Source organism: Drosophila serrata, unplaced genomic scaffold (genome assembly GCF_035046125.1).
Source record: "Drosophila serrata isolate PLE 108 unplaced genomic scaffold, ASM3504612v1 contig_382, whole genome shotgun sequence".
Lineage (NCBI taxonomy): Eukaryota > Metazoa > Arthropoda > Insecta > Diptera > Drosophilidae > Drosophila > Drosophila serrata.
The window spans coordinates 5,794,729-5,850,534 of record NW_028257280.1 but is presented as its reverse complement, the minus strand read 5'-3'; the positions used below and the strand labels follow the sequence as shown (position 1 = coordinate 5,850,534).

Here is a 55,806-nt window from a genome sequence, read left to right as displayed (position 1 = left end):
TCAAAGTAAATCAATTTCAGTTGCAAAAACATTCGCCAGAGCACGTAACCTCTCTCTCCCCTTATTTTTCCAGCGCTCACTAAATCAGCCAATAAATCAAATTGCGAATTTTTACTTAGGGAAATATTATGCGCATATGGGGAAAATCCAGGATCTAGGAGAAAATGGGGAGATTGCAGGACACTCTCTGGCAGTCTCCTTCACTTCGTTTATTGTAATTTGTGCGAAATCCTTCAAATCCTGCACATTTATCACGAATATGCTGCTCATAAATCAGGACACATGCGTGCAGATGAGATGGTGGGGCCACTTTCCACTTTAAAATGGCCCATAAAACCAAGAAACTTCTCCACGGACGCCTTCTAATTTGCACATTTTCACTATTTTCTCACAATTTCCCGCTTTCCCTTACCCACCCATAACCATTGTTCTCGATTTTTTAATGTGGTTATTTATGCGGCCTGTTTATGATTTTATGTGCTTTCTATGCTAAATAGAACTCTGACACAAGGTGACGTCATTTATCATGTGAAAGGACTTCCTTTTAGGAGGCGTGGCTGGAAAACTCTTGGTGAAAGCAGGAAAAACCCAACCATGTTTAGATAATTATGAATTATTATTGGAAAGCATTGAGATTATCGGATGAAATTAGCAAATGGTAATTGAGGAAAATGTACACTTGATTTGGCAAGAAAGTTGTTTGGAAGATTTGGAATTATATTTTATAATTTATTGGGTTCAATTAAAATTATTATGATCATGAAATATCTAGCTTGAGCTGTAAGGAAGCTCGGAAACTTTATTATCTTATAACTCTTTTGTATATTATTCCATTGTACTTAAATTTAAGTAATACATCCCCTGTTTTATGTATTTTAGTACATTAAATTCAATAACAAAATATATAGAAATTTAGAAGCCTGAAATGAATTAAATACTAACAGCATTTATATTAAATGTATTCATCTATTTCCCAAAATATTTGCATACACTTCACTCCAATCAAATGAAAGACAGATAATGTAAAGAGCTCTTCATACTTTTCAATTGAAATTCAGTTTAAACTTCCAGGGCTTTGTGTGCTGTCTGCATTTTCCAAGTGAACTTGTGGCTAATTTGCTTCTAATCTTTCAAGCATCTGAATATCTGAACTTTCGCCAAGAAAGAAATGTCAAGAAAACTTTTAACGAAACGAAGTCTTTTTCCCAGACCGCTTCAATCTCTCTCCCTTGAAGCCAAAATGCTTTCAATTATTTAGGGAAAATGCAAAAAGTCCATCCGACTTTTTATACATGTATGTACATACTATATAGGATGGCACATTACACATTACATTCATAGATGTATATTTAGATAAGTATTTACGACTCGCCCGTCATGTTGTCAATAACAATTTGGCAATGACAACCCCTTCGAGCTGGATGGCTCTAGACGACGCAACAAATCGCTGCAAATTACATTCATAAAATTTTATCACCCAATATCGGAAATGGATTCCTTGTTGTCCGGAGACGAGCCACCAGACTAATGGTGGCCATCGTTGACGTTGTCGTCTGACCCCGACAAAGGAAGCAACTCCCCAGGATCAGGACACCATCTGCGAAGGAGGTCTCTGGGTTTCGGAAAGGGTTTGGTCTCTCGATGGTCATAAGCACTCATAATTTCATTATTATAGAGTGCCAAGTGCATGGAAATGGGGCCATTTGTGTGAAATGGAATTTTAAGGTGCCGTGACTAATGCTAAAGAGCTGCGAAAAAGACAGAAGGCTGCTCCCTAATTACTGGGAATTACTGAGAGCTAATTTCAGGGGTATTCGTCATTGCCAAGGCGATGATATATTTTGGTCAGTGGATTGAGATTGAAAATTCTCCCGGGATCCTAGGGTGGGGGAGTTGGGCATTCAATCATGCCAACTGTTGCCATCACTCAGGCTCAATCAGTCCGAGTTTCCCGGGGAAACGGAAGGGTAAGGAAGGGTCCTGGGTTCAGGTCCTGTAGCAGTAATAAATGAAAATGACGGCTTCGGATTACATAACGCCAGAACGCCCTTTCCATGTTGCCCTTCCTCTTGGTCAGTTTGGTTTTGGGTTGGGTTGGTTGGTCATCCAGCGATGGGATTACGAGGAAAAACCGCAGAAGGGTCCTGAAGATGGAACGCGTGTGTGACCACAAAACGGCTTTTAGGTCTGCCCACAGATTGGTCCTTGGACGATGGCCTCCGGGGGCAACCAGTTGATTACTCCTGGCTTTTTCCGAATTAATCAGCCATGGAATCGTCATCGTCATCTATTCCGTTGACTTGCACATTTCATTTGCTAATCAAGTGCGTGCCAGGGAGTATCCTTCTAATTGTTGGGGGACATCTCAGAGAGGAGGGAGTGAAGTATAAATATAATCCAGTTACTGTCGAAAGGCTTCTGCAAATTACAACTTTCAATCATTGCAGTTTTAGTCACAAAGAAAAATACACAAAGAAATCTATCAAAACCATAACCAGAAAAGCACTTGAGAAGGGTAGTAAGTCTCCGAGATTTAGAGGGTACTAAAGGTTGTTACTTGAGACCCTAAAGTTATAGAAACGAACTTAAAGAAATATAGTATTAAAGTAGAAATTAAATAAATAGTTCAGTACATTAATTTACTAAAAGGAATGGGATTTTTAAATGGTAAAATTATTCAGGAACTTTATACTTAACTTCTGCTTTCAAAAAGGAGCTTTTAAGCTTCTTTAATTTAATTTTTATATAATTTTCTCTCTAACAAGTATCAAATATTCGACTAGCAACACTTTTATACTTCCTTCCCCTTTATAGGCAACCATAAATTATAGAAATTTGCGACATAAATCAAGGATGAAAGGACCACAAGGACTCCTGCATATTGGCAGCATATATAAACTTTTCACTTTTCAATATTTGCTCGGACAACATCTTTTGTCTGGCTTTAAGTCCAACTGTGCGTTTGATTTGTGGGCTTGATATGTTTGACATATTGAAGTGGTCAGCCATGAACAGGGGAGTTGCCTTAGTATTGTTAGAGTGAGGGGGCGTGTCCAGTTTGGGAGGAAACTGGCTTAAAGTTAATTGATTAACGACACGAACACGAGTTTGGAAAGTGGAACATTTTGACAAGGGAAGCCATAGGAAAAACTGTTTATCTGTCGGCACATTTCCGCAAGAGAGAGAGATTTGTACAATTTCCACCAGTGATTTCCAACAATGATTTGTGACCATTGTCCTGCTCAAATTGTCCTGCAAACGGACAACTTGGATATTTTCTTTGTGGCAAATTGATTGGAATTTTACGAGAAGCAGTACCTGGTTTTTATCCCTGGTCAAGCCTTTTGGGTTAAATGTTACTTTTGGGGGTGGTTCCTCTTAGCATTTCCTTCCCCTCTTCGATGTCCTTCAACTATATATCCACTTGGACTTATTTATGCTTTTAATAAGCAACATGACATGCTGCAAATGTCAAACCATGGGCTGTCATTCAAATGTATCCTGTATCCGGCACAGGATGCGCTTGATTACTTGACATATACTCGCCTGGTGGCTAGCATGTATTAATGAAGGAAATAAATTTAATTTTGGCAATTAATGCCTGTGCCTTGATCCACTTGGGGGGGGGGTCCTTGCTCGTCGTCCTGCGGCATCAGATGTCAGCACTCTGTACACTGTACTCACAATCTGTTGGGTTTATGTTTATCATTATTGACTCGTGAATAGTTTTTCCCCTTTGCATTTCGTAATCAAATATCGTCTGCCTTCACTTTCTCCGCCAGTAAATTTTCGCAAATTGCAATAAAAGGGAAATCTGTGAGCAGGGGGGAGTAACGACTTTCCCCCGAGGGTGGACATTTGCTTAGTCATCATCCTCATCATTCCCGATGATTGTCATCGTCGTTGGCGCGCCATTGTCTTGGCCCCGGGGCGGCTTATTGGATTCCTCAAGTGATACTTTGAGGCTCTTAGCAAAAGCACTTTCTATATTCAAGGACCAAGCTGACCAGGATCATTCCGTGACAGGGAAAAAGTGGCTGAATTTTCTAAGACATTTGTTACTTATTTTTAAAGTAAATAATAAACGTTTGAAGCCTTTAGAATAAGAGGAAAAATCTTAGAAAACCACAAACCTCCCAATGTGTCAGCTCATTGAAAAGTAGTACAAAAGTTACCTTACTCTTCTAGCTTTTGTTCCTTGGCCACTTCAAAGACCTGAAACTCGTCAGACCACCTTTCTCTTGTCTTTCCAGGGACATGAGGTGTGAAATCCCCTTTCCATTACACACACAGACACACTCTAACCCCCAATTAGGGAATCAAAGTGGAATGGAACCTCAAAGGGAAGCGCTGGAAAGTCTGCTAATAACCTGATTAGAGATTAGAGCAGGAAGCTCGCGGCACTGAGGCTTAATTAAATGCTACCTGGGAAAACGCGACCAGGGAATTTTCTCTGCCACACAACACACATGTGAGAAAGTGAAGCCACACAAAAGGGAAGAGCAAGAGCATGAGCAACAATTTCCATTTTCCCTCACTTTCCCAAGCTCCTTTCGACTGCCCCGCGGCTGGCCGCATAAAAAGGATAATGTTTCACTGGTGGTCGTTTTGCTGGTCCTGCTCATCGCTTATATCCATTACACTCGACTGGCGATGACCAGGGATCGGAAATGAAGGCTATTCGGAGGGGTGACCAGGAGATAGAGATGGCAGCCTGGAAAAACTCGCTAAAAATATGAAAGAGAACGTATATATAAAACTGCTAGAAACTAGTTAAATGGTTTAACTCTGACATGGCATGGCGATTAGTCCAAGTCCATCAATGGCACATCAAACTGTCCGGCAATAACAACAATGGAACCATTCAATCAGCGCGCATAAAAACATAAAGAGATTTTAATTTTTTGATTATGTGTGTGTGCGTGTCCGGCATTTCCCCCGGGGGGAAGAAAACTCTCCTTTGTTGGAAATCGTTAATCAATGAACTCCATGCGTGCAAGGACTTTCCCTGCCCTTCGACTTTTCCGCCAGAAGACGGAAGAGAGAAAGAAAAGACCCTTGGTCAGATCGCTTGTACGCTTTAGCATAATAAAAAAATAGAAGAAAAAATCAACATCATTTGGCCGGAAAAAAACCGGACTTGATTAAATTTCAATGTTGATGTCGTGCCAGGACTTGATGCAGACAGGACCCTTCTCTAATGCGCCGTAATTTCGATTTAAGTAATTTCCTTCTTTAGCATTCGTGCATGGCCATTGATATGTATAGTAAGTAGTTCGTTTCAGTCCCTGCATCTGATGGAGGGAAAAACCTATCCGATAATTGGAGTCAATCAAGGGAATGGCGTGAGTGGAAAATGGAACTTGATTAGTAAGTGAGTTTTCTTGCAATTAAGGAACTTGGACCTGGAGACCTTTTTTTGTGTAATGAGTTCATCATTAGGAAGCCTTAATTTAGTCAAAGTTGATGGGTATTAGTTTAATTGAACGTCTTATAGAGTGAAAGTCCTAAGGGAAATCTTAATTTGAACTAAACTAAGGTATTCTAGAACTTAAATAATTCTGAAACCTATTAGAACAGGAGCTTCAGTTGCACAAAGTAGGATCTATTCTCCTCCCAAGGCATCTTATATCTTATGTATAAATAAATCTTCCTTCCAATTTCAATAAATTCCACTAATAAATCTCAAAAACAAACAAATTTATTACCATATTTTTATTTCTTTTCTTCCTCTCCATTTATTTGTTTTGTAGTGGAATTAAGAATCCTTTTTCCACATACATTTCCCCTACCTTTCACCTCAAGTCTAAAAACTCCCTTACTTTCACATTCAAGTACCCTAAATTGCATACTGTCGAATCCTTGGAAAGCATATCCTTATTGTTATATATTCTCTCCCCTCACTCAGTGTCTCTCGCGTGGAACCTCCTGTTTCCGCTCAATTAAACATTCGAATGCAATTTGGACAGAATCCTTCTCCGCGGCATCTTTCTCCCGAACAAAAGACAAATCATTCCTATTAATTCCGCACTCGTGGAATGTTTCATTACCAGTTACAACAAAAACCTAGAGAGAGCACTTTCTGATACACCACATGTGCCTCCTTTTGTGAGGATTCGGATAAGGATTCGAATTCGGAGGCTGAGATGGAGATGGAGTTGGGTGCTCCTGCTTACTTTTAATTTGCCAGCCCTGCCTTATTACGTTCATTCATATGCAAATCGCTGGACTGTAACACACACACAGGCTCTGGCACCAACAATGCCATGAAGAGGGAAAAGTCACTGGAGAAATGGAAATGGGAAAGGGAGTTAGAGTTGGAGATGAAAATGGAAAATGGCAGAGGTTACCTCTCATTGTTCAGCATTCGCTGTGAGCGATTAAAAGAAAACTTGAATGTGCACTTAAAAATAAAGGAACAGAGGAAAAATTAGTTGAATTTGGAGATTTAATATTACAAGATTTTCCTCAATTTTTTAAGAAATAATATATTATTATTATATTACGTTAAGGGTTCTCATATAAAAATAAGGATAAGATTTCTATAAATAAAACGTTTAAATAGAAACAACTTACCAACTAACTTAAGAACTACTTAGCTTATTGATGTATGTTTTTCTTTTGTCTAAAAAGGTCTTTTCACAATTTTTTATTAGAGAACTTTTCTTTTAAAATCCTGAAAAATATTCCTATTAAAAGTCTTAAAAAGACCTCAACAATCCTATAATTTCCAGTGTATTCTTAGCTTGGCAAGGACTCTATAAAAAGGACATCTTAAAGAAGCCTTTGGCTGAGACAGAGGCTGAGTAACCGGGGGGGGATTTTCACCTCGTAACCCAAAAATGCGCCGGGGTTGTTGGTGTTTGATGTATTCGCCATCATCTCCCACCCCTGAACGCGAAACGCTTTTCTGGGGTTGATCCTGCCATCGCAGAGGACTGTACTTTCTCGTCCTGTCCCACATCCCATATCCCATATCAAATTTAAACGAATCGCTTCCGCTTAGCGGAGACTGCCCGGAGTTAGGGTTATGGGCATTATAATTTTCCAACATCAATTCAAAGTCCAAATTGTATCGTTTCCATTTCCTCGTTTTCCCATTTTCATTTCATGATTATTGTTTTGCATTTGCTTTTGTTTGGCAAAACAATTAATGTTATTTGCATAGTTTGGTGGGTATGTTGCCCAGAATAAGGACGATGGCAGGGTCCGCATGTGGTCCAATTTGGTAGGTTTTTGTGTCTGAAGTTGGTACTTGTCGCCTGCGGCCATTCCAACCAACCCATGTAGACCTTTCTCCATCCTCGTTAACTGGTCTATTTTCGGCTATCAAATTGTATTTGACTTTCCAAATCTGTTGCGAGAGCGGGGAAAGTGTCTGACTGACAGACTCAAGTGGACCTTTCGTCTTTTATTTTCCTACAAGTATTTCCCAATTCACCGCATTAACTCAAGTGCTCCGTGCTAATGTGCAAAAATTGTCCTTGTTGAGTAACTTCAAGTTTCGCAAATCCAAAAAAAAAAGAAAGCGAGAGAAGAATCCACTCGAGTCCTTGGGAATCCTGCAAGTGTTTTTCCCATACCCTCATGTGTGACATTGCTGCTGCTGTGCTCACCTTATTTATTTATTTCCCAGCCCAAATTGACACGAATTTGTCATCTCGGTACAGTCACGAACGGCTTGTTAAGGCCACCAACCAACACCCCCCTGTCCATCCCTTCTGACACTCACATATGTCGCTGTTTGCTTAGCCACACCCACCGAAGGAAGGTCCTGCGGCGGTGGTTTGTTTGCTCTGCGCGGCTGAAAAGTTCAATTAGACTAAAAAAAAAATGTTACAAAATGCTTATAATTAAGTTTTACTTTCACTCTTCCCGTATGCAGATGTGCCGCCTCCCTTTTGTGTAATTGGAATTAAATATTCCTTTGTTGCACGACCTCGGAGGTGCCCCCGGGCTCTGACCCGCAACCTGACCCAGTGCCCCATATGGAAATTGAAGACTACAGAAAAATCCAACTCTTCGGCTTAGAAAATTAACCTTTTCAAGAACTACATTTCCATTAAAAATATTTCCTTAAATATAAACGATTTTCTCTATTTTGTATTAATATATAAATTAAATTCGGTTCACTTATTGAAAAGAAACGAATAATTTTTAAATGTGCATATTAATAATAAATGAAAGAACTATGGGAATTATGTAGTTCAATATCTAAAACTTCACTAGGAAGAACTATATATTTTCCTTCTAATTTCCACTTTCTATAAAGAGAATAATAGTAATTTTTAGTCCAGTGATTTTTTACGTTTTCCAATAAACAATTTTCTTTAATAAAAAATAATAATTGCAGATCCTGAATCCAGCATCCCATCCTACCCCCAATATTCATTATCACATCCTTCTCCCAAAAATTCTAAATAAAATTATATTAACGGAAGGAAATCACCGACAGCAGGACGCCTGCTTGATTGTGCAATAATTTTTTATTTGTTGCTCTGTGATTTTTCAACAGCTTGTTGCTAATTTTTAATAAATATTGAGCACGCGTGTTTTTCAGGGGTTGCTATGCAAATTTTCGTAAAAATAATTTTCGCAAACAGGGAAAGTCATTATGTAGCTCGCCTCACGTGCGCGATTATTGCTTTGGATGAAGGTACGATGACGATGATTATTATCGCGACAGTTTTCCCATTATGGAACGATTATAGGTCTGGCATGTGAAGGATCTTCTTGAGTTCTGGTCTCAGTTTATTATTTATGTTTAATTTAGTGGCCACGTGCGAGAAATGACTATATTATTACTGGAACTTGGTACAGTCGTGGCTCTTATACTATATTTCTTTTACATATTATTTTGCATACTTGTGGGGATGGGGACTTACTCTTAATGTAAAATATTTAATAACTTGTATTAAAAAAAAACGCATAACAGTAAATTATATTCAAAGTAGTAAAATATTTTTTCCAAATTATTTAGGGTATATTTTATGGAATAGTGTTTGGAATAGGTTTTAGGGTATATTTTGAGCAGTGTTAAACTTGTTCTTATTGTTCTTGATCTTCTTATATTTCTTTTATATTTTTATAATTAAATTTATGTATATCAAGAAAATCATTAAATTATATTTTGATTAAAATAATTTAAAATCAAAATTATTTAAAAAAGCAAAGGCCAATAGTTTTCTCTACTAAAGATAGTAGGTTCATCACTCTTTGTAAATAAACTTAAGTTTCTGATAAGAATTTCACTCTCAACAGTTTGCAAGAAAACAAACCCGTTTTCTCATATTAATTTTACTATTTAAATTATTATTCATATATATTTTTGTATGTATTATTTTTATACATTTTCAAACATTTTTTTTGAGCTTGATGTGTAGGTTCCTAATTATAAACTTATTAAATAATTTCATATTATCTTATGTATATTTCTTTTTTCTTAAATAATCCATATTTTTAGCTACTTTTATTTTTACGAGTCCTTCGCCATTTACGTTTTATAGTTTGTCCCAAGTGATTTTTTCGATGGGCTCCACTTAATACTAATCTAGTTAAACGAGTTCTTGTGGAATTATAATTCTCCTGTATAAAATAAAATGTATTTCATAGTTTATTTATTTAAAAAATTAAATAAAAACTCACCTCAAGTAAAATATTTGGAATAATTTCTGTAGCGGACAATCTATCTCTGTTTTCGGCAGGATCTTCCTCAGATTCTGAGTTTTCAGAGCTCAATAAACCTCGAAATTGTGTAAAATGGAAGTATTCTCTTCTGTCGTAGACAGTTTTCTATATAAATAAAGGTTTTTATTAGAAATATTATATTATATTATTATTAAAAATACGATCTACCCTTAAGTACAATTTTAGAAAATTATATTTACTAAAAAAGCATTTTTTATAGATTCAAAAATGACAGAACATTTTTATTTTTCATTCTTATTAAAAAATCGAAGTTCTTATTTAGTAACTTACCTCTTCAGGCTCCGATTCCACTCCATTGAGTAACAAAATTAATCCGCTGAATATAAACAGCTTTAAGTAGTAAAAGTAGCTCTGCATTCTGACCGCTTCCCTTGAGTTGCACATCGAGATTGATAGCTCCAGAATAATTCCAGTGTCTGAAGCTCACGAAGAACGCATTTTCCGAGACTGCAATTCAGATAGCGATGTTCCTTCCGCTGGCATCGGGCATTATTCTGCTAAGAAATGCAATTGAAGTGATAAGAATAAGCAAAACCCAACTGCCTCTCAGACATTTGCGTAACTTTGTTGCTTTTGCGTAGAATCCATTAACTAATGAAAGCGATCCAAATACTTTGCCATTTTTATTTCACATTTATTTTCTCTCACGATTTCCTCTCCTTTTTTCGCATTTTAATTTCATTGAGTTTATACAACAATTTGGCCCAAATGTTCCACGGCTCAACCCTCTGTCAAGTTGCCCTCCCAGGATATGTGTCCTGAGGAAGGACACATTTAATGGCATGTCAACGTCTGTGCTCGCACGTTGGCATTTATTGATACGTCGCTCAGTTAACAAGTCGATAAAGTTTTATAGTTGAGGGTCTCAGCTGTGAAATGGAAATGCAATTGCCAGTGTCATAAAGGGAAAAACAAAGGCGATGGAAAAGAAAAGTTGGAAGGAAACCCCCTGGAAACCCTTCGCTTCGCTCGCACTCGGCCATATGGCTAATTTCCTGGTCTGCCTTCTAATTTTTCAATTTTGAAAATAAAAACAAACTTTTCACAAAGCCCAGCGAACAATGCAATTATCAAACTCAAAGGCAAAGTCGTTCTCGTCCTCGAGTTCACAGGGGGGGTTTGGCCAGTAAATTGATTAGAGAGGACTTTTCCCCTTTTTTGTACTTTGGCCCCTGGAAAGTAGCTCAAATTGACTTTATAATTGTCAGGTGGGCGTGGCCATAAACCAATTACTCCGCCCATAAATAAAAAAGAAAAATATAGAAAATAAATGCATTGCTTCTGCGGTCGCCAGTTGGCCGATGTTTTGATTGACACTTGAATTGTTAGAACAACAGATGGGAAGTTTTCTTTTTAGGTTACTTAATAAGATTGTTAAATACTCATTTAATTTATTAATAGGGGTTTTATTTATATTACTTAACCCTCTTAAATGGATTTTCGTGATTGTTTGGATTAGGGATAATGAGTGAAAACAAATGCATTTTGATATTGAAAATAAAACAAGAGAACTGATATTCTATACTTCAGAGACTGTTTATACTTTATAAATTTCTTATGGTAGAAAATATTATATTAGCTTATAAATTAAAGGTAAGCTATATTTATATAAGCTTTATGATAAAACTTATTCAGAGTTGGAGTATTGGAGTCAAAAAATTATCAAAGTACCCAAGTAAAGTAAAGTCTTACAAGTTGTTATATATAATTTATAATTATTAGTACATAAATATGTATCACATAAAAAATATTTAACTTATAGTTGTAAATTAAATTGCATGATACCTTTAATGTGAAAAATGTTGAATATAGTTATTAATTATTTTGTCTTAAACCAAATCATAGTTCAATCTAATCTACAGATACTTTACTTTAACTATATACCATTTGATATATAATATATATATTCTCCCATATATCCCTTAATACTTTCCAAGATTAACCATTAATTGTCGTAGAAGAAAAAACCGGTTATCAAAGTTATATATTAACCATAACTGATCCCTGAGTAACTAACTCTCCGTCTTGCCTTCCAATGTCATTCATGTTTGCCAATTTCCATATCTATGTGTATGTGGTTCAAGGTTAAACAAAAATCGCCAAAAGCCCGATAATGAGCTGAACAAGCATATATTTATGTATACAAATATAAATATATCTCTGGCGCCGCCGAGTCTTGAATCTGTCTGGATCGAGCTTCGCCAGCTGATAAACATCATGAATATTAATGCACGCATATATCATATATCATATATCATATAGTAATCACCGAAGGCATTAAATCAAAGCCCGGAGTCGGAGACAGACTCAGAGAGTCAAGTTCACTTTCACTGCATGACGCACGGGCCAATGATGAGCCGAGAGTCGCGCTCTTAACTGTTTTTCACTCGCTTTTGGCCAATTTTGGCCAGTGGCCCACTGGCAATCGGACACAACACCTGCGCATCGCATACAAATGGCTTGGATTGGCACGGAGCTGGCTATTTTCGGATTTTCGTAGTTTTCGTATTCTTTCAATTTTTGGATTTTGTTTTTTTGGAGGAGGCCTGATGAATGGCCTGGCATCGATTTTTGGCGTCCGATTTGGTTTCGTTTTATTGTGTCAACATGTGGCTTTTGGCAGCCATTGCATCACTTGACCATTATTTTCGGCCACGTTTTCGAGTGCACGCGAATGGCGGGTGAAAGCAAAGTGTGGCAATCAATGACGACATCAACCTGACCGCAGATCCAAAACTGCACCAGCGGGTTTGACCAGCTGATGGAGACGTCTGCCAGCGATCAGCGAACAGCTGATGGTCATCATCACAAAAGCCATCGATCGATAAAGTATCAATGGGTGCACTCAGAGAAAAAATTAATGGGAATTTTAGGTTGTATTTGCTAAAAAAGAAGTGATATTTTTAATATAAATTGTAGCCATACTTGTGAAATATTTTGTAGGATAGTAGAAGTTCGGAAAACTGGAAAAACATGGCAGCTTCAAAACCATAAAATGTTTAAATTCATTCGAATGAATGAAATAATCATTTCCGACCCTATAAAGCATATATATTCTTGATCAGCATGATCAGCAGAATCGATCCAGCCATGTTTGGAAGAAAACAAATTTTTTTTAATTTTTTCAAAATTTTATAAGGTGTTACATCGATAAAATTGAAAAAAATTTCGCAAAAAATTTTAATTTTTAATTGAGTATGCAGATTTATTAACCTTGCAAAAACTAGCATAGGAAAGTTTTCCGAATTAAAATTAATGCATTTTTATCCAAGTTGTGATCGATTTAGGATTCCAATTTAAAGCTGAAGGGTATATGAACTTCGGCTACCCCGAACTTAGCTCTTTTCTTGATTTTACAGGTTGAAGGTCATTTACCTTTATATTTATTTCCATTAAATGGTTAAAAAATTGTTCATTTATAAAATTCGTAAAGTTATAATTCAATATAATAAAAAGCTCAAAAAATTTAATAAAATCATAACTTTTAGGGTTATATCAAATTCCAATAGATTGAACAATTTTTAATTTTTCAGACTTCAAAATTAAAAAAAGAATCAGAAATATAATATATTATATTAAAGCATAAATTTCAAGACATATCTGTATTATATTTTGAGTCTAATTTAAGATCAATATAATGGCAAACCTTTATAAAAATTCGTAATCGATTACTAGTTCCCTGAAAAATAATATTCACCGATGAAAAATCCATAATTAAAATCACTCAACTATAGCTTTTCCTAGTTTTCCGCCGCCTGGCTAATAAAAACTTCATGGAGCGTGTAAATAATTGAGTAGTTTATTTAAATAGAAACATGTTTTTCAGACTTTTGTTAGCTTGCACACACTCTGGGCACACACTCATAACACTCACATTCCGCACTCACTCACTCACTCACTCACTCACACGCTTAACCAAATAGTTGATGGCTGTTAGGTAATTAGCAAAATATGTACAAATATGAACGGGATGCAAATAGATCTGAATATTGGATCAGAACAGCTGCCCCGCCCATTTTAATTAGGCGCCAATTGTTCTTCCCTTTTCGGAAAGTAGAATTATAGAAATCTGACGTCAAGACACCTGCTTTTGCTGCTGTTTCTGTTGCTGGGATTGCGTCTGTTGGTTCTTGGCCTTTTCCATCTGGACAACGCCCTCGATCCAATCCGTGTACTCTGCCACATTTGTGTACACCGCCGGTTTTCCAGCCATTCCACATTGAGTGAATCCATAGCTGACCACACCGTGGGCCACCCATCGTGAGTGCAACCGGTCAAAGTACATTAAAGGACCTCCAGAGTCTCCTGCACACGTATCCTTGGCGAACTCCCCACCGGCACAGATCTGTTTCGGACCCAAAAGGACACCAAAGGCCTCCAGAATCTTTGTGCAGTTCTCATTGGAAACGTAGGGAATCCTTAGCTTCAATTTGATGGGACTATGGATGTTGATGAAGTATTTGTTGACTGAAAATAAAAGAAAATGGGATTAATATTTACAGGAATTTAGAGATATTAATGCTTATATTCCACTTCCTTTAACTTAATCATTAGTTCAAAGTTATGCCAAAGTCAAAGAATTTTTCCTTATTTACCTTTAACAAACTTTAAAAGTTTGACGCATGTATTCTCTTTGTATTCCAAGAATTTGTATTTAAACAAGACAATGAAATGATTTTAATGACAACAAAACAAGTCACACAATGGGAAAACCAAGATTTGTTTTATGGGAACTTAAAAAGTGGTAAACACTTTTATAGCTTAGTTATTTTCCTTAATTGTTCTTTACTTAATAAAGTCGACATTGTTTTGTTGAAATCAAAACAAATATAAATAGTCTGAAGGGAACTTTAAGCCTAAATTTTGGTTTTGAAAACAAGAATTTTTACGCTATATTTTTTACGCAATAATCTGATAGATATATACTCACACAAATCGGTTCTTCCCCAACCGGAAACGGAAAACATCTGACCCTCGGCTAAGGTCAAAGGCTCCGTTCTATTGGGCAGACATATTGGCATTACAAAATGCGTAAAGGACACTGGATGCTTCAGTCGAATAATGGCTATATCATTGTATTTATAATTGGAAAACTCCTTGTACTCCGGATGCACATGAATTGTCTCATAGCCAATATCCAAGGCGGCATCGGCACAGCTCAAGTAATTTGGTTCCTCAATGCAATCCGGCTCCGTTTTAACATTAAATTCACCCAAACGAACATGTTTTCTAAAGGGGATAAAGGGTTTTTAATTGATAATTGATTTAGGGAAGATTAGAAGATACTTACAACCCCCTTCGATCACGTACTCCTTCGCCTTGAACACAATGGGCGGCTGTGAGAATATGACGATCATCAATCAAGGCGCCACTGCAGCCATAATCATCTGGTATTTGAGGTGTTTTTTATATTAAATAATTTATATATTAATTTCATTCTTAAACCAAGACTCTTCTTAGACTTACTTGAGTTGTAGACGAGCAGTGCCAGCCAGGGGTACTCATCCAGTTCGGCAATTTCACCGCCATAGATCCTATTGGTCACCTGTTTGCCACACTCATTGAGTAGATTAAATCCAGAACTAGGTTCCACAGTTTGAATGCGACGCTTTAATTTTTTACGCTTAAACCGAGAAGTCACGTCCAGGAAACGCCGGTACTCAAACTTGGAGAATTGCAGAACAGGAAATAGATAATCCTGACCATTGGCAGGACAACAGACAAGGGATTCATAGGCACTTTCAGTATCCCCCATCCTCTGCTCCATATCACACTGAACCTTCTTGAGGAAGTTCACCTTTTCCGCCGGCAAATTTGTGGCATTTCGCACCTGAAGATATGCCGCACACTTGCTGACCTCCAGGCAGATGCCTCTCTTCGATTCATTGGGAATATCACATTGCTGGTAAACCATATCCCTTAAATCGATCTCAGCCAAAGTCAACAAACAAGAGCTTAAGAAAATCCATAATTGAAAAAACGAACTAAGCTGCATTGATATATGAATAAATAGATATATAGATACAATCTGCAGATGCAGTATCCACGAGATGAAGCGGCGGCTAAGACGTACAAACCGAAACTGAATGGCAACGCAGTTCGTGTGAGTAGAGTGCCAAAAAAATATACAAATAAAAAAATATATAAATACAAATTAGCCGAACTCGAAGCCGAAGACCCCAAAAAAAAGATCGGATAGGTCGGAAGAGCCGATCAGCCGAAGAGCCGGCTCCGAAGCTACGCTCAGGTGTCAACAGGTGACACCGCCCCCGCCCCATTTCGACGCTTTGGAGCTCAGTTTCGGGCCGACAAAGAAACGAGTCCAAAAGTGCAGTCGGCAGATCGATCGATCGTTTGGCCGGATGGTCCGGTTATAATATATATTGCATAATCGAGGTAGCTCAGCTGGCCAGCTGGTTTCACTTTCGTTTGAAGGTGAGAGAGTGTTGCTTAGCCGGCTTTGGGCCTCAAAAGTATTGCCCACTTTCAGGGCGGGCTTTAAAAAAACAGGTGATTGGTAATCCACTGAGATTAATGGTTATAGTCTGAAGGATTGAAACAATATTTTAAATAACTAATCAATTAAATAAATTGATAGATAGATAAATAAATAGATAGATACATTGATCTAGATATAGATAGTTAGATAGATAGATAGAAAGATAGATAGATAGATAGATAGATAGATAGATAGATAGATACATAGATAGATAGATAGATAGATAGATAGGTAGATAGATAGATAGATAGATAGATAGATAGACAGATAGATAGATAGATAGATAGATAGATAGATAGATAGATAGATATATAGATAGATAGATAGATAGATAGATAAATAAATAGGTAGATAGATAGATAGATAGATAGATAGATAGATAGATAGATAGATAGATAGATAGATAGATAGATAGATAGATAGATAGATAGATAGATAGATAGATAGATAGATAGATAGATAGATAGATAGATAGATAGATAGATAGAAAGATAGATAGATAGATGATAGATAGGTAGATAGATAGATATACATATAGTTAGATAGATAAATATATAGATGGATATAGATTGATATAGGTTAATTGATATATAAATAGATAGATAGATAGATAGATAGATAGATAGATATACATATAGTTAGACAGATAAATATATAGATGGATATAGATTGATATAAGTTAATTGATATATAAATAGATAGATAGATACATATGTAGATTGGTGCATAATAATCCTAGTTTGGAAAGACAAATATTGTACAATCGATCACTTTGAAACTTTGACATAGAATAACATAACAACTTTAATTTTATTACGTATAAAAGAAATTATCATATGAGTAGCTAAATAAATAACATAACTAATAAAACTAAGAATAAACGGTTTTAATAAATACCTATATTTAAAAAAAAATTTCAAAATTAATTAATTAATTTCTATAACCTTGCGGCGTACTATAATTTCAGTGCGAAGGTTATTACACAGTGAAGGAGTCATTTCCGACCCCATAAATCATATATATTCTTGACCAGCATTAAAAGCCGAGTCGATCTAGCCATGTCCGGTGAAAAATAAAAATTTTAAAATTTTTCAACATTTTTTAAATCGTTAAAATTGTCACAAAAAAATAGACAAAAATTAAAAAGTTTTTTATAGTTTAAATAAAGTAAGCAGATCTATTAATCTAATAAAAACTAACATAGGAAATCTTTCCGAATTAAAATTAGTGCTTTTTTGGCTTAGTTATGATGTATTTTCTCTAAAAGGATATAAGTTATTTCGAATTAAAATTTGCATGCTTATAAAGATGTTGAAATATATCCTCAATCACCATAATTTATAAATTACTTAACAATTTTTTAAGTAAAACAGTATTTTATGATTTTTTTGCACTAGACTTTTAGGCTTTACTTTGCCAATGAAAAGCTCTCTCACAACTTGAGTTTTGGCCAAAGTCCATGGAATAAACAAAGACACCTGCCAATACCGGAAGTTTTCTTGTGGTTTCTGTTGCCATAAAAGCCGCCAATTAAAGCACGGTGGCAATGTCATTGGCTGGCGAGTTTGTTCGAGATGTCGCACTTGGTTTCTGCTGGGAAAACCAAAGGTTTTTCAAACCCGAACAGGTCAATCACTTCAATGGGTTTGGATTGAAAACAAACGGGGGTCAAAAGCCAAACTGGAAACCAGATTAAGGTTTTCTGATTTAAAGATCTTGTGAAATATTATTTTAGGGAATGATTTGCAATTTCGACTTATACAAATTATTATTGAATATAATTTGTTTTTGTTTTTTTATTTTTATTTTTTTTTTTTTTTGTATGGAACATCTGCTTTCATTTTTTTATTTTAACTTTCTACTCAATTGTTCTTAATTATCTCAGTTGCATTTCACTTATTTTAAGCTCTGGCTGACCTAAATTAATTGGGTTTTTTTAAATAATCAGAAGTTGTTGTGTTTAATATGAGGTTTATAATGGGATTAAATAAACTGAAATTAATCTGAGATACTCATACCATTGTTTAAATTTTTTTTATAAATGTTAGATTTGTAATTAAATACAAAGCATTCGATAAGCTAATATTTTACTCTATTTTATAAATCATAAAACTCAAGGGAAATTCATTTAATTAAACTACTTTATTGGACATATTTATTATAATAATTGTAAATTCTACACTAACTAATTTAAGAGCTTAACTAAAGTATAAAAACAAAGATCACATTTTGAGTATTGAACCCAGGGAATTATACCATTCCCTAAGCTCTGACATTCTGCTTGATCCAGATATCATAGGCAGCAACGTTTGTATAAACTCCTGGCCAGTCCTTCAGACCACACTTGTAGCCAAAGGACACAATACCCTCCAGGACCCAAGAATCTCCACGGAATCGCATCAATGGTCCTCCAGAATCTCCATCACAACTATCCTGTCCAAACTGTCCACCGGCACACAGTTGTGTGGACTCAACGGCAATTTTAATCTGTGAGAATCGCTGACGACACTTTGCCGGCTCCACATAATTCACTTCAACTTTCTGCTTAATAGGACTCCGGGCCATCTTCAGGGTACGACCCCATCCAGCAACCGTAAAGGATTGACCCGACTGACGCATTTCCGGACCCACAGACGAGGGCAGGCAAATGGGTCGAATATTGTCCGTGTATCGCACATTCCGATCCAAGCGAATAAGACCAATGTCATGGAGTTGGTTCTTCGACTTTTCCGTATATCTTTCATGAACCCGGATCTCCTCGAAACCGAGGCGCTGGGCCTCCGGGGAGCAACCGCCACCGCCGGCGGGACAGTCCACGGCGGTACGTGTGTCATGCTCACCCAATCTCACAGAGGCACTGAAAAAAATGGGAAAAAATTAAGATTATAATAAGATGTTACGACTATAAAATACCTATTACTAAAAGTGGGAATTATTATATTAAAAAAATTATAAATGGCATCAATTTGTTTCTAATATTTAAGGGATAATTCTCATAGAAAAAGCTATATCAAACAAATAATATTTTAAAGTATAAGTTGACTTAGACAGTACAGCATATTATTTGAAATTTAACAACTGTATTAAATAACTCAAAATAAACTCTATTGCATACCCTTCCCTAACAACTAATATACCCTTCGACTCCATATACCACACATAAATGAACCGGGGCAAAACTCAATGAATGAGCATTTAAACGCCGACAATTAAACACTAGAATTAGCCTGCTAATTGGTGCTTGGCCGACGCCAAAATCGAGAACCCACAGAGCGATATTATAAAGTGAATCATCGGAGCGGCAAAACACTTCGGAATCTGGTTTTGTAGCCACCTCTAATGAATATTCTTGAAAACAAGCGTCTAACTCAGCTTGGGGATCCCTTTGGCCTCGTTAACTGATTTAGCCGGAGAAGGCAGCCAGGTTCGTGGAATTATTATCGAGCCAAATACAAGCGTGATTAAGCCACTTTCGCCATTGAAATGAAACTGGATTGGAGAGTAGTCGTAATACTAAAACTTGATTCATCCATAATATCGGGCTATTGAACTAGCTTCCATTCATGAATCGATAGGGAAGATCGGTTTATAAAAATCCCCCCTAATGATATAGTCACAAACATCAACAAACCATTAATAATATGAACATCTTTGGGTTTGAATCTCTAAGAAAGATGTTTTGGTTGGGATCTTTTAGAAAGATGTTTATATTTTAACAAGAGATAGCCAGTAAAATTCCACACTTAAAGTGTCAGAATCTTGGGGATGTGTCAAAGATGTCTGGCACCAAGACTGGTACCAGGAAAAATCCCCCTGGATGAAGTTAGGGAACTCTGAATTTGCGGTTGAAATATATATTGCATATGCAAAGCAGGAAACCCCCTTTTGGGCTTAAAGAACTGTTGCAATTAATCAGAAATGTCTTAGTTTGAGGCACCTTTCGAGTGGTAATGGAAGTTTTTACCAACCTATATTCTAACTAATATCTCATCAATAAAAGCTTGCAAAAATCATGCAAAAATCATGTAGATATAGATTGATCAATAGTATCTTTTAAAGATGCAACTTTTGCGTGATTTTAATTTATAAATTATCTTAAACTTCTCTAATTTCCCTGAATCCCATTTCCCCTTTATTAAGCCCATATATATATATATTGTTTGTTCTTTATACTCACAGTGTTCCAATTTCCCGTTCTATCCTTCCCGTCAAACAATGGGCCGCTGTAAGGACATAACGCTGATTGATCAGCGATCCTGAACAACTGGTGGCCAGTCCATTTCCAGTGCGACGACGATACTCCAGCAGAACCATCCACGGAAACTCATTGAGGTCAGCATCCTCACCATCATAGATCCTGTTCTTGATGGCCACGCCCCCACAATTGGGTGGCTGTGGCAATAGTCTAGAGCCATCAGCTCCATTGAAAGTGGAAGTCTGCACAGAACTCCGATCTCTGGCTTGCGGCTGACCAAAGCTCCAGGGACGTGTGACTTGTTGATTGGGAAAGGTAAATCTAGTGGGACGCTCTTCCTCCCAATCGCCACCAAAACCTTCATAGTCCGGAAATGAAGGTGTCAATCTCTGTGTCCTTCTGGTATATCCAGTATCTTGAGTGCAACATACAAAAGGTTGCCTATCAGCGCTCATGCCACAGGCTGAGTTCTTGATAAACAACTTCTGCGAATCGGTTAATCGATCCTGCTGCAACACGGAGTACAGTGTCTGACATTGCTTGATTTGCACACAGAAGCCACTTCGCTGGTTGGGATTCAAGCAACGTTGATCTGCAGAAAAAAAATATACATATATAAAAATAAAAATAGATATAAGATGGTACAAGTTGAAATCTGGTTCTTCAGGGGATGCCCCGAAATGCACGCGCCTCCGCCTCTGTTCTGACATTCTTGTGGTTAAGGAGAGCCAGGTGTCTTATTTCTTTTAGATTGATCATGGCACACTTAGCAAAAAATATATGGCATTAAATGAGTTTACTTTGAAATAAATTAGCACTAAAAATAAATTATATTGTAAAGCGTTTATTAGTATTATTCAAATATATTACTAAATTGTAATTCTCTTTAGTTTGTAATTTCCTGTTGATTTTTAGAAAGTATCTTTTAATAATCACTGCAATTTTCCAACACTCTGGGATTTTTTTTTTTATCTTCTAAACTTTCGAGTGCAGTCACTCATCTTGACCACAAATCTGTCTTGACCACCGGGTTCTGCCCACTTGGAGCTTTGTCGCGTGGAGTGTAACCCCCGGTTTTACAACTGGTACAACCGGCTTAATTAGAATCAGGCACTTGACTTCCTCGCACTTGGGCATTTTCCCACAATTTTTTTGCGATTTTACACTCACACTGGGCTTTGGCCTCGTGGGCCAGGCAAAGAAGGCCAAGAAAAACCACCGCGTACAACACTTTCATTTTTGAAAATATTTTTATGTTCTCTTATTAAGTATTTTGTATATTTAATCACTCGCGAGTTCGATGGTTTCCAGCGGACTGTGCCAAACCTGGAGTTGAGTTGAGCTTTTTATAGCCGCCAGCTTGGGACTTCTCTCTCTCTGTCAAGAACCGAGCTCTCGATCGGGTTTATCAACGGAGCGCCACTGTTTTCCACTCTGCGGTTAGATCGTTTATCTGAGGAATACTAGAGTATCTAGTATCTGAAAGATGCGTGTCACTGGGTGACACCGAAGGCTTTTTTTGACTAAAAAATATGCTACGAAAAAAATATATGCATATACAAAGGTGCAATGAACTTAGGATGTCCAAGAACTTCAATGACGTTGGTTAGGAATTCCAGAAGTCGTCATATTTTTGTCAACTTTGAAGCGGAATTCGATCAAAGATCATTTCGATATGAGTGAGTCAATCCAGATTTTAAAGAATATAACATATTTCTGTAAAACTATGATCCTAAACATGAAGTTCCTAAGGTTCTTAAAGATATAATCTTTAAGTATATTTTTTTGTATCTTAACAACAATCGGATATTCATAAATGATTTAGTTCAAATAATAATTTTATGGTGAACCTTTCATATCCGTTCTATATCTCATCTAGGAACTAGACTATTTCATTTCTTACTCATCAAACTGGCATGCAATTTGTGTTCTAAATCAACACAAATTACTAATTCACAAATTCAAAGGTAGTAACAATAACTAGGCACTTGCATTACTAAACCTCGAAAGGGATTTGCCCATATTTTGTGATGCATCATCTGCAAGAATCCTGTGCACACGCAAATGAGATATTTATATATAACTTTATAAAGTTATATATATAGTCAAATGATGCGAAAATCCAGTGGCAGAACGAACTCTGTCATTCCCCGCAGTTATGTGATTTACCGGCTAACAAGGTTTCAGTTCGTTTGGGTGTCATCTATGTAAACCAGTTCCTAATGCGTTCTGGAAAAAATTTCCATGGCTTGTAAATGAGCTTTGGATTTTGTTTATTGCTCAATGATAAAACATACATATATCTGGCAGCTACCATCTCTGCGGTAGTTAAAAGTCAGTGGGCGCCTCCGGAAATATCCACGGGATACTATGCACAATTCGGACATTTGATACTTTCTGGCAAACCCTTTAATTTCCTGGCATTTCCCTTTCATTCGAGGGATCAACATGTTACCGCAAAAAAGGGGTAAATGGTTGAAAGTTGAAAGGCAGCACGCGGAAAATGTCAGCGCCAGATAAACGGGGTCTTTGTGTCCGGAAGGAAAATGGGAAAAGGACCCCGGGTTGCAAAGTCGCGGCTTTTATGCCATTCCGCGATGTCCAATTAGGCGTGGAATATATTTCCAAAAAAAAAAAGAGGAGGGAGTGTACGCAGCATCCTGCAGTTAAATGAGAAAATAGAAAAAAAGAAAGTAAGGTTGATAATCAAACCCTGTGACAGCGGTGGGATTCGAACCCACGCCCTTTCGGACTGGTGCCTAAAACCAGCGCCTTAGACCGCTCGGCCACGCTGCCGCCTGCCGCCCTCGAGACAGAAGGTTCTCAAGCGTTTCGACAACAAAAAAACCTAAATAATATTCTAAAATCGGAACGTTTCTATTTTTGTGCTGATAATAAGTACGTATGTAATTACTACACACATGCGAGTACCATTTTCCTAACAAAAAACAAAGCATTTAATCTTTGGGAAGGCATAGAAGCTTTGCTCATAAATGTTTAAGCATAAGATAGATTAGCTGTTTAAAAAAAAAACTTAAAGAACTAAAAGGTAAACATATAAAGAAGAATAAAATAAATAACACTACTTAATGACATGTGTTTCTAATGGCTGTCTGTAAAAAATGAGAGCTTTAGTCAAAGGTCTGAAAACAATACCATAATATATTATTTAAAATGGAAGCAATAAATTATTATAACTCCAGACTTGTGTAATTTGTCTTACTGCTTTATTTGGAAAAAAAAATACATATATATATACTTCTGGGTTATTAGCACCTGCTTAATATAAACAAATTCTAATACAAACTAATATATTTTGCGAATAACTTGGCAATTATTACTCATAATAGATTATCACCTAATAAAAGGGGAAATATGTATATTAATATAATTATTAAATTAATAAATTATTTAAACCATTAACTATATTATATATTTAAGCATTTATGAGGTCAAAATAATGTATAATATTAATTTATTGCTTTAAGAAATTTGTTTTTAAATTTATTTAAATAAAAACAAACAATGTCTGACTTCTAAAACAGTCTCGGAAAATGCATATATATAAATAATAATAAATATAATATGACTACGTTTTAAGTTAATTACATCAACGATACAAATCCGATCAATCAAAATACAATTAATTTACAATAAGTAAATAAAATAATCAATAAAGAATATTATTTCAACAAAAAAGAATTCACACATGACAGCGGTGGGATTCGAACCCACGCCCTTTCGGACTGGTGCCTAAAACCAGCGCCTTAGACCGCTCGGCCACGCTGCCTCATGCCAGTTTGTGTCAAATGCGCTCTTTGAAGGCAACGCTCGCCAAGTGGAAGGGTATGGCGATTGCTTGGCATAATTTTGGGGTTGATTTCAGGCACAGTGTTGCTGTGGCTTTAGTAGTAGAAAGTAGTAGAAACTAGTAGCAAAGAAACATGTTTAGTTATTGCATGGTTTTACTTTCTCTGTCGTCTGAGATAATTTTTAGTAAGAAAGATGTAATACAAGGAAGTACTATTTTTACTGCCTAAAATAATAATATAAATTGCGTAATAGGGAGTAGTAAAATTCGCTGTAACAATGGTAAAAAAGTACTTTACGAGCAGCAGGGCCGTCGAAGCGATTCTAATTCATTGACAAACGCATTTTGATTTTGCGATAATGAGAGCTGGGTTGGGGGGTTGCTTTTACATCGATTCGGGGACACCTTTGACAGTCAACCTTCCCCTGTCCCTTGGCATTTGACCCCTCTCTTTGAGGTCGCACCCCGCACATTTTGTCGGTTAACGATTTTAGCATTTCGCAAACGACGTAAAAAATGATCCTGTTGTTAAAGACGCTTTGTTTTTTTTTGTATACCCTTACAAGGGGTTATATTATTTGGATATTAACTAACAATTACTGATAGTTTACCCTTAAAATTATTATTTTTATATTAGTTAATAATAAATACCTTTTTATTATATGGAATTCTCCAATAAACCTTAAACTTTGATTTTTTTAAGTATATAAACAAGTCTGTAAAAAGAATCATGTAATTCAAATCGGAATAGATTAATTAATTGAATAATAATAAATTGAAACTGAATAATTGAATACTAAATAGAAGCTAAAAGTAGATTGAAATATTTTCAGCAAGAGTATTCAAAAGTTCCTCTTAATTTATTTCCAACTTACCCACATTCTGTTTTTTTTTTATATATATATACAGAACGGTAGCAGAAGCTACAGATTTTATAGCCTTTTTATGTGGCCATAGTTTCGCTTTCGCTTTGGCCATTTTTACGAGTGTTTTATAACTTGTTTACATTAGGCAAAACGTCACGTAACGGAAGTGCTGGGAACCATTTTATGCAAAAATCTATCAAATTGCTGGCGGGCTGCATAAAAATCGCAATAAAGCTATAGCTTGATTTTAGAATCGAAGCAGCTGTAATGTGGCAAAGTTATCGCAATCTGAGATTCAAGCGATGCAACGAAATGATTCTGCGAAGCGAAACTGTGAAGAATTGGGAATTAAGTTGATTAGTTGAGAATCGAGAGGAGTGTTCTTTTAAAACTATGGATAAATGAGATGAAGCAGGTGAGTCAAACAGTGGGGATCGTGACCTTGTTCCTACTGATGTTACCCCATGCCCTTCGATCTGAAAATAATTCCCTGGATGGTCAGCAGCTCAAGAAATATGTCGAGAAATCAATGCATCATATGGCCAAAAATCTGGAGCAGGGTCTACCCATTAATCAAGCTGAGACAAAACGCATCTCCAAGGCATTTGTGAGTAAAAAAAATAACAATTCATGGCTCAATTTATTAAATATATAAACCTTAAACTGAAAGTTAAAGTTAAACCTTGCATTAGAAATTTCCCTAAACAGCAGCGAAATGAGTTTTCAGTTTAACACTTTGCAACAAATTTTGGAGAACCGTATTTAAATAAAACTAATTAACCTATGACCTGTTTTCATTCCAGAATAATTTAACCAGCAAATATCAAAGCAAACTTGACAAAATAGTGTTTAACATTAAACCAAACGATGACGCCCACATTCGACTTTCTAATGACAAAAATAAAACAACTACTGGTAGGAAAAATAGAAAAAAGGAGCCAACATATTTTTTTAATTTTGAATTTAACAACAATTTAAGACCAAAAGTTTCAATGGATAAGAATTCACTTTCTAAAAAAGTGGAAATGCGACGCAATAGCAGAAATAGATTTCTGCCCAATGAAATGCCAAATCCATATAATTATTTTCCACTCAAAGGCGATCTAGATACTATGTAAAACTACCTATTTTTCATTTACCTCCAATGCCAGACCAATTTGTTTACTCACAGATAAAAACAAAAAGGAAAGTTATCTTTAAGAAGCCGAAGTGTGTATACCTTCAAAGTTACTTGTAGGATCGTTGGTTCGAATGTAAAATCGATCATTGTATGAATCGATACTTGTATGCCTTTAATAAAACCTTTAATAATACCTTTACTTGGTATATTAAATCAATATACAATTAAAATTAAGTAACGGCAATAAGGGAATTTATTGAAAAATAAATGCATAGCTAGCACAGCTAATTCTAGTCCCACCTATGAATTGCATTAGCCCATTGATAGTTTTCGGGTCGAAGGGCTCTCACTATCACTTCCACTATCACTTTTGATGTTAACAGCTGGGAGGCCGCGGACCGAATGAAGCCAGAGCGGCAGCAGCGCCTCTATTTATAGTCCGTGAGTAAAGAGAAATGAGAAAGTGAGAGCGAGAGAGTAAGAGCTATCACTGTGGATAGGCTGAGAGGGATAGAGAGAAGGAGGCATCTCTAGAGATACACAGAGGGAGCTAGACATACCTAGAGAGTAAGAGAGGGTGTTTAACATTCTAGATCGTTTTTATTGAAGCTATATGATATAGTCCTCCGATCTTAATAAAATGAATACCGAAATTATAAAATAATACAAAACGGCTATATAATAAATTAGATATATGTTGCGATCTGATCTGAACGTTATAATTTTTTTTTTACATTATCCGATCGTTCCCATTGCAACTCTATGATATAGTCATTCGATCCGCCCCCTTCCGGCTTATATCTAGTGAGAGTATATAGAAGGTAAACAGCAGAGTTTCATTCAGATAGCTTAAAAACTGAGAGAATAGTTTTCATAGAAAGAGATCGACTTGGCTGATCATAAATATATATACTTGATATGGTCGGAAATTACTCCCTCAATGCAAACTTCAGACTAAAATTATAATACCCTAAAAAGTATAAAAATAACTCTTTGTGCTTATTCATTTATTATTTAAAAAACCCAAAATAAAGCAAATAATGATAAGAAAAGTGGTCACAACCTATTAAAAAGTGGGGTACATAATGTGTTATCATTCATAAATAGATTTAAATGAGTACTATAATAATTAAATCAAGTGGAATGTCTAAGTAAAAATTGGCTATTGAACTTGAAATGTTGAAGGGCAAATAAATTATAAACTTAATTATTAGAGACCCTAATGTAAACATAATAAAACCAATGGCACGTATTTAATCAAACATTAGACACTTTTCAGATAGCAAGCCAGACATAAACGGAGACATTCCGTGTCCTTATCTTTAATATTTGGGGAACTTTCCTTCCGACTTTTTTTACAATATTATTATTAAGAATGGATCGATCACTTAGTGGGTCTTAGGTAAGAACTTTGAACATTAGATAAAACTGAAAAACTGCTATCTAGTTGGTATATAAGGCATGCAAAACTGGGTAATTTCTTTAGTTAGAAAACATGAAATTAATAGTAGTCAGTCTGTTGTTGGTGATATCCCTGCTGGGTCAAACCAGTGCCAAAAGTGTGATTAACAGCCTTGTAAGAGAACAAAGTGTAAATTTAATTTAAATATGATATAATTATTCGTCATAGGCCAACGAAATTGGTCAGGATGCCTCTGAGTTTGGACATGAACTAGGGGATGAGGGCACTCAGTTTGGGCACGAGGCCTCCAATAGCGCCATTAATTTTGGCCATGAACTTTCCCAGGAAGCGGTAGGCTAAAATAAATAAATAAAGCAATTTATTTAGTCATCAAGTATTTATAATTTTTATAGGAAGAGGCAGCCAGCAAGGAAGTCAGTTCAGAGCTGACCAAATTTGGACAGGAAGCCTCCAATAGTGCTATAAATTTCGGACATGAACTCTCCCAGGAAGCCGTAAGTCAATAAAATAAATCAATAATAAGCCCATGAATCAACTTTCTTTATTAGGAAAGTGCTCTTAGTCAAGAAATAAGTTCTTCACAAAAACAAGCCTCTGTAAGTTCTGTGATATTTTTATCAAATTTAAATTGTGTTTCTCATTAACTTTTAAAAAACTCTTTTTATTCAGACATCCTTTGCTGTAACAACGGTTAGTGAAATATTTCAAAACTTTAGAAACTGTTACTCTAATAAATATTTTTGTATTTTAGACATCAGCCACTGGCAAAACTGTTACCAAGGACACAACAGGAACAGCAGTCACCTGTGCTTGTGTATGTAGTGATGGAAGTGCCTCCCAAGTATCCGGAAACGTCTCCAAGGCAGCTGATAAAATTGCTAGTGCTGCTGCCAATGCTGCCAGTAATGTAGCAGGATCAGCTGCCAACGCGGCTCATGATGTAGCCAGTGCTGCAGGAAATGTTGCTAGTTCCGCTGCAAATGCTGCCAGCAACGTTGCAGGATCTGCTGCCAATGCTGCAGGAAATATTGCAGGATCAGCCTCCCACGCTGCTCACGATGTTGCTAGTGCTGCTGGAAATGTTGCTAGTTCCGCTGCAAATGCTGCCAGCAACGTGGCAGGATCTGCTGCCAATGCTGCAGGAAGTATCGCAGGATCAGCTGCCAATGCTGCTCATGATGTTGCTAGTACTGCTGGAAATGTTGCTAGTTCCGCTGCCAATGCTGCCAGTAACGTAGCAGGATCAGCTGCCAATGCTGCAGGAAGTATCGCAGGATCAGCTGCCAATGCTGCTCATGATGTAGCCAGTGCCGCAGGAAATGTTGCTTGGTTGAGCAGGAAATGTTGCTAGTTCCGCTGCAAATGCTGCCAGCAACGTGGCAGAATCTGCTGCCAATGCTGCAGGAAATATTGCAGGATCAGCCTCCCACGCTGCTCACGATGTTGCTAGTGCTGCTGGAAATGTTGCTAGTTCCGCTGCAAATGCTGCAGGTAACGTAGCAGGATCAGCTGCCAGTGCTGCTGGAAGTATCGCAGGATCTGCTGCCAATGCTGCTGGAAGTATCGCAGGATCTGCTGCCAATGCTGCAGGAAATATAGCTAGTGGCGTAAACAGTGCTGCTCATGATGTCGCAGGTGCAGCTGGAACCCTCGCTCACGATGCTGCTAGTGCTGCAGGAACCATCGGACATGATGTTGCTAGCTCGGCCTCAAATGTTGCTAGTTCTGCTGCCAATACCGCCGGCAATGTTGCTGGGGATATTGGCAATGCTCTCGGCAATATCCTTGGAGGTGTTGCCAATGCTGGTGGTAATATCGCCGGATCTGCAGCCAATGCTGCTGGTAATATTGCTGGAGATGCGGCTAATGCTGCTGGTGATGTTGCTCATGCCGCTGGAAATGCTGCTGGTGATGTCGCCAATGCCGCTGGAAATATTGCTGGTGATGCTGCCAATGCTGCCCAAAACATTGTACACTCAATTACTAACTTGTTTTAGAGTGAATCCGATATCGATCACTTTTTTAAATATTTAATCAATAAAAACGAGCAAAGTTATTATACTGCAATGGCGGAATTATTTAAGAAATTACACAATATTTAAGAAATAATTTTTTTAACTGCCGAACATATGACTGGGTTTATTTATGGCTGCCTTAGGTTATAAGCTTCTTGAGACTTTCGATAGGGTGAGAATTACCTTAACTGATCAATCGGAATCAGAATGCGCCGCCAATCAATTTGGAATTATTAAGTACTCAAGTCTGATTTGGTTTTATTGGCGGCGTCAAAGAACTACTGATATTAAAAACTCCCACATAGTTTGTAGAGATAAGATTCGTCTATAAATTGCAGCTGTTGTAACAGAAGTGATTCAGTTGTTTTTATTGACTGTACAAAAAGTAATCAAAATGCAGTCCTTAAAAGTCGTGTTTGTTTTCCTCATCGTCCTGGTGATCCAACAAGCCAGAGCTGTTCCCATCAATGGACAGTCGGATGTAAATATCGAATATTATATATATTTTATTATCTTAAACTTTGTGTTTTTATATGCACAGAATGATTATGTTCAACCTGAAGCCAGAAATCTTTTGGGCGATGTCCTGGGAAGAGTTGGCACTGGACTGGGAGATCTGGCAGTAAGTCATATTTATGTTCTTATTTATATTTAATTATTTTATTTTATTCGTATTTTTTGCAGAATGCTATTACCAGTCTTCGTGTTCAAACAAATTCCGTTTCACAGGGCAGAGATATTTCAATGAGTAACAAATTTTAATTTTAGTTAATAGTCCTACTAATTTTAAAAATATAAATATTGAGACAGCAAATTAATCTTATATATACTTCAAAATTCGCTGGGGGTCTTTTTTTATATATTTTACAAAACTAAAGAAAAGGCACAAGCCACAAATTCCCGGAATAAGCTATGTTACCTGATCAATCAATTAAAACATGCTGCATATCGATTTGGAATCATTAATCACTCAATTACAAATTGATAAAGTATTAGTTCACCTTGGAGATAAGGATTGGCCCCTATAAATTCAGCGAAGGTAGCCGAAATAATTCAGTATTTTATTGTTAGAAATAAAGAAAAGAACATGATGTCTTTTAAAATTTTCACACTTTTCGCTGTCCTTTTGGTGGCCCAACAGATCTCAGCTGCTTCCCTGGGCGAGCTAATGGGTAATGTGACCGATGTGGCTGTGAGTGGACAAAAGTTCCTCCTCCAACTGGAGATTGCTGTAGGTGCTTCCAAGTCGGATTCAGTCGCGACAAATACCACTGCGGATATACTCTGCGATTTGGGTAATTCCTTGGTGGACCTGGCTGTAAGTTAAACTTGGAATAATTGATTTTTTATAATTTATTACAAGAATTTACATATTTCCTTAGACCTCTATTACCATTGCGGAGAGTAATGTTCAGCTAGGTTCTTCTAATGTTCTTGGGGATGTCCTGAAGGGTATGGGAACTGGACTTCAGTCTCTGGGAGTAAGTCTCTTTAAGTAGTTTTAAAAAGTATTTTCTAATTACATAATGTTTTTAATTAATTCAATATTATTACAGAGCTCCATTGCCAATGTCGGTAACCAAATAAAGGCCACTGAAAACTGGCTAAATAACTCTTAAGAACTGCTGCTAATCTGACAAATAATGAATTGGATTCCCCTCCAAAACACTTTCAAGCAGTTCAATTAACAAATAAATATTCAATCGTTTAAAACAAACTATACTAAGTGGGCTTCCTTTGTGTTCCAATTTGGGCATAAAAACCATCAACAAGTTGGGCACCAATTAGTTGGGTTTTGGTGAGTTGTTTTGAAATTTAAGAACCATAGGCAAGGTCAAGTTCCAGTTCAAAAATGCGTGCATCTGCTCAAAGACCGAGATCTGATATATCCAGGGATGGCTAGAATAGAATGTAAAAAGGGGTCAAATGATACGAAATCGGAACACGTGATTGCCAACAACATTAGGGGATCAGGTTACACGAAAAAAATACAAATAAAAGCCAGCATAAGGAGAAGTAGGAAGCGCCATACACACATGGTGGCTTTTGAATAATTTTTATTATGACAAGTAGGTTGTTGTTTTCTTCCCCAGGCCTCTCTAAAATTAGGTCATCCGGCGGGGAGTGAGTAAGAGGTATAGGGGGGACCCCTACTCCGGAAGACATGCCATAGTCTGGTATCCAGAACCCTCCATTAAGTCGCTTTATCGAGCGGCAAATTTCAATAATTCCTACCGCTTCAAAAATATATCTTTCGGTTCACCCTCACGACTCACGGCCTGCACGACTCTGGGGAGAGAGTGACCTGTAATTATGAAAATTAACAAACATTTTGGTAATTAATTTCGGCAACCAAAGGGTTACCTCCCAACGCCAACGTGGCACCCATAATCCCGCATCAATTAAAATGCAAAGTCCGTAGTCCCCACCCAAAAGAAAACATGACTGACCGAGGTGCGTGTGACCACTAGTTGGATAAATATTAAAATAGACAAATATTCAGGGGATAAAATATTATGGAAATAGAAGATTTGAATACCCTTTTAGGCCTTTTGAAATGTGTTTCAATATTGGGTATAGTTTCTAAAATTTATTTAAAATATATAATTTATAGTTCAAGGAAAGTACATATATATTTCCTATTAAAGATTTTTTATAAACTCCATCTATTTTTATAAATTTTATTTACTTTTTTCTTTTGTTTACAAAACCTTTCAAAAGTACAAAAAAAGAATATTTAAATATTATTCAATTTCATTGTAACTTTATACCCAGACGTGTCTGCCTAATTATGATTCCCATTAAAACTCACCCTCACAAAAAAGGGTATAAATATGATAATAGAAATCGCTTTAATAATTTGTGACACTCTTTGTCCATCAAGTTGGCCGTCAGGGTTTTGGCCATTAATTGGCGGTTTGACAGCTGGAAGACCTCAAAGCGGTTACCATGGCGTGGGTGTGATTCGGTAATTGAATCACACAACTCGCCTTGTTTCTCTCAAAACAGTTGCTTTCAAAATACTAGGAAGAAATAAAATTAAATCAGGAAATAATAATAAGTAATACTACAGAAATTAATATGATTTTAAAGGTGTTATTTAATACTCTTAACTAGCGACTAGAATAGGTTCAAATATTAAAAACTTAAGCTTACTAAATAAAAGAAAATCTTTAAAATTAGGCTACATAATTTGTAATTCTTCTACATTTACTTATTTAATAACAAATGAAACAAGAAAATAAACTTACTACAGAAGGCCGAAGTATGTATATGTATATACCCTTGCTGTTTGCAAAAGAGTTATAGGATCAAATCGGAAATCGATCATATTTATGTTTAAAATATTCACATTCTTTGATTTTTTTAATTTATTGATATTTTATATGGCAAATCAAAATTTACAAAACTTATAACTAGGACAAAAAAAACAATTAATTTCAATTCAGAAAGTTTTCATTTCTTAGTTTTTATTATGTTAACAAATCTGGATACTCAGTTAAAAATTTATTACAAGTTTTTTTTTTTAACATTTAAGGGTCGGCGTCTGCAAAGGCGATATTTATCTATATATTTTTATGACAATTTTTCTATAGCCCACAGTTTAAAAAACTCATAACTTATCCAAGAAAGCATTAATTTCAATTTGGAAAGCTGTTCTGTGCTAATTTTTAATAGGTTAATAAATCTGCATTTCTGTATTTAATTTTTAAAATATTACAATTTTTGTCAATTTTTCATAATGTCAACAATGTAAAAACCTGTTATAAAATTATGAAAAAATTTTGAAAAAAAAAATGAATATTTTTCCTAGGTACCTAAAAAGATTCGCCTGTTGATTCTGATCAAAAATATATATGATTTATATGGTCGAAAATGACTCCTTCACTATGTTTTAAGCTTTTGACTGAAATTATAATACCCTGCAAGCTATAAATATTCGCATTCTATCGGTCAATTTATCTATAAGTCACAGCTTAAAAAACTCATAACTTAATCAAGAAAGCATTAATTTCGATTTGGAAAGCTATTCTGTGCTAGTTTTAATTAGGTTAATAAATCTGCATACCTAAATTCAATTTTTAAAATATTAAAATTTTTGTAAATTTTTTAGAATGTGAACAATGTGAAAACCTGGTCTAAAATTTCGAAAAAAAAATTATCAAATTTATTTTTCTTTCCTAGATGCCTAGAAAGATTCGCCTGTTGATCAAGAATATATATGATTTATATGGTCGGAAATAAATTCTTCACTGCGTTTTAAGTATTTGACTGAAATGCAGGTATTAAAATACAATTTTATTATTCAAAAATTACACTAAGAAAATTTTCTTAAATTAGCTTATAGTAAATGAAATATTTTAACTGCACTTATGGCATCATGGGTTCTATTTTTTCTCCCACAGCTGTACGTACATATGTGAAACATGCACTTAGCTCTATCCCATTCGGGGGAGTGTGTGTGTGTGCAAAAAGTGTACTCTTTGCGACCAGGACAGTGAAACGTGCAAAAAAAAATCGTGCTGGCCCGACGACCGGTTTTTGGCCAGTTTCTATGTTAGTGGTCAAGGTCTAAGGAGCATCAGACATTCGGACATCGGACAGAGGAGCGGCTGAGGGAATGCAGCCAAAGCGGAATAAACAATAACAGCAGGCTGGCAGCAGTAGAAGCAGCAGAAAAGAGCGCAAAATATAGAATATATATGCGAATATATATAGAAATGGGCAACAACAATAAAAACCACAAAAGAGCGGAAAACAGAACCAAAAGGAGTCACGAGAATTGCATAAACAATGTATGTACAAAGTCTGACAGGGTATAAATGTACATAAATACACATAAATCGAGTTGTATATATAGCAGGGTCCCAAAGTCATGACAGGGTACCTCAAGACGACATTGAAAATAAACTTAAATTCAATAAGAATCAGTTAAATATTAAAGGTAGTTTCTTCAAAGCTTAAGGGTAAAATATTTATTTAAAATTATTATAGCAATAAAGCAAATAATTTAAGGCATCAGTAAAAATTAGTTAAAGTAACATCCAGCTCAAATATGTTCGTTTGAATTATTTTCCATGAAATATTTAATATATATCTTTATGCTAAAAACACCGATTTTTTTTAGCTTAGATATTAAAATTTAGTACTATTGATATTTAACAACATTTACTTTAGGATTCTTGAAAATCCTCATCAGCAGCTTTATGGTAACATAAAACAAATATTTTCTCTATAACTTACAGAATATATAAAACATATTAAAAAATATTTATAATATACATAACAAATTATTTATATTACATAAACAAATATGTTTAATATATTAAAAAATATTTTTTTTTAAATATTATCAAATTCAATACCATTAAAGCACGTATAAAATTCTTGCCAATGTTTATTCCCATGTTAATTTGTATTAATTGTTTATAAAATGTGTCACTTATATTTCATACTCCATAAGTATATTTTTCTTGCTAAAAAATAACCACTTAGTTGAAAAGTTCTTATTTATATAATATATTTAAAATATTTTTAATAAGTGTTTGTTATTTTTCTTAAAACGTCCTTTGTAAATTATCTATGTTTAGTTAACCTGAAAGATCATACCAAAATTATTATTATTATTACTTTTTTCTAAAACACTTTCTTTAGATTTACAATTTAAATACTTTTCTTTAACAAATTCTTTCACTAGCTATCATTAAATATTCGAATTTCCACAGGATGTAACACCCTGCTTTTCCTCACAAGGGGCACACAGCACATGCATCATGCAACATGCAACAGCGGCGTGATTGCAACGCAGCGAAATAAAAAAAAGGCACCATCTAAACAGGCATATGTGCATCGTTAAAAATAAAATAATAAACTGCATATATTAAAGGGAGAACTGCAATGGTGTTTGTGTGTCAAAAAGGGTTGCCAAACCACTCCTCGAGGTACATAAGAAATACACACACACACACACACCCAGGACAGGAGAAATCCCTATGGAAAATGTATATATTTTTTACCAGCCACAAAAACTGGTTTTCGATTACGTCGTCGTATAGCTCATCCCCCCCTCTAACCAGAGAAGCCAAAGGTTGTCTTATCGATCCTCAAAGCACAGAGGCACTTGACCAAAAGTAAAAACTAAAAACCAAATCCCAGATCCCGATGCCAGATCCTCAAGAGAGATTCGAATAGGTTTTGGTAAAACTATCGATGCACGTCCACGTCTCCGATTTCTAACTGCTGCATTAATCGTCACAATTTCAACTGTCAGCTGTCACTCACGATAAAAGTTTTTTTCGGGGGTTTTGACTATAATTTGCGACACTTGACACGCACACATCAGCAAACAGCTTCATTAAAATTAATTAATGCTTAGGCACACCTTAGATACACAATGAGAAAGGAGTTGAAACTAGCTGAAGGTAGGGATAATAATTTATTTTTGTAGGGGATTCTTTTTCAGTTTTAACTTGGGTACTTTTTAGTTTCTATTTAACGAGACTTAGATTGTATATATACGTTCTTAAATAACTAAGAGACTTAGATTGTATATATACGTTCTTAAATAACTAATTTATCCACAAAATAAATAAGATATAACATAATATAATAAAGACATATACAATTTGTCAAATAATTCTTTGCTAAACGAAATACTTTAATTCCAGCCATAAACATTAAAAAAGAAAATATTGTTTAGATTAAATATTCATCATCGTTTTGAAGAATTAATTAATTTATTTATTTATATATTATTTATTTATATATTTACATGTCTTTATTAAAATTTCCTTTTTAAACGGACAGCAAAAAGCATGAATACGAATTATAACAAGAAGCTTACAAGATTTCTTTAACGGCCTTATAAATATTATTCATATATATATAGGGCATTTAAAAAAATTAAAAAAAAATGCTATATGTATGCTACAGACATAAAATATTATTAAAGTAATAAAAATCAAAGTTCTTTACATATTAATTGCATTTTTCTAGGTGTAAGAACTCATAGAATCACCTCCAGGACCCCAAAAACTGTGTGGGGGCAGCAGGGAAATCGACATCATTAGGGTCATATCAGTTTCCAGTGTTTGTACCTCATCGGGGCAGCCGAAACAAAAAAAAAATGTGCACAAATTAAATTAAATGAAGTGAGTGTGAAAATGCTGCAGGTGAAAAGCAGGGAGGGGAAGGAGAACTATGTGGCTCAAACGTTGAAACGCTGAAATAACCAAACGACGGGGCCTGGTCAAAAGGAAACACGCTCAAGTGACTTCCAACTTGCCACCAAAAATAAACCAAAAAAAAAATAAAAAAAAAAGAACCCACCTTCATTTGGTCACCTGTACCCTCTGGTGTCTGCCTGTTGATGTTAAATCAAGATAAGCAAATTGTTGCCGAAAAAGTAGAGGCACAAAGGAAGCGATTTGGACGTTTTAATGATGATAGAGCATGACACAGAATAAATGAAAATGAAGTGTGGAAAAAAAAAATTCATTTAAATTGTGGAATCAGCAGAACTGCCCAGAAAAAGTTGTTCAAGAGATTCGCTGCTCTTGATTAATGGATTTGAAAGGATTATGTGAAAACACCCTTGGAGAAAGATCCAATGACAGGCACAATTGTGTTCAAGTGAATTTATTAATTAAATAAATTCAATAAGAAATTATTTAATATCTCAAATATATTATTATCAATTCATATATTTTAAATAATCATAATATAATTATCATTAAAATGATTAAATAAGGGGAGGAGGGGACGCAAAAATGTTGGTTGGTTGCCATCCCACAGGTAAAGGAACCGCTCCCGGTCCAAAGGGTTCCATTTCTTCCATATTCATCGGACACAATGGTAGCTCTCCATTATCCTCCTTCGCCGACGGCTCATCAACGTATGGATTCAAACGAATTTGTTGATTAATCCAATCATGAACCTTGGCCACATTAGTGTAGACATCGGGAAGGGCATCCTGTCCGCAGTAAATGTGCCAATTGACAATGCCCACCTGCTGAAACTTTGAAGGATCTCTGGCCAAAGGACATACAAGTGGATAACCATCTTGTTCGCACATATTCCTTCCAACTCCTCCGCCGGCACACATCAGGCTACCATCGACCTCGAAGGATGCTCCAAGCCAACGTCGAAAGTCCTGTTGACAGGTTGCAGTTGGCACTATCTGCATTGGGAATGTCCCCATACCCGATCCTTTGGCAATGCATTGAGTGAGATCCAAGTTCCTTACCGATGTGAGAGTGGCCAGAGTAATGGGTTGAATTTCGGTGGTGAATTTAACAGGTTTCTTAAGGAACAATAAGGCCAAGTTGTAGGCCCCCGATGTACGACTGAAGTTGGGATGGCGCACAATCGACTTGACACCATATTCCTTGAATGACTCCATACTAGGATTAAAGGACACTCGGATCTCGCTCACATTCCGATCTTCAAATGGTTTCCAAGCAGTGAGCACCACATGGTTGGAGATTAGGGATCCACCGCCAAGAGTTTGGCTGCACGTCCAAATGGCAACAAGAGATGAAAAGTTCTCCCGGCTGTCCGTTTGCGTGCCTTCCAGGGCAAAGTTCCAGCCCTGGGCACAGGAGTAGGCCAGGATGAGACACAGGATCGAAAGTAAACTCCTGAATGGTGACATCTTCAACACTTGTGTTTCAATAACTCTCTGATGACTCTGGGACCAAGTCTCTCATTATTTATAGTGAGACTCATTAGCGAAATGCTGATGTTGATAAGAAATATTGCATTTCAAAAGAACTGAGTTTCTGTCGAACTTTGTTTACTAAATATAGACATTCAACAAGAAATGAGATAAGCTTCAATTGATACATAATTATAGACACAATCAGTTGGTTTCCAAATAAGTATTTGCAGATTTGATTCCCAAGAATTATATAATAACTTTATATATATTATAATAATAATAAGATATTTGATGATTACAAAATCTGGACGTGTGAGATTTTAAAATTCTTTATGTTTATATATAGAAGTAAAAAATCCCAAAAAAGAAAAAATAATAGGATCACTATATCTTCATGGATCTCTATCAGTTCTAGGTAAATATTCACTCACTTTTTATTCCCAAATTATTTTTTGAAGAATTTTTTTTATCTTTAAAGAAAATATTTCCAAATCATTATAACTCGAAACGATCATAAAAATTAAGCAAATTGGATCCACGTCCTCTACACATGTATTCGCACATTTTGTAACTTTAGGCAGCTCCTGATGTTTCTCATAAACAAAAGTTTCGATAATTATTATAATTTTGTTTTATGCTCCGTTTGCTTGCACTTCTCATCCCTCTTTTTGGGTTTTGATCGTCTGCCTGTCAAATTGTCGTTGTCATAAAAAAATATGTTCAAAAATGTCAAAAAAAATATGAGTAAACGTCAAGTGTGTGTAAATGGTGGGTATATATGTACACTGAAAACTTAAATACTTTAAAACAAATATTATTTTTTATAGTTTTAAAGCAGTAAAATCAAAATTGTGGATAACTTCATTATGATTGTAGTTGAAACTTAGTCTAAAATTAGTCTTAGGCACAGTTCGATATAAGAAAAATTATATTTATTTATCGCACATATATATTTATCTCAATGTTAAGATATCGAATATCGAAAAAATATCGAAGAAATATTAAATTAATTCTTATAAAAGAAAGATACTTTAGTTAAGATATTTCTTATTTCAGTGCAATTATACAAAGGTGTGTTTTTACTATATTTTGAATATGCACCTTTTCTTGACAATAATTTTTTGCGGTTGCTCAACCTGTTTCACCTGGACGAGCTTCCCCTGAAAACCCCGAATAAAAACTGTGGGCATGGTTCATTATCATCATGGTTATTATAATTATAATTTGGTGTCTGCTCTTTTGGGGTTTCCTTTTGGCAAGAACAGGGGCAAGTGCATTTAGTACTGGATAAAGCAGATTTAATTTATCATTTTTTTTTTTTTAATTTTCATTTAGAGAGACAGAGCTTCCTGTTATCCTTTTTGCTCCACTCTTTTGGGAACCCCCTTCTAAGCAGCAGATTCTTAATGGGCAGCCAGGCGTCTCAAGGTCTTCTCTGTCAACTGATAAAGAGATAATGTTGCACAAAAAAACGCAGAGAAGAGAATATAAGAAGAAGATTTGCAAAAAGTGAAGTAGCAACTGTCTGCCACACACTCGCACACACACTCAGTAACAGAGAGTCATGATATCATCGAAGAAACAGAAACAGAAAGCACCGAAGAAGACTGCAAAAAATACAGGCAAACCGCAGAAGCAGATATTCACGATAAAGTAGGAGGAGAAGGGGTCCATAAAGGGGGAGTACACTAAACGAAAATCTGCATAATTATTCAGTATTAAATTCTGTTATAATAGATATAAATATTACAAAATCAAACAAGTTTTATACAGTTAACGAGGTTACTTAACCTACTTATCAAACTAAAAATCTTGTTCTGCTATTATTGAATTGTTTTATATATAAAAATAATTTGCAGTTATTCCTAAATGTCACCAAAATTTATATATATATATTTTTTTAATATCAAAAATATATTTTCTTAGTAAGAAAATAAAATTAGTTGTCAGTTTTACCTCCCAAACTCTGATCACTAAAATAATTTCAAAGATCATATAGATCATATATTTAATACTTCCTCTTCTCTGAATCATAATACTCTAAATCTTATATAGCTCTATCTTTAAGATTTCAAAATATATATAGATATAAAATAAGTACAATATTACATCATAGTTTTCGTATTATATATTTTGTTCAAAGACTATATACATTTTTTTTCTTACTGTAAATACCCCAACTGACAAGCGAAAGAGACGGCTAAAGACTCATTTATATCCCCACTCCTCGCACACTCCTCTCAAACACACACACACACACACTGGCACATCGGGGCAAGTTCAAGTTTGAGAGGCAGGATAGGATCCCATTCAAGGCCCCCAAACCAGCAGACAGCCGAAGCAGAACAATGGGCGACGTACTGAAAAGGGGTACTGAAAAAAATAAAAATAAAGAAAACAAAAATAAAAAAAAATTGCAAACAAGTTTCGCTTTTATTTAGTGCCCAACAACAACAGCGCCAACTTTGCAGATTCCCCCCATATCACACTGGCGCAGAATTCCACTCCACATACTATATAGCCTTATATAGCAAGGCAACTTGGCTATGTATCCAACTTTATACACCGATCTCTGGCGATCCATTGGATGCGAACGAATGTTCCAGCTTTACGTGCCACAGCATAAAAATGGAACAGGCAGCTGAAAGTGAGGATACAATTGTGGTTGGAGTTATAGGATCTATTGAAAAATACAGATATTTTGAAGGGATTTATATATTTTAAATAGATATATCTTTTTTCTGTTCATTCTAAGTCAATAAATCAAAGAGAGGTGATCAGAAAGTATCTATATATCGAATCCTTTCGATAGCAATTAAACAATATACGAAAAATATACGAAAGTAAGCTTTTTGGAATATTTTATGATAATATCAATAATATTTTTCGATTTACCAAAGTTTTTGACCTCTTTGATCAGGAAGTAACTTAATATATACAAATTTATGCTATTTGTTTGATATAAAAAAGTTTATGATATTAAAGTCGTATGTATATGATATATGCAGGATAAAACTTTGATTTTTATAATATTATTGTATGTTCCTTTATTGTGAAATACCTTCCGAATACTTTGCCTTTATTTTAACCATTTTGAAGTTTACTATATCATATCTTATCCGAATGAGATGAACCTAGGTTTCTTGGAAGCCCTATTATGTAGCTTTATAATGATACCAACAAAAGCATTCTGAAGTTTAGCATATGCCTAAAAAATTCTTGTAATAAGATATATAGAAAAAGGTATACTAAAAGCTCTATTATCTAGCTCTATAGTGATACCCGCATCTGTAGAAGAAGCAGCCAAAAGCGAAGGCGATCGCACTTAATGCTCCACTGATTGCACAACGATCGTTGAAAGGGAGAATGCAATATACAAGAGGCACCAAGAGGATTTCAGGGGTATTTAAGGGGCATTTAGAGGGGTATACATATACCATGGAGGAGGGAATGATGCAGAAGACACAATTGTAGCCCACAGTCGGTGTCAGTAGGTAGATCCCCATTCCGACCATCATCATCATCATCAGTCGTGATCTTTGCACTACATATAGTAAGTAGTATATGGCATGTGCATCTATGTGTGTCACAAGGAGCTGAAATTAAAGTAAGGCAGGAGGTTTCTCGGACTGCCGACATGTGCGGATAGAATAGATGCCCCTCTGCCTCTACTTCATATAAGATTTTCCACCTTTAAACAAAAAAAACCGCATACAATGGGCATTTAATTATTTAACCCTTCCACAATTCCCCGCAAAGACAGACATCCTAACCAACTCCATCTGGTTGCAACTTTGTTGCAATCTGGTTGAAAATTTTTGAGTAGACTAAGGGGTACCCAAAATTTTAAAGGAATAATTATCAATAGATTTATTCAAGGAGTTATTTAAAATGTACTATATTATAATAATACTTGAAGGCATAAATATAGAATTAAATATTAATCTTGAAATTAAAATAGAAGAGTTGAAGGAAGGAAATTGAAGATTATAGTTCTTACAAGTTCTTTAAACCTTCTGGAATATTACTCTAATATATCTTTTCACATAACTCTTGTACTTTAAAACTTGTTGCAAAGATTCCGAAACCACCTTTAAGCCTCCTTAATACCGATTGTAATGAAAAGTGATTTCTCAGCCATGATGAGGTCTCCTCTTCCAGCTGCCGGCTGATTAATCGCGAATCGTGATGGGGCTATCGGCTTGGGATCACGTTCCAACTCCAGCTGAGATCTCATCCCTCCCTGCTCTCCCTGCCAGCGGAGGATACTCCACAGCCTTTTTGCGTGATTGCGTTATAAATAGTACATCGGTGTATTTAGATCTTAACTCAGAGATATATGTGTATATATATATATAATGTATATGATGCCTTTGGGCCCTGTGGGCGGTGTGGGGTCGTCAGAAAACTGATGAACTGCAATGGGAAAATGGAATTCTTGACGTCCGCTAATTGGAGTCCTCGCCCCGCCGACATTCTTAAATGATTTATTCCAAATATTTACACTTGCTTCTGGGCCTTATAAATCTCTCCCCGACAAATGCCATTTAAATGTTTTGTTTTTTGTCACGCGATTGGGGCTTGGTAGAGGGTTCCCCATTATAGTGGCTTTCCTCTAAGCATGTGGTTTTTATTTCATCGTGACACAATGTCCAAGACCCCCAAACGAAAATAAATATAAATACATATAAGTGTCAAGTTCTGGCTGAGCTCTGTTTGGATCAGCGATCGCCATAAATAATGATATGGTTTCGAAAACCACTTGAGAGAAACTCTTTTGTATACACAGAAATATGAGTGTATTGGAAAAAATATATACAAACCTGTAAAGAAATATTTGTGCTACTATTCATGGCAGTAGATTGAAGATGTATCTTTTAATACTTAGAGTGCTCCTAAAACTATAAAATATATTTATGGTTATATAGTGAAAATATAAAAGTTAAGAATTTTCTTATATTATATAGGTTAATCCAAGGTTTTTAAAACCCCTTTAAAATGCCCCAAAAAGTAGGCCATATATTTTGTTCAGTCTAAATTTCATTTCCGCTTACATTGTAAAATGTTGTTTCATCATTTTGAAGTCTATTGAATGAGATTTTAAAACTCTAGTAATTTATTTATAACTTCAGATTATATATTAAATTATATTTTACCTAAATTCTTTATTTCTGAGTTTATTAAATACCATAAAATATTTTCTCTCTGCATTTACAAAGCACCATTTCCGCGAACTCAGAAGAATCAAGAGTGTTTGTTTTTTAACCCATGGATCGAAGCGAACAATAATGTTTTTATGTGTTTTCAGTTCGAACAAAAAGGGAACCCCAAATTTCAGGGTTCGCCTGCAATGGCAGATAACACAGGACCTCAGGATCCCTTCAATAAATCAAAGGCCAGCAACAAAATCCAGAGTTAAACTTATGGCCTCCAATGTCGTGCTGACAACGGCCACCTTTAACCCTTTTCCGCTACTTTTACTAATTATGCTGCGAGTCTGGAATGAGGGAAAAAAAATATAAATAAATTTTTGAGAAACGACTTCTTATGGTGTTTTTTTTCCCCGACAAAGACTTCCCCTTGATGGACGACACTCTGGGGAACGTTTTGTCCAACAATTTCCCCGCCCACAAGCAAATTGCTTACGGGGCAAAAATGCAAATCAAAATGACAAAAGCAATTAAATTTAACCCATTTCCAATGCGCAAAAAAAAATGTTTCACTTTTTTTGTGGTTATTTCATGTGGAAAATGTACTGCATCATGGGGATTTTTTCCTGGACCAACAGTTGCAGGAAAAATTATATAAAAAATGGTACAAAAAACTAGACAAAGAATGGAATAAAAGGTTCTCTTTTAATTATTTGGCGCCTGCATGTGTCTCAATTTAAATTAGCTGCCAGGATTTTCCTATGGCTTCCCGTGGAAATTAAAATTCAATTTAAAAATGCCACGAAAAATAGGAGTGAAAAAATCTGGAGAAAAAAGCTAAACAAAAGTGGGCTAATTTGGTTATGGTACCCTCAGGGGTGGTTCAAGGTCCCGAAGTTCAAAGGGTTGCCTTTTGGAAATTAGTTTTAGAATTTATGGTGCAACCTTTTCTTGGGGGGGGGGGGGCAGGGGAGATGAGCAGCATTTAACGCGCCTTTCAATTGCCATAAATATGATTTATGATCGCTTGCATTTAATAAGGATAATTTTCATTATTTCAGTGCCACTGAAAAGGCAACGCAGCATCCCATTCCGTGGTTCACACCCGCCCCAATTAACACACAATTGCAGAAGGGGGAGCTACACCGAACTCTCCTCTGAAGTCCCCTCCATGGCTCCATGGTCCAATCCAATCCAATCCCATCCAATCCCGGGGCAACTATTCATCAGTCATGCAATCGCCGCCAGCTCCTCCGTTGCGATCCTCAATGACATCGAAATGTGCGACCGGCATGCCGGGAACTTCGACAGACAGACAGCTCTCTGGCGAGGCCTCCAAGATGAGGGCGGGTTCCCCCCCTCCCCCCACCAGAAAACCTTGAAACAAGTCCCAGCGACAGCCAAAGGGCTGGTCCCTCTTCAGTCTCTCTGTCTTCTCAGCTCCATGGTACACGTTTCTGTCCCTACCCCCAGATCCCCTACCTATGTGAGCAATGGTCCCTCGGTTCCTTTGGTCGCGGGATCAGCCCAAAGGCGGTGTGCAAAAGTAAACAGCAAAGGCAAAGGGTACAGTGGTTACAAGTCATGGGATTTAGAAATTAAATTAAATTATTTAGAGATCAAAAGAGGTATTTATTTTTCGAATTTAATTTTCGAAAAAGAAAAGCTACAACTTGATTAGTTTCCAGTAGTTTCTTTATAAATTACAAGAAAATAAAAGTCTCAAAAAATGTTTTAAATATAAATGTATAAATATGTAAAATATATAAATTTGAATACCTAAATTTAATAACATTCACCGGATAGTTTTCCAATATATTTTAATATATTGATCTAATATTTATCTTTATATTCGTTAAATACATTATTTTTCAATGTTTTACAACTCAATATATTGAACGTTATAGATATATTTTTGGACTATTTATCATTTTATATATACATCCCTAGTTTCAGGCTCTTTTTTACACTTTCCCAGCTGTGATTTCTTCCAATTTAAAGATATAACTAATTAGAAATATTATCATCACCTGTAATAAAGTGCAATAGGTCTTAGTTAGTTTTTTTTTTAACCATTATTTTTACTTTGATGAGCTTGTCAACCTAATATTTCTTGGGTACGAAAAGGTATTACATTAAGTGTCCTTAAAATTCCCAAGTTCGAATTCGGTGACCACAATCATCAGCTTATACTTAAACTTAGGACACTATGCAGTTGCTCCACAGAGTTCGGGATGCCTTGGCACGACGCCTGGCCAGAACAAACATTGTTAGCACTAAATGTCGTCGTTGTCTTCTCCCCTTATGCCCCCCTTAACCCTTCCCTGGTGTTGCCTTAACCCCGACCCCTGCCCGCCCCTCCCCCTTTTGGGGCAATATTTACACGCGGTGCACGAAGTTGCAATGTGAATGTTGCTGGTTTTGCTAGTTGCTCGTTGCTCGTTCCTGTTGCTTGTTGCTTTTACTTGGTGTCGACAGATACGCCAAGGCATTAAAGTATAAAAATAAGAACGTCTTCCTGCCCGCATAACCCTTCCTGCCCCACCAGTTCCACCACCACCCCATTCTTCTTTTTTTTCCGGGCCTTTTCTGGCCTTTTCATCTCCTTTTCGTGGGAGCGCGACTGCACTTGAAATTGCATTTGCCTCGGCCTGGCCTTGAAAATGGCTTCGAAGTAAGAATACAACAAAAAAAAATCAAGAAAAACTGAGAAACTTTGAAATCTCTCACTTGGCCCGAAGTCTGGCAGCAGCGGCAAATGGAAAATCACAAACGAAAATGAAAAGAAGAAGCTTTTTGGCCATAAGTAAAAGTTGCTGAACCTAGGAAAAACATTAGAATAAATGGGTGGGAAATATGGATGCGAAATTATGAATTGAAAGCAAACAAGAAAGATGTATAGCTTTCAAAATATGTCTATGTCTATGTCTACCTTAATTATTAATAATTAAATGTTTATTATGTTTATATTCTTTAAATTGAAATATATATATTTATTGTAACATATACCATAATGTACATCAAACCATTTTCAAATGAATATTATAACATCTATAATAACCTGTAAGTTGATCCTAAACCTAAATGCAGAAAGATAAGCAGAGACTTCCCCATACTTATACTGTTAAATTTATTTAGAAGAGCTTTTTGTTAAATATTAAAAGTAGTTTTCCTAAAAACCTCTTTTCATTTCTGTGATTTTAATAACTTTTAGTCCTCCCATTAAATCTTTCTAAGGTTAAAGCAAAATATCCTCTTAGTCAGGAGCAAATGTCCTCACCTGCCATGACACGACACAAACCACTCAAAATTAGAGATGCAAAATGGAAGGTACTCCCTATTCCTGATTCCTGAATCCTGATTCCCCTTTTTTTCCCCTCAGGTCATAAATTTGAAGTGTGCAATTTCTCTAATATCCAATATACCAACAACTGCCAAAGTTTTGTGGGAAACCAAAGTCTTCAATCCCCATCGAAACTAACCACTGACCCACTCGAAAATTGGAAACAGAGGGTTCCCCTTGCACTGGCCTTAACATCGAAGTTAAAGCCTGGCCAGAAGGCAAAAACCAAATGGCAAGGCTCTGAATAAGGCACTGAGCACAAAAATATATAGAAAATATTAATAAATAATAAATAAATAAATGTATTTAGCAAATTGACAAGGTAACTATATAAACTTAACCAAAAAGGAACACCTATAAACCCAAGAGAGGTCTGTTTAAAAATGTAACCAATTCTACTTTAGGGAACCCCTTAAATAAGTCCTATTTAAATTATATATAATGAATATTATAAATTATTTTAATTATATGTTCCTAAATACTTTTCTTAGTGTAATCCCATATTCTGTATATTCCTGGCTTTTTGGTCTGATTCTCCTTTGGGTCTCTGTGGTTTGCCTGCATTTTTGGTCATGGCCTTTTGGCACTGCTGCACATTAATTATTGTTTATGTCCGGCCAGACAATGCAACATGGTCCCCGGACTGGCGGCCGTGTCAAGTTCAAGGGTTCATTAAAAAGGGCCCCAGACAATGGCACTTGGTTGGAGCAGCAGAAGGAGCCCCTCCATCCTTTGCTTCTCCACTTCTCAGCCTAAGATGAATGCAAAAGCCTACACCGGATGCATCCGAAGATAATTTCAGATAGAGGCCCGGGTTTATTTTCTAACCATTTTCAGAGTTTCTTTATATTTTTTTGAAGGTAGGTGCAGCTGGGGCCCGTCGGCGGCAACTTACACTCGCACTCGTAATCCCAATTGTCGGCTTTGCATTTGCTTGACGATACGTGTGACCCTAATCCGTATCGACATGTCGCTCAACTTAGATAATAAAGTTGTACCCAACCCCAGACTATGACGACGACGACGACGACGGGATTGTCTCTCAATCCATGGTCTGGGTCGGGGTCTCACTCCGCTTCGAGACGAGATTGTTAGACAAGTCGGCTGCTCCTATGACAATAAAGAGACAACGACCCAAGACAGCTTCACTCCACACTCCCAAAATGGCTCTAAGAGACACTGAGAAAAAAATCTGGAGACTATAAAATACGAAAAATATAAAAAATAAATTATAAAAACGAAGAAATAGATATTTTCTGGAGACTACAAAATACGGAAAATATAAGAAATAAAATATAAAAACGAAGAAATATATATTTTCTGGAAATTATACTAGTTCTAAATAATATTTTTATGATAGTTCAGCAAGTACTTCAAAAAAGTAACTTGGATTATATACCGTAAAACTGATGACTTAAAAAATTATATATATATATATATATATTATATTTACCATTTATATTGTATTATAAACTATTCTGTTCAGGACCTTAAGAGTCAATCGATATCCTAGTCCAAAATTCGGTGCCCAAACTAGTTTTAAGTCATATTAAAATAAAAAGTTGGGAATTATAAGTGTGGAGTTAAAGGTTGATTTTATTTTTATTGACCTTAATACACAAATCTAAACATTAACCACATGATAAAAGTGTTTTCTTAAATCAATAATCAAAATATCAAGTATGGTAATTTGTATGTTTTTAAACTCTAATTTTCTCTAATTCTCTACTTTTAATTTTTTTTCAGTGCACCAAAACCAAGCCCAGTCGAGCAATTTTTAATCCAATTAAAGTATGGATTTATGAACTACTCGTCTGTGACTGCAACTGTTGCAACTGAGGAAGGTAAAACCCTTTTTATGGCCAGTGCGTGCTTCAGAGACTGAGAGAAAGGGTTAAAGAACCAGTGAGTTGATAGGGAGAAATGGGGAAAATAGGGAGAAATTGAGAAAATAGAGAGAAATTAAGAAAATGGGGAGAAATAGTGAAAAAAAATTGGAGAGAATTGGAGAAAATAGGGGGGAAATGTGAGAAAAGTAAGAGAATTTCAAAAAATAGGGGAAGAGATGTGAGTAATACTTTAATGGCTCCAACGAGTTGCAAATTATCATTCAACTTTCCTCCTCTGCTGTCGCATTTCAAGTGCACTTCACTCGATGACAAAACGGTGTGAAGGTAGAAATCCGCAGAGAAGTGCAGAAAATCCAGGTAAAAGATAAAACCGCAAGAGACTGAAATAATTACACATTTTACCCTTTCGAAAAAGGTAGCAGCCAGATGACAGAAAATGAAGCAGTCGAGAAGTACGTGAAATTGAGATGATTTAAATAATTTCAACAAGAAATGGACAGAAGAGTGAAATAAAGAATTTTAATTGACATTCATTATTTTTTAACATGAAAATACTATAAATTCGTAAAGGAAGAGCCAGTGATATTTTATAAGGGTGAAAATAAAGTTAGTTGAGTGAATGTTTTAAAAATTTTAATATGAAAGAAAACAGAAGTAAATAATCCAACTATTACTTAATTAGAAATAATGTTTAAAATCCTTTTAAATGCTGGAACTCTTTTTAAATAAATTCCTTTTTAATTTCTCTAAAATATTTATTAATTTAAATCTTAAAAAAAAACCTTTAAACCTCATAAAATTAACACTTTTCTTTCGATTAACATCTCTCAGTTCCGGGACAAAAAAAGGAACCTCTTTGGCATCTATTCATTCATGGTAACTTTACCCTTTTCTAGGGTTAAGACCTGCAACTCTTTTTTTCTTGCACAATGGAAAAGTCGAGAAGGAATTATCATAGTAATCTTGATAAGTAAACGCACACATACACACACATATTCACAGTGAGTGAGTGAATGTATGCGTAATTAGCATGCACGCAAATAAATTGTTAGCAGTTGCGGGTTAAGCACCATGGGCGTGGTGCCTAAAGGGGGGTACAAAGGGGGGTTGGTCTGCCGCTCGATTTAACGAGCTGCGACTGCAGCGGCGACGACCGAGACAGAGACGGAGATATGGGGGGCTTTCATCAACGCGTCAGTTTTGTGCCTGGTTTGACTTCTCCTTCCTTTGAACTCCCCTTTTGTTTGGCACTGGGAAAATATTTTGTTTTAGTGAGAGAAATTTGAATTAAAATTAAGAAAATAATATATATACAAATATTATATATTTTTAAATATATCTTTATAAAAAAATATATACAGTCGAGTCCCGATAATTCGAAATGGCAAGGGGATCACTTTTTTTACGAATTAGACGGGAATTCGATTTATCGAGATTTCTATTTAAAGGGGCTCAAAAATGAAAGAGTCGAATAAACGGGGTTTTTACATTTCACATCATGTTTACATATGTATTTAGCTTTATTAAAATTAAACATGTACATTCATTTGTACGTTTTTCAAATTAAAGGAAAATTAAACAAAAAATTAACAAACAAAATTAAGCAGAAACATTAAATTATTAAAAACGAAAATTTATGCTTTAAAATAATTGGTAATTTTTGATAGCTTCGTGTTTTTTTTCTTTTATTTTTTCCATTGCGTTTTCTAAACCTATTAGGTTGTCAAACACACTATTTGGCACATCATGAGTCGAAAAATAATGTTTAAGTTGAGGAATTAATGCTCTGGTTTGTAAATTCTATAAAATTTCTTCTCCGTTCTGATGTCTGCAAAATCTAACGTCGCTTTAACTACAAAATATTTCGCATCGCATTACGATTTATAAGAGGTTTCGAAACAAAATTACGATTTTTAAGAGGTTCAATATTCTTTGCGTTGCGCCAAATACTACGAATTAACGAGGGGACCAAAATGTATTGAATTTTTACGAATTAACGACTTTTTTTTCAAGGGGACAGAATTTTTTACTTATTATCGCGATATTCGATTAGCGGGGTACGAATTATCGGGATTCGACTGTATATAGTCCACCGATTCGTCATGCTCCGACTTATATACCAGTAAAATTATATACAAGAATAACTCCATAGATCATTGAAATAGATTAAATTTGTTCCAAAACAAATCTCGCACAACTGTGCATATGATTCCCAACAAGTTCTAACATCCCTGGAACGAAGTGAGTGCTGCCGGCCAAGTTTCAGAAATGTGTTGTGTTACAAAAGTTGCAAGTCATTGTTTATTAGTGTTCAAAGTTAGTAAGTGAACATACATACTTACTGATCAGAGTTACTTACTGGTCATAGATACTTACTGTTTAGAGTTACTTACTGCTCAGAGTTACTTAGTGTTCATTGATACTTACTGATCAGAGTTACTTACTGCTTAAAGTTACTTGCTGATTAAAGTTAAATTAAATATCAGCTCGCTGCTGCTCTCTGCCTCTCCCCCACTCTCGCTATGTTAATCGCTCTATGTTATGCTCTATGCTCTATGTTAATCTCTAGAGGCAACAGCTTCTCTCCCACGCACTCACATTCTCTTCTCTGCTCTGCTCTGCTCTGCTCTGCTCTGGTCTGCTCTGCTCTGCTCTGCTCTGCTCTGCTCTGCTCTTCTCTGCTCTGCTCTGCTCTGCTCGCGGACTATAAATAGAGGCGCTGAGGGCCCGCGCTCCTCAGTCTGTCCTAGGGGTACCTAGTGTTAACATCTCAAGTGATAGTGCAAGTGATCAGCCTTCGGCCTAAAAATATGACGTGGCCAATGCAATACATCTGGATGACTAGGAAGAAGCTCCCTTTGGATGGTATCAGCATTTTTGGTCACAACACTGGAAGGAAGTAAACAATGACGTGTCCTCTACTGCGGTAAGTCTTAAACATGACATTTATATTACATATGTATAAATTACAATGGCGCCCTAGCAAGGATATTCAGGATACTTTAAGAAAATTACTTTAAAATTAATTTATATTTTATTTTGCTTTACAGCAACCAAAATATATGATAGTTTCTTTCCGTGTACCCTTTCTGTTGCCCTTGCACCCTACAACCCCCTTGTTGCCAGCCCCTTCCCTTAGACCCACCACACGCATTTGAAGAATTATGAGGCGATGGCAACGCACATTTCGCCGAAGGAGCTAGCAACAGCTACAAATCTCCCCAGAGGCACCTTCACCCCCAAACCCCTCCCCCTCTGGCTCCTTGCCTGGTCCGACCTGTCCCCTGCCACCCACCTTCCCCCCTTTTCCACCTCTTTTCTCTCCGCCACTTTTCTCTAACCAGACGCGGTGCATGCAACGTAGCGTTTCAATTTATGCGAAGTGATTCGTCATGCGGTTAACTTTAGAATCCGCACAGCCAAAGACCCATGCATACTTGAGATACAGTGGGTATTCATTAAAGATCTATATAGGATTTTAAGTTTTTAGAAAAAATATTTAAGAAAAGGAATGGAGCTTCTCTCAAGTATTTATATATCCTTGAAGTTTCCTATTGAATTATGATATCAAATCGAAAATAGTTCATAACAAAGATTAAAATATTCCAATCCTTTTAGTAAATATTTATTATTATTTTTTTATGACAATTTAATCCACAAATCAATATTTAAAAAAAGCATAACTAAGCTAAAAAAGGGTTAATTTTAATTTTAAAAACATTCCCATTCTAGTTTTTAATAGGTTAATAAACCTGCATACTCAGTTTAAAATTAAAAAAAAAATTTAATTTTTTGCAAAATTTTCCTCAATTTTAACCATTATATAATTATGAAAAAAATTGTCAAATTCTTTTTTCTGCCTGAGATGGCTAGATTGATCCGGCTGTTGATGCTGATCAAGAATTATGTATGATTTATAGGTTTGGAAATGATTTCTTCATATATTTAAAAACTTTTGAGTGAAATAATAATAGCCTACAAGGATATATAAATTTTATATAAAAATTTTTTAGTTTTGTTTTCTATATTATGAACTTCTAAATTTTCTACTTATAAATCTTTGTAAGTATTTTAGATCCCAACAAGCTTTAGAAAACTTTAAATGTCTTTGCAAGCTAACTTACGAAAATATTTTTAAAGAAAGTGTTCTGGAAACTTACATACATCCTTCTAAAGAACATATAAGCTATAGGATATTCTATTCTTCTCTAGATTCTTCGTATAATATATCCTTTAAATTGTGTCCTCACTGTCTGCCTTTTGTTGTGGGGAGTCGTGTGGGCTGTGGCCTATGAGTGTTCGTATGTCTGAGTGGTGGCATGGTTCCTCGAATGGTGGTGCTGGTGGTGGTGCTGGTGGTATTGGTGGTGCTGTTTCTGATACTTCTGCTGGTGCTGGAGATGTGGTTGCCTAGGCCCTCAGTCTCTCTCTCTTTCTCTCTCCTCGAGGCATTTGCATATGACTTGGGAGTCAAAGAAGGGCAAAATCCGCAAAGGGCATTGCTGATGCCGGGCCTTGAAAACCTAGACGGCGACAAAGCCCATCGTCAAGTCCAAGGCAGCGGGTGGAGATGGTTCCACAGCAGAAAGAGGAGTGTGTGTAATGTGTGTATGGTGTGTGTGTGGAGTGTGTTTGGTTCGCCAAAACGACTCAATTGGCAACGTTGACACTGCCATTTGTTTCACTTTTCATGCCTTTTGTTTGGGCCAGCATTCTCTTTTGGCTTATCGCTTACTTTGTTAGCCGGGTCTAGAGTTTTTTTTTTTTTTTTGTTTTTTCTTGTCTGCAATTGTTGCAAACTGCAATTGCATTCGCCATGGGTTTGGCCATGAAAAAGTTTAAACACCTCAATGGCCGAGGGAAATGTATTGACTTGCCTCCTTGGAACTCTCCTATTATTAGCAAATAGATGAAGGGGTTGCCGGGTTGATTAGACATTGAGGGACACGCCCTAGTGCACTGGGGAAAAGCTATTAGCTAAATACTTCATTAAATAAAGGAATTGAATATTTTAAACATATAACCTTTCAACCTTTCAAACCTTTCAATTTCATTCATAACTAAGTTAATCTATTTTTTCCCCTTTAATTATCACATTTATTTATATTTTTTATATTATCTATAAACATTTTCTAACTGTGTAGAAGCCCCATGTCCATATCCATCGACTCATCAATTCCCCAGGCGTTGACACCAAACAATTTGTCAAGAAGATAATTTGTTGTTGCAGCTGGTAGAACTTTTCCATTTCTGCAACTCTTTTCCCTCCTCCTTTTTCCCCCCGTTATGTTTTGCCATTGATAAGCGGCTAACGAAGTGGCCATTGTTTGCTCTGGGCCAATTCAGGCCCAACACTCAATTTACTCAACCCGGCCAACAACAGATTGTGGGCCATTCAACCCGCCTCGTTAGCCAATTTCCACATTTTCCACTTGATTCGTTGCAGCGTTTTGGGTGCTGCAAGTACAAATAAATATAAAGATTTCAATATATGTAAATGCATTTTTTGAACAAGCAAAACTAATGAATTTAACATTTTCGTAAATAAAAATTCAAAGAGTTGGTAAGCAAAAAATAAAAAATAAATGGCAGGCAATTGACTGGGCGACCGGTAAGGTAATAGGATAGAAAATAATTAAAGAAATGTAAAAATAAATAAATATTTGGGGAAAAGATGAAATGTAATATGAAAAAGAAAACAGATAAGAAGAATTTAACACCACAACATATATTTTTAAACCTTAAATACCGAATAACAAATTAAATCACAAATAGAAACATAATTTAAGCAAGGTTTTTAAGAAGCCTTTAAGGAAATATTAATTTACAATATACCTACATATAATAAAAGTTAAAGATATCTATGATCAAATCCAGCTTATTTTTATTGCCTTACAGTTTTGTCTATCAAATGATTTAATTTCCAGGAAAACTTTTGTGACTCGCTTCTTTCTTTTTTTTCTAATTTAGATGCCAAGCCGTGACCCTCCTTCCCAGTCACACATTTTCGGGGCACACGCAAAAGTTTCTGGTTCCCGCTCCCCTTATTTTATAGGCGGCACTTTGATTGCTTTAGGCTCACCAAATCTATGGTCGTAGAAAATTAATAGATTCATAAAAAAAAGTGGAAAAAAATGAACAACAAAAAACGGGACCGAACGCACCGAAAATAGGATTTCCAATTTGTGTGCGTAGCGAAGTTTGCTGAGAGATCTTGAGCTGAGTTCGTTTTAATTTGTTAATTTACCACAATGTCCCCGCTTTTTTCCCTTTTTTTATTAATTTTTGTATTTTGCGAGTTTTTTTTTGTATCGCCTAGCTTTGATTAAGCAGATGTTTTCAAGGGCTTTCAAAAGGGAGGCCTATTTTTCACATACTTCGATGACAGGGATTGGAGGTCAGAAGATATGATAAGACCAAGATGGAATTTATGTATTTTATTAGAACTTTTTAATACCCTAATTTTGTGGTTTATTTAAATATGGAAGTTTATCAAATTTAATATATAATTATTATAATATGTTATAATGAATTAATATAAACTGATCAAATTATTATATATTTCAAATTCAAAAACATTATACTGAGGAATTTATTATAATAATTCTATACCATATAAAACTATACATAAAGGTTCCATTTTCCTTTTTAATTTTTCTTTCTATACCGCTTCTTTTTAATAATTTCCTCCTATATAATCACTAACTCTCAAGTATGTTTAGGTTAAGTCATATATCTTTTACTCTAATGATTGACTATTTCATTTATTTATTTATTTATATTTTATTTTCTATTCTATTTCAATTTTAAGAGTATTTCCCATTCCTAGAAACCCATAACCGTTACCATTTAACATGTGAATGTGATTTAAAGCCCCCAAAAATTTTTGCCTGCCTGAAATTTGTGGCTCCTCCATTCGCATCCCACATCCAGAACCACTCCAATCCACTCGGATCCAATCCGCCTGGCAAATGCGTAGTTACGCACTCTGTTCCAGTCTTCTGTTCCAGTCTTCCAGTCTTCGATCCTCCCCCCATTTTGGGGAAGAGTCTTCTCCTACAAAACTGAATAGCAACAATTTGGTTTTCATTTTATAATGAAATAGACGGGGGCCTTCTGAAATGGGCGGTTCCTGGAACTTCAAGCGGATGTGTTGATTTATATGAT

General features: G+C 35.8%; 5 protein-coding genes, 1 long non-coding RNA gene and 2 other non-coding genes across 9 annotated transcripts; 2 read left to right on the top strand and 6 right to left on the bottom strand.

Annotated features, from left to right (window-relative positions):
* Positions 1-9,281: 9,281 nt before the first annotated feature.
* On the bottom strand, positions 9,282-9,794 carry LOC147642586 (uncharacterized). Its single transcript, XR_015273412.1, has 2 exons — positions 9,646-9,794; positions 9,282-9,585 (listed from the first exon to the last, which is right to left on the bottom strand). It is a non-coding gene; the product is annotated as an uncharacterized LOC147642586 (long non-coding RNA).
* Positions 9,795-13,491: 3,697 nt separating this feature from the next.
* LOC110186276 (CLIP domain-containing serine protease B8) lies at positions 13,492-15,769 on the bottom strand. Its single transcript, XM_020955390.2, has 4 exons — positions 15,175-15,769; positions 14,999-15,095; positions 14,639-14,937; positions 13,492-14,175 (listed from the first exon to the last, which is right to left on the bottom strand). Exons 1-4 carry the CDS (start codon positions 15,701-15,703, stop codon positions 13,784-13,786), a joined length of 1,317 nt encoding a protein of 438 aa, XP_020811049.2. The 5' UTR covers positions 15,704-15,769; the 3' UTR covers positions 13,492-13,783.
* A 2,561-nt stretch (positions 15,770-18,330) lies between these two features.
* LOC147642585 (serine protease 7) lies at positions 18,331-21,728 on the bottom strand. Of its 2 annotated transcripts, XM_086840697.1 has the most exons (3): positions 21,573-21,728; positions 20,385-20,994; positions 18,331-19,064 (listed from the first exon to the last, which is right to left on the bottom strand). In XM_086840697.1, the coding sequence occupies exons 1-3, from the start codon at positions 21,637-21,639 to the stop codon at positions 18,470-18,472; spliced, it is 1,272 nt and encodes a 423-aa protein (XP_086696823.1). In that variant the 5' UTR covers positions 21,640-21,728; the 3' UTR covers positions 18,331-18,469. The 2 variants fall into 2 exon arrangements, with proteins under 2 accessions (XP_086696823.1, XP_086696822.1); XM_086840696.1 differs by lacking the exon at positions 21,573-21,728 and having other exon boundaries at positions 20,385-21,242.
* A 1,390-nt stretch (positions 21,729-23,118) lies between these two features.
* On the bottom strand, positions 23,119-23,198 carry TRNAL-UAG (transfer RNA leucine (anticodon UAG)). Its single transcript has one exon. It is a non-coding gene; the product is annotated as a tRNA-Leu (tRNA).
* A 914-nt stretch (positions 23,199-24,112) lies between these two features.
* Positions 24,113-24,192, bottom strand: TRNAL-UAG (transfer RNA leucine (anticodon UAG)). The gene has a single exon. It is a non-coding gene; the product is annotated as a tRNA-Leu (tRNA).
* A 3,502-nt stretch (positions 24,193-27,694) lies between these two features.
* LOC110186655 (uncharacterized) lies at positions 27,695-29,683 on the top strand. The gene is given in 7 exon segments (XM_020955920.2): positions 27,695-27,775; positions 27,830-27,952; positions 28,015-28,116; positions 28,171-28,218; positions 28,292-28,312; positions 28,374-28,948; positions 28,950-29,683. Coding segments are annotated over 7 exon segments (1,620 nt in total). The 3' UTR covers positions 29,620-29,683.
* Positions 29,684-29,961: 278 nt separating this feature from the next.
* Positions 29,962-31,354, top strand: LOC110186702 (uncharacterized). The gene is made up of 6 exons (XM_086840695.1): positions 29,962-30,118; positions 30,179-30,259; positions 30,322-30,380; positions 30,778-30,955; positions 31,020-31,118; positions 31,194-31,354. The coding sequence occupies exons 1-6, from the start codon at positions 30,032-30,034 to the stop codon at positions 31,254-31,256; spliced, it is 567 nt and encodes a 188-aa protein (XP_086696821.1). The 5' UTR covers positions 29,962-30,031; the 3' UTR covers positions 31,257-31,354.
* Positions 31,355-37,378: 6,024 nt separating this feature from the next.
* On the bottom strand, positions 37,379-38,290 carry LOC110186277 (phenoloxidase-activating factor 2-like). The gene has a single exon (XM_020955391.2). It carries the CDS (start codon positions 38,288-38,290, stop codon positions 37,379-37,381), a length of 912 nt encoding a protein of 303 aa, XP_020811050.2.
* Between the last annotated feature and the right edge of the window lie 17,516 nt (positions 38,291-55,806).

What these genes read in the sequence shown, in the direction of transcription:
- LOC110186276 (XM_020955390.2), bottom strand. Translation starts at nt 15,703, where the DNA reads ATGCAGCTTAGTTCGTTTTTTCAATTATGGATTTTCTTAAGCTCTTGT. An exon ending in ACTGCTCGTCTACAACTCAA is followed by an intron (nt 15,096 to 15,174) that starts GTAAGTCTAAGA and finishes CTCAAATACCAG; the next exon opens with ATGATTATGGCTGCAGTGGC. An exon ending in TTGGGGAAGAACCGATTTGT is followed by an intron (nt 14,176 to 14,638) that starts GTGAGTATATAT and finishes TTTTATTTTCAG; the next exon opens with TCAACAAATACTTCATCAAC.
- LOC147642585 (XM_086840696.1), bottom strand. Translation starts at nt 21,112, where the DNA reads ATGTCAGAACAGAGGCGGAGGCGCGTGCATTTCGGGGCATCCCCTGAA. An exon ending in GAACGGGAAATTGGAACACT is followed by an intron (nt 19,065 to 20,384) that starts GTGAGTATAAAG and finishes CATTTTTTTCAG; the next exon opens with TGCCTCTGTGAGATTGGGTG.
- LOC110186702 (XM_086840695.1), top strand. Translation starts at nt 30,032, where the DNA reads ATGCAGTCCTTAAAAGTCGTGTTTGTTTTCCTCATCGTCCTGGTGATC. An exon ending in TCACAGGGCAGAGATATTTC is followed by an intron (nt 30,381 to 30,777) that starts AATGAGTAACAA and finishes GGTGGCCCAACA; the next exon opens with GATCTCAGCTGCTTCCCTGG. An exon ending in ATTCCTTGGTGGACCTGGCT is followed by an intron (nt 30,956 to 31,019) that starts GTAAGTTAAACT and finishes ATATTTCCTTAG; the next exon opens with ACCTCTATTACCATTGCGGA.
- LOC110186277 (XM_020955391.2), bottom strand. Translation starts at nt 38,290, where the DNA reads ATGTCACCATTCAGGAGTTTACTTTCGATCCTGTGTCTCATCCTGGCC.